Consider the following 72,089-nt stretch of genomic DNA (forward strand, 5'->3'; position numbering starts at 1 on the left):
TGTATAATGTCATTGAGGGAAAAGAACTTCTAATCAAACTGGGCCTACTGGAACAAGAACCATCGCTCCGCCCCCCGGTCACTCCCAGATCTTCTATCTGGTCTACACCCTCATCGAGGCGCACTCAAAGAGAACAGAGAAGATGGCAACACTCTCTTCAAAATCAAGCTGACTAGTTTTCAAAATGTATTACTACCTCACAAGGATCACCTCTAATCTTGGATTCATTTATATGGTGTGACTAGTGACCATCCAAAATTCAGAGACTACCCTGGATTGCACCCCGTACTCCTCTCAGAGTATATTGACGGGACCTCTCCCTCCCTCCCTCTGCAGCAATCCAGATGCAAGTCTCCTTGAACTCTGGGGTTTTTTTTTTTGTTTTTTTTCAGAATTATATGCAAAAGGGCTCAATATGAGACTTGTTCACTCCATACCACTCTCTCTCCAGCACTATCAGGTTTCAGTTGCACGTGTGATCACAACTGTTGTGGTTTCGCAACCCACTTCATTACACCACCTTTCTGGATATTCTCCTTCCTTCTCCCCTCCCCTTTTTTTTCCCTTCCCTTTTCCCCTCTTTATGCTCAACCCACCAGAGCTGTTCAGTGTTTTTTTTTCTCCAGTAATTTTCTACTATTATGGCAACATATTATGGTTTATTTTATGTTTACTGTGTTCATGCACTGTTTTGTTAAGTTTCTTGAATTCTATTTTTTCCTGGCTAATCTGCCGTCATTGGTTTGCCCCCAATTCTGCTTTTGGGACCTTCTACCCCTCCCCTCCTTATGGGGGGGCGGCATGCCCCGTTGGTAGAATTAGGACAGATTTGTCCTCAAATAGTTATTGCTAGGCCTGGTGTCTTTCGGTACCCTGGCCTCCTTCTAACTCTAATTTTTTACTGTTACTGTTCTGCCCTTTCGGCAGCAAAGTTATATTTCATTTATACTGGAAGACTTTTTTTCTATAATTTGGCAAACAATTTCAAATTGGGTTTTACCACATTACCCCTACTGCATTACTACTGGTTCATGCCTACACCTATATTGCGTGTAGAGATCCAGATGATGCAATTGAAATTGAGTATTTTATACATCTACTATAATTACGCAACTTCTCTATGTTACTGATTTGCATATAGATCTCCTCTCCTCCTTTCATCACATAGAGTTTCCTTGCTCAGGTAATAATGGGTCTTAAAATTTTCTCCCACAATGTACAAGGTTTTAACTCCCCCCACAAACGTAAAAAAGCCTTTAGATTTTACAAAAGTCTGGGAGCTGACATTATTCTAATGCAGGAAACACACTTCTCTACCGCTAATCACCCACAATATTTAGACAAATCATACAATCAAATCCACTATACTACCTTTTCTAATAAGTCTAGAGGGGTTGCTATTTTTATTAAAAACTCTATTGTTTTTGAACTCCAAAACATCTTTAAGGATGATGAGAGCAGATATATCATTTTGAAAGGTAATATAAACAGACGTAATATTACTTTAGCCTCGATTTATGCCCCTAACGAAACACAAGCATCCTTCTTTATAAAAAATGTTGATACTTTAGATAAATACAACTCCCCACATATGATAGTTGGAGGTGACTTTAACCTAGCAGCCCATCCTTCCCTGGATAGAAGCAGAGTGGTTCCCTCCTCAAAGGCCTTCACTAAGCAACTCAACCGATCCCTTAGCAAACTCCAGTTGATAGATTCCTGGAGAGCACACAATATTGGCATTAAAGCATATACTCATTACTCCCACCCCCACGACTGCTATGCTAGGCTTGACTATATTTTTTGCACACCTATAGTGCTTGCCAATTCCTCCAAGGCTGCAATTCTCCCTTGCCCGTGGTCAGACCATAATATTGTTTCCTTTGAAACCTCACGCATTGGTTTAGCCCCTACTCCCTTTAAGTGGCGTCTTAATGACGCACTTTTATCAGACCCTTCCACTCATCAACAAATTAGCTCTCACCTGGAAGAATACTTCAAAAATAATACATAAGAAGATGTTCTCCCCACCTCCGTCTGGGCTGCTCACAAAGCTGTTCTGAGAGGACACATTATCAAAATTGCCGCAGCCAAAAACAAAGCTAAACTTGCAGATATGAAGTGCCTTACCAAGGAGCTTGGTGACCTATACAACAAATTGCATCACTCAACCTCTCCAGAATTAACCAAACTTATACAATCCAAATGCCTAGCTCTTAACACTATTCTTTCTGAAAACACAGAGAAATCACTTAGATTTTTGAAGGCTAGATTTCTGCTGCAGGGTAATTCACGTATATAAATTACGGGATTCAAAGGATGTACTACAGATTTTTTCTTTCTTTTATAAAAATCTTCTATCAGGCCCCCAAACCCATCCTCAACCTCCTGCCTGGGATTGGCTGGACTCCCTTCAACTTCCAACACTTACAGACAATCAAATTGCCTCACTAAATGAACCCTGTACAGAGGTTGAAATTGCCAACATAATCAAATCTCTTAAAACCTCCACAGCCCCTGGCCCTGATGGATTTTCATCTTCCTACTACAAATAATTTTCACCCTTGCTGCCCCCTAGCCTTACTAAAATGTTTAATTATATTCTACTGGGCAGTCTTTTCCCAAAAGAGATGCTTCTGGCAAATTTATCCCTTATTCCCAAGCCACAAAAGGACCACACTCTAACCACAGAATTTCCGCCCCATCTCAGTCCTTAACAACGATCTTAAATTATTTGGTAGATTATTGGCTAACAGATTAGCTTCTGTTATCACCTCATTGATTCACACTGACCAAACTGGCTTTATCCCAGGAAGACAAATTGTTGATAATATCAGGTTGGTCACCAATATCATTCAGGACGCAAACCTCTATTCCCACCCTCTCTGCCTTCTTAGTCTAGATATACATAAGGCCTTCGACAGTGTCAATTGGTCTTATCTAAATCACCTGCTACCAAAATTTGGCATTTCTGACAAATTTATCCATGGGTTTAATGCCCTATACCACCTCCCCCAGACCAGAATAAAAATACCAGGAAGCAACTCCGAATTCTTCCCCCTGAGTAGAGGGACAAGGCAGGGTTGCCCACTATCTCCCCTACTTTTTGCTTTAGCTATCGAACCTCACTATAAGAAACAACATTAACATTAAAGGATATCATAAAAATGTCTTTCATTTTAAAGTGAGTTTGTATGCTGATGATGCCCTCTTATTTATTACTAACCCACTTATCTCAATTCCTAACCTGCTCTCAGAACTCCAAAACTTCCACAGGCTATCCGGTCTCTATATTAACTTAAACAAATGTTCTGATTTTCCTATAAAATTGCCTCCAAATCTTGTAACCTCACTTAAAAAGACTTCAATTTCATATGGTGCCCCCTCTCTTTTATATACCTTGGTGTTCATATCACAATCTCCCATGACCTTTTATACAAAACCAATTATCTCCCTCTCTATTCGCATATAAGCTCACTTTCGAAGTCCCGGTCTTCATACCATATCTCATACCTTGGTAGGATCTGTGCCTTCAAGATGACCATCCTTCCTAAAATATTGTATTACTTTAGAGCACTTCCCATCAATGTCCCCCAAACAAGACTCAAAGCCCTCTAACATGAAATCAACAAATTTATATGGAATAACAAAAAACCCAGATGTAGTTATTCTCTCATGCATAGGACACAGCGTCTTGGCGGTCTTGGTCTCCCACACCCCTGGTATTATTTTCTGTCTGCTAAACTGACTCAATTAGCACAATGGTTTTCCCCAAACACCGACATTCCTTGGTTGAACTTTGAGATAGCCTCCATGGCTCCACTTAACCTAAAAGGAATTCTTTGTCCCTCCTCCAAAACAAACCACACCCTCCTCAAAAAGAATACAATCGTTGCCAATTTTGTGCATCTATGGTATAAGATTAAAGAGAACTTTAATCTCTCCTCACAAATACCTCCCCTAGCTTCATACCTTGGCGATCCCAGGTTTCCTATCGCCTTTCAGGACCCTAGTCTTTTTCTGGCCTTGTCTCAGAGGGGACTTACCACATTTAAATCACTGGTTTTTAATTCCAAATTCCTACTTTTTGGTGAGCTGCAAACAAAATTCGATTTACCTCCCTGAGAAATGTCACATTATACATTAATTCGGGACTTTTATTCAACCTACTACGCACTTCAAATTACCCCTCCTAGCACAGTGTTTGAACATATTTGCATTTCATCTTCTAGAGATAAAGGCCTAATTTCTCAACTGTATAGCTACCTCAACAATTTTGTTCAACCTGAAAAATCAGGCCCTATGTTGCGTTGGGAATCTGAATTAGGCTGCTCCTTTTCCCCAGATTCATTGCTACTCATGATCGAGAACCTCCGCAAATGCAATCATCTGCCTTTAGAGAAACCCCACTTAAATTACTCGATAGATGGTATATGACCCCCTCTAGAATCCACTCATTTTATCCCGCTACCCCCTCGGGCTGTTTTAGAGGCTGCCCCGAGGAGGGTGACTATTTACATATTTTCTGGGGCTGCAAGCATTTGGACCATATATGGCTTGCAGTGGTTGACAGACTTGAGAAAACCCTAAAAAAAAGATCACCCTAACTCCTCAGATCTGTCTATTATATGCCACTGTTCCTGATACCCCCCCACCTTGTAACAGATTGGTCCACTCGCTTGTTAGCTCCATCCAATGGATGATTGCATTTAATTGGAGATCGCAGACTTACCCTGGCCTCAAATAGAATCTAGAATGGAAATTCTTAAACTATCGGAAAGAATCCACCACACTTTGTACGATAATATGCATACCTTTACTAACAAATGGATTTTTTGGTCTTCATCCCCTGACCGTACCGCATAATGTTTCTGATATTTCCCACTGACTGCGCCTCACGCTACACCAACCATTCCTCCTACCTAATATATACCATTATTATATTTTATTCCTCCTTCATCTTTGTTATAGCAATGCTCTCCCGGATATATACGTGTGTAATATACAGTATGATACCGTGTTTCTTTTATTCTACCTTTGGGTGAAATTTTTCTTTTGCACTGTAACCTATACTTGCATATACCCTATATTATTTGAAATTGTACAATTTCTTGTCTTCCAAATAAATCATTTTGTAAACAAAAAAATAAAAGAAGTCCATAGGAATGTCCCAGGATCTTCTTAACTTACCATTGCTGCCGTATGGTACAAACTGGAATACTCACAGTGACCCAATCTTCACCCATCACGGTGGGTTGGAGTCATGCCAGAGCTTCAAGGTCGGGGTCCCCTTTTAAATTAGGGTCCAAATAACACCCTGCCAGAACAAAACCTGTGGTATGAGAATGTGACCAAGGCGCTGGATCCCAGGGCCCGGGCTTGGCTGCCATTCAACTTAGCCTTCGATTGTGGCCTTTGTATGGGTCTGATTGTGCAGCTCCTTTACCCTGCAGGCCTTTCCAGGGAGCTTCTTTAGCACAGATCTTAACCATGACCAGCACCTCAGACACTGGCAAAAAAACTGAGGTACCCCCTGTGTGGGAGGGCTTATATAGGGAGGGGGACTTCCTGTCTGTAATTATGCCAGTGTTCATCACCTGAAGGTGGCATATAACCTATACAGTTATTACTGTGGTGCTCTGTATGCCCGTGATGTACGAAAAAGAAAAATTAATTTTAATGTGCCGCAACTGCACCAAAACCACGCCGAAAAAATGCCTGCCAGAGCATTAGCATAGTATTACCATAGACTTGAATGGGAGGCGTTGAAAGGCTTCAAATGCCTCCTGACTCGACACAAAAAATGTCGGTCTTTTTTTGTTTATAGAGCAAAAAATAAAAACCTCAGAGGTGATCAAATACCACCAAAAGAAAGCTCTATCTGTGGGAAAAAAAGAACATCAACTTTATTTTGGCACAGTGTTGTACTGAAGCTAATCACAGATCAGTAGTAATCACAGGTGGCATGAATGTCAATCATGTCTGACTGTACAACATTCGGATGGTACAATAATTTGTATGACATCAGCAAGCCTAAATGGTACATTTAAACCAGGCATTATACCCCACAGAGTAGTCCAATGTAACTATTTTGGCACTGAACTACTCTGATGAAATAATGAAACATAAATATAGCTAGATTATTACTGAAAAATAGTCACGTTTGTGGCCCACAAACAATTTTTCTTTTTATTTGGGCATTTTTTTGACTACTGTCCCCAGTCAGTGTACCTAATCCCCGCCACACCAGTCATATGATGATGTTGTACTATGCTAGGGGCAGTATGTATCGTATATAGAAACATTTATTTCAATTATACAAATAAGTTAAGTCTTCATGATCCTAAAAATTAGAGTGGAAAAAACTGCTGCAGAAAGCTCACCATGCCTCTTAAACAATACCTCATTCTGTCTACTTTTCTATAGCAAAAAAATTTAACTTTGTGGACAGTGTTGCCTGTCCACCAGGGCCAGTGTAGGCATTTTTGACTACATAGGCAAAGGTCCATTCGGCCAACCATTCCCCAATGCTGCCCCCTATTGTGATAGGATGTAATTGTGAAAGGAGAGGGGTATGTGGCAAGTGTGACAGGAGGGGGACACTGTGTCTGGAGGGGGTTAGACTGACAGGAGGGGGATACTGTGAAAGGAGGGGGGCAGTGTGACAGATGGGAAGCACTATGATAGAAGGACACCAGGACATGATACATGCTCTGGTGCTGGCCAATGTATGTTCCCCTGGCGCTAGGATTTTGCTGTGGCCAAGTCAAGATTTTAAGGCAGCCAGGTGGTCCTGACTTTGGGGCAGGGAGGTAATCCTACCTTACCTGCCAGGAGCAGTCTGAAGAAAAATGTTTCCCTCCTGATGTGGGTAGCCACAAAGGGCATCATCAGTTAAGCAAACAATTACGGTTAGTATGGTGTTCCGAACCCACCTGTGACACGGACGGCGGCCTAGAACCGCCCGCTTGAAGTGCACATTGACTTCATTATTTCTACCCAGTTGTGTCCCTCATTGGACTTGTTAGGCCCCATACACACTATCAGTTTTTCTGTTGAGTTTTTCCTTCAGACTTACCAAAACCATGTAGTGCAAGGGCCTGCCTGATTGCATACACATTGAAACTCCTAAGGTTTGACCTCATATTATATGGTTTTGGTAAATCTGAAGGAAAAACTCAGCAGAAAAACTGATAGTGTGTATGAGGCTTTACACTTACCACACTCTTCATTAACGTGTATTGACTGTTTCCATTCTGGAATGAAAGTGGGGGGGCGGGGTGGCGGCGGTGGGGGAAAGTCTACATTCTCCCTTTTCCTTTTTTTATTCCTTTTTCTCTCATATTATTGTTTTTATTTGTCTCATTATAACCATTTTCTCCTTTTCAGATGGACGTTTACTATAGGGAGTGCTTTCCTTCCACACTGAGTTCAAATTGAGTCTGTCTAGGACAGAGGATGGTTGCCTCCCCCGCCTCCACCTTCCCCCCCATAGTCCCACAAATGCACCCCATTTAGGTGAGATACCTTTGGACATGGTTAAAGTTCTCTATGATCGCTGTTACTAGTTTAATACTGTTATTTGTACCTCGTGGACCGCGGGACCGGGAAGCGCTCTGTGTGCTTACCACGTTTAAACCCCACATAGGACCAATAGTACTTATTGCTGCACTGTTATGTTGTTTAGCATGCTCTCTTTATTAATGTAGCAGAACTCCTTGTACAGCGCAACAATCAAAACAATTTAAAGTATTTAATTGAAAGTAAATAGTATACATAGCTATAAATAATTTAAGGGTATACATAGTACCCCAAAAAAGGGAATGTCACCAAAAAACAATTAGGTATCAATTGAATTGAATTGAACAAGAAGGCCAAGGAGCACATTATTTAGAATAATCTACAGAAAAGGTTTATAAGAAATTGTTTTATTAAGGCCTGGGGGAAGGGTTATGTTGAGCTGCTCGATCCACAGGGTCTACCTCTGAAGAATTAATCGGTCCCAGTCGCCACCCCTGGGATTTGGGTAGACCTCCTCAAGGACAAAGAATTGGATCACAGAAGACATTTTTGTAATTGTCTACTTGGACGATATTCTGATTTTCTCTGGGGCCCTCGAACAGCATTGGGATCACGTGGGCAGGGTTTTACTCCGGCTCTGTCAGCATGGATTGTATGCTAAGGCTGAGAAGTGTAGCTTTGAGCAACGGAACATCCAATTCCTCAGGCTTGAGATCTCCCCGGCTGGCATCAAGATGGATGCTCAAAAAGTCTCTGCTGTCCTGGACTGGCCTGCACCTGTGGATAAAAAAGGAATACAACGATTTGTGGGCTTTGCAAACTTTTACTGAAAGTTTATTAAGGGATTCTCCACTATAATCACTCCCATCACCCAGTTGACGAAACAGAATGGACGCTTCCACTGGGGGTCGGAAGCCCAGGAGGCCTTCGAAAGGCTCAAAATACTTTTTACCTCTGCTCCCATCCTCAGTCATCCGGGTCCTTCCCTGCCATATATTTTAGAGGTTGACACTTACGAAGTAGCTGTGGGGGCAGTTGTGTCCCAAAGGCAAGGCAGCAATGATCTGATGCATCCCGTAGGGTTCTTCTCCCGAAAACTTTCCCCTGCTGAGAGGAACTATGATGTCGGCGACCGTGAGTTGCTTTCCATCAAATCTGCATTGGAGGAATGGAGGTAATTGTTGGAAGGTGCAGTTCATCCAGTGCTGATCTACACCGACCACAAGAACTTCGAATACCTGAGGACTGCCAAGCGTTTGAAGCCCCAACAGGCCCGTTGGGCCCTGTTTTTCTCACGGTTTTGTTTTCACATCACGTACCTCCCTGGATCAAGGAACGTGAAACCAGACGCGCTTTCGCGCATGTACGATTGTCCCAAAGACTCTGCTGCTCCGGACACCATCTTACCTGCGAGTAACTTTCTGCTTGTACAACCAGACATGTCGGCACACATCAGGGAGGCATTAATTAATTCACCTACACCACCAGGGGCCATACTGACTCCCAGAAGAGGTCTTCTATGGAAGGAAAGCCAAGTTTTTGTGCCCGAAAGCATTTGGATCAGAGTCCTAGCCCTCCTCCATGATCACCCATTAGCAGGACACTTCGGGCCTCGTAAGACTTTGGAATTAGTACAGTGTAACTTCTGGTGGCCCGGCCTGAGGGAATTCTGCAAAAAGTATGTTGACTCCTGTCCTGTGTGCATCCGGAGCAAGGCAACAAGGAATCGGGCCTGGGGACTACTGAAGCCTCTCCCTGCACCTGATCGGCCTTGGAGAACGATCACGATGGACTTCATTGTCGAGCTCCCATGTTCTGAAGGTTGCACAGCCATTTTTGTAGTCGTAGATAGACTATCAAAGATGGTCCATTTCTTGCCCTTGAAGGGGACTCCATTGGCTCCAGAGACAGCCCGTATCTTCATAAGGGAGATAGTCAGGTTGCATGGAGTACCTGCTAACATTGTATCTGAAAGGGGGTTGAATTTACATCCCGGTTCTGGAGGGCCCTGTGTGAGAGTTTGAAGATCGAGCTGGCTGTCTCTGCTGCCCCTTGCGGAGTTTGCATACAACAATGGCAGTCACTCAGCCACAGGACAGTCCCAGCTTTTTGCCAATTACGGGTTTCACTTAACCTTTCTTCCTGACTTTCTTCCAGAATCACCAGTTCCAGCAGTCCAGGACACAGTGATCTTCCTCAGTTATAACAACCGGGTTTTACAAGAGGCAGTATCCAAGGCTCAAGCAGACAGTAAGAAAGCCTTTGATCGTAAGAAAAGAGGAGAGTTGAACCTGCAGGTCAGAAATCAGGTATGGCTTTCTACGAATAATCTTAAGTTAGCCTGTCCTTCCAAGAAACTCACACCCAAATTTTTGGGACCCTTCCCTGTAAAGAGAAGGATTAATGAGGTTTCGTATGAGTTGGTCTAACCAGATTCAATGAAGATCCACCCGGTCTTTCATGTTTCCCTGCTGAAACCCTCTGTGCCTGACTCCTTCCAGACCACCTGAACCCGTTCTAATCGATGGTAGCGAAGAATACGAGGTGGAGGCTATCCTTGATTGTAGAAGGAGGCAAGGGCAGAGACAATTTTTGGTTAAGTGGAAGGGTTACGGTCCAGAAAGTAACTCGTTGGAACCCGATGGCAATCTGCATGCCAACAGACTAATCCGTGCCTTTTTCTCCGCTCATCCTGGGAAAAGGCACTTTTTGGGCACCCGGAGGTTGCCCCTTGTGGGGGGGCATTGTCAGGGTTTTTCCCACATGAAACGGGCGAATGCACGTGCACGCATGCTCACGCGTGCCACTGGGCAAGCCAGGCATCGGCATGTGTGTGTGCGCCTGTGGGGGGGCATTGTCAGGGTTTTTCCCACATGAAACGGGCGAATGCACGTGCGCGCATGCTCACGCGTGCCACTGGGCAAGCCAGGCATCGGCATGTGTGTGTGCGCCAGCGCGCATCCCAGGTGCACGCACGGCGCGCGCACACGTGTGCGCGTTAGCGCTGTTTGGCACCAGTGGCCCTATTTAAGGAAGGCAGCTGCACTTGCTCAGTGCTGTTTGTCTGCAGCTCTGTATCTGAACCTCCTGCAATCTGCCTGCTGTTTGTATCTCTCATCCGGCTTTCGACTGACCTTGCTGACCTCTCCTGCCCTGACCCCGGCCTGCTTGACCTTGCTTTTGGATTGAACCTCTGTTGCCGAACCCCTGCCTGCCTGTACCTCGCTTCTGCCTGCTGAACATATCTGATTACCTGTTGTGACCCGGCCTGCCTGATTATCCTTCTGTCGTTCTGTCGTTCAAGTGTGCTGCACCTTGTTCCTGCTGCCATTGCTCCTGTGTCTGCTGATCGCTGCCTGCTTATCCACCGTCTGCCCTGCAGTTCCAATATCCAGGAGGACCCAGCTGCTGCTTCCAGTCAGACACTCCTACCCCGCTGCGCTCACGGGACCACTGTCTCCATTCCAGTGGCCCCTGAACTAGAGCTGTAAGAGAGGTCTTCTTCCGTCAAGTCAGGCTCACCACCAGGTACCTAACAAATTCCACCTCACACTCCCAGTCTGGCACCAACCTCAATATCATAAACCTTACCCCTTACCAGTTGACTGATGATGACGAATTTTCCGTACTTCAACTTGGTTTAGGTTTTTTCCCATTAGATACTTCAAAAATGAAGGAAACCATCAAAGATTTATACTTGTTTGCACGTAATCTCACGTCTAAATTTATTTTCGATAAAGATCACGCCAATTTAAATCTTGAGCGCAAACTCACAGTACGCACTAAACATTTTAGCATGGCGGAGTTCCAGGGCACTCCGGGACCTCATGCTGTTATATAACGAGGGTGCCGTTGAATATTCTTCCCCTTCACAAACCACCTCTGGCACTGTATCTCATTGCACCACTGCTGGAGATTATGGCCTGCAGTCAAAAGTTTTTCGATTACGTTCTCGTAGATTTCCAGACCCAATGACGTGTCCTACCATTTGGGCATTTCTACAGACTACTACTGGGGACTTGAAACAACAACAGTGGCATGGCATTGTTCCCAACCTTGATCCTATACAAACTAGAGCACTTAAATCTCTACAAAGACCTACCAATGTTGTTATTAAACAGTCAGATAAAGGTGGGAACATTGTTCTTATGACACATAATCAATATCAGTCTATGTGTATGACTATTCTTAACAATCGTAATGGTATTGACCTATTGATCATTTGACGACTTCCGCCTATACCCAGGAATTCCGTATTCTTTGAACTGAGACCTTTTTTAAGTGCCTCATTGACAAAGACACGCTTGAATTCTTGGTGCCTAAGTTTCCTCCAGTGTCCACCTTTTACTCCCTCCCAAAAACTCATAAGAATGTACAGACCCCCCCAGGCAGACCTATAGTCTCGGGGATTGGTTCCCTGACGAACAATGCAAGTAAATTTCTTCCTTCTTACATCAGGAATATCGTGGACTTGTTGCAGCATCTTGAAGGGATCCAGATACCTCCGGAAGCCCTGCTCGTGGCTATTGATATTGAGGCATTGTACTCGATTATCCCCCACGAGCGGAGTGTCCTGACGACTGGATCCTTCCTTTATGAACAAGATACAACTACATGGCCATTTAAACATTTTATTTTGGCGCTCCTACAATTTATTTTGCCTAAAAAACAAAACGCTTAGAAACATCTTAGCTAAAAACTGCCACCTATTTACTGAGCACCACATTCTGGCGAAACATGTGCGTTCTGTTCCCGAGTTGGTGTTCCAGAGAGCTTGTTCTCTTCGTGATCGCTTCACTTGCAGCCATTATACACCTGTTAATTCTGCACAAGGCTTTTCGATGTGGCAGTTGTCCTCGCTGCCCGGGGGTCCTTGAGGGGAAACGATTTATATTACCCAATGACTAAACTTTTATACCATGCACATTCGCAGACTGTGGTACCAGAGGTGTTATTTACTTGATGGTATGTAGATGCAAGGCCTTCTTTGTTGAGAAGACCTTCCATGAACTTAGACAAAGGATTGGCGACCACCTTTATTATTCCAAAAGGGACAAACTCACCACTATTGATAGGCATATTAGACATATTGGAATTTACCACCGTTATTCTTCTGTGATCCAATTCTTTATCCTTGAGGTGGTCTACCCAAATCCTAGGGGTGGCGACTGGGACCATTTAATTCTGCAGAGGGAGACTCCCCCAGGCCTTAATGAAACAATTTCTTATAAACCTTTTCTGTAGATTATTCTAAATGATGTGCTCCTTGGCCTTCTATGTATATGTATAGCTATGTGTTAGGTACCTGATGTCGAAGCCTGACTTGTAGGAGGAGACCTCTCTTACAACGCTGGTTCAGGAGCCACTGGAATGGGAACAGTGGTCTCGAGAGCACAGTGGGTAGGAGTACCTGCTGGAGTAAGGTCCGCTGGTATCGGTGGCGGAGTAGAGAACCCTCTGGGATGACTGGACGGCAGGTGATGGCGGACCAGGACTGGCAGAAGACTGAAGTGCTGATGAGTGCAAGAAGCAGTTACAGGAGCCAATGAGATGAGCCGAAGGCACAGCAGAACACTGGACAGGGCAGTAGGCTGGAGCAAGGTTGGACGGTCTGGGTCAGTAGACAATCAGACAGGCGGAAACAGCAGGCAAAGACAGCGTCGGTAAAACAGGCAGAGGTCAGCAACAGATCACAGGTAGAGGTGGTAGCAGGGTCAGGCAGGCCTGGTCGGGTTTGGAGAGAGTAGAGAGGTCAGACAAAGCCGGGTCGGTACAACAGCAGATGATCAGATACAGGTAATCACGCACACAGAAGCTAAGGCAAAACATCGCTGCACCAGCGCACTTGGAGAACCTTTAAGCGCTCAGTGGCGGCAAACAGTGCTATGCTCCTGTCTATCTCTGGTAGGTCCCTGACATTGCCCCCTCCCAAGGGGCAGCCTCCGGATGCCCAACAACTCCATCTTTTCGGGATGGGCAGAGAAGTAAACGCAAATTAATCGTCTGGCGTAGATATTGCTGTCACGTTCCCAGGAATTGTTTTCCGGACCAAACCCCTTCCACTTAATTAACCACTTGAGATCCGCGCTATAGTAAAAAGACGTCTACAGCGCGGATCTCAATTTCCGGGACTACGTCTATTGACGTCGTCCCCTTTAAGAGTTCCCCGCGCGCTCCCGGGAGCGCGCATCGGGGAAAATCTGTGTTGGCCGTGTCCGCTGGACACAGCCAATCACAGATCGCTGTAAACGGCCAATCACAGCGGCCGTTTACAGCGCGATCGCCTCCTCCAATGGGTGATGATCTCAAATGTAAACAAATGAGATCATCACCCATTGCCGAACGTGTCTCCTCACACAGCGATAGCGTGTGAGGAGACCGAAGGTTTTTGTGAGTGTGTGAAGTGACAGTAAACTTATAAAAACCCGACATGTGCCCAGATCTACCCTGCCAGTGCCCAGATCTACCCTGCCAGTGCCCAGATCTACCCTGCCAGTGCCCACCTGTGCCCACCTGTGCCCACCTGTGCCCACCTGTGCACCGCCAGTGCCCACCTGTACACCGCCAGTGCTCCATCTGTGCACCACCAGTGCCCGCCAGTGCCCCGCCAGTGCCCGCCAGTGCCAGCCAGTGCCAATCGGTGCCCATCTGTACCAATCGGTGCCCATCTGTGCCTCAGCAGTGCCCATCTGTGCCGCCTAAGCAGTGCCCATCTGTGCCACCTCAGCAGTGCCCATCTGTGCCGCCTCAGCAGTGCCCATCTGTGCCGCCTAAGCAGTGCCCATCTGTGCCCATCTTCTGCCTTATCAGTGCACATCCGTGCAATAAATCAGTGCACATCTGTGCCGACCTATCAGTGCCCATCTGCCGACTCAGCAGTGCCCATCTGTGCCGACTCAGCAGTGCCCATCTCTGCCGCCTCAGCAGTGCCCATCTCTGCCGCCTCAGCAGTGCCCATCTGCCGCCTCAGCAGTGCCCATCTGCCACCTCAGCAGTGCACATCCGTGCAATAAATCAGTGCACATCCGTGCAATAAATCAGTGCACATCAGTGCCGACCCATCAGTGCCCATCTGCCGCCTCAGCAGTGCCCATCTGTGCCGCCTCAGCAGTGCCCATCTGTGCCGCCTCAGCAGTGCCCATCTGTGCCGCCTCATCAGTGCCCATCTGCCGCCTCATCAGTGCATATCCGTGCAACAAATCTGCACATCTGTGCAATAAATCAGGCCTCTGTATGTGGTCAGGCTGTGTAAAAGTCTCACACATGTGGTATCGTTATACTCAGGAGGAGTAGCAGAATGTATTTTGGGGTGTTATTTGTGGTATGCACATTCCGTGTGGGAGAAATAAGCTATTACAATGAAAATTTTGTGAAAAAAATAAATAAATAAAAATCGTAATTTTGCAAAGAATTATGGGAAAAAATGACAACTTAAAATAACTAACCATGCCTCTTACTAAATACATTGGAATGTCTACTTTCCAAAAAGGGGTCATTTGGGGGGCATTTGTACTTTCCTGGCTTGTTAGGGTCTCAAGAATGGAGATAGGCCTTAGTACATCAGATGTGATCTTTTTTTGCAAATCTTTATGATTTGCACCATAGCTTGTAGACTCTATAAATTTCACACAGATCATATAATATGCAAAAATTTGGGTTATTTTTACCAAAGATGTGTAGTAGTATAAATTGTGGCCAAAATTTATGAAGAAAAATTGCTAATTTGCTAAATTTTGTCACAGAAACGAAGAAAAATTCATTTTTTTTCAAAATTTTCGGTCTTTTTTCATTTATAGCGCAGAAAATAAAAAACCGAGAGGTGATCAAATACCACCAAAAGAAAGCTCTATTGGTATGAAGAAAAGGACAAAAAAAATCATTTGGTTACAGTGTTGCATGACTGAGTAATTGTCATTCAAAATGTGAGAGCACTGAAAGCTGAAAATTGGTCTGGGACTGAGGGGGGTTTAAGTGCCCAGTAAGCAAGTGGTTAAGAACTGAATTCACCCCTGTCTTCTTCTGCAATCAAGGATGGCCTCCACCTCATACTCCTTGTTTCCATCCACTAAGATAGGTTCTGGGGGTCTGGTTCCTCTATCAGGGAAAGGATCAGGGACGGCAGGTTTCAGCAGTAATAAATGAACACAGGGTAAATCCTGAGCGACTCGGGCAGGGCTAACTCATAGGAAACTTCATTGATTTTCCTCTTTACCGGAAAAGGTCCCATAAACTTAGGTGCAAGTTTCCTAGAAGGACAAGCTAACTTAATGTTATTGGTAGAAAGCCATACCTGACCACCAAGCTGTAGGGTCAGTTCCCCTCTTCTTTTCCGGTCAAAGGCTCTCTTGCTGTCTGCCTGGGCTTTAGACACTGCCTCCTGTAACACCTGGTTGTTATGGCTGAGAAACTCCTTTGTCTCCTGGACCGCCAGAACTGAGGTTTCTGGAAGAAAGTCAGGCAGAAAGGTTAAATGAAAGCCATAATTGGCGAAAAAAGGGGACTGACCGGTGGCTGAATGACTAGCATTATTGTATGCAAATTCTGCTAAGGGCAGCAGGGACACCTAATCATTCTGTACAAAAGATGTAAAACACCTAATGTACTGTTCGAGAGTCTGGTTGGTCCTCTCCGTCTGCCCGTTGGTTTGGGGATGATAGGCCGAGGACAGGGCCAATTCAATTTTCAGGATCTCACACAGGGCCCTCCAAAATGTGAGGTGAACTAAACCCCTCTGTTGGATACTATATTTGCTGGAATTCCATATAACCTCACAATCTCCTAAATGAATATGCGGGCAGTCTCCACAGCAGATGGGGTCCCTTTTAGGGGTAAAAAATGGGCCATTTTAGATAGGCGGTCTACAACCACAAAAATAGCTGCGCACCCCCCAGAACATGGAAGCTCGACTATAAAGTCCATGGTAATCCTTCTCCAGGGTCTATCGGGTACAGGTAGGGGTTTCAGCAGTCCCCAAGCTCGGTTTCTTGGCATCTTATTCTGGATGCAAACTGTCACGATCAGGGGTCAGGCTCGAAGACCAATTGCTATAGCAGTTGCAGGATTACCACTAACCAGCAGGATAGGAACACAGGCCGTCACCCTGGCAGAAGACACAGGCTCACCTGAGGTGCGGAGTCTAAGTACTAACCGGTTTTCACCAGAGCTCCAGATGGTAGAGATGGATTTAGCTGCGTGTTAGTACCAGATCGCGGTCCTCAGGATCGCCCCACCAGGAGGTGAGCAAGCCGGGGGTTCAGTAGCGGATGAGCAGGTAAGGATCAAACAGAAGCGTGGTCAGAAAGCAAGCCAAAAGGTCAGTAATGAGTTGTTGCAGATTGGGATCAGGCAGAAGCGTAGTCGTGGAACAAGCCAAGGGGTCGATAACGAGCAGTAGCAAATATAAACGGCAGCAGAGAAGATAGGAGCAAGATCCAGGCTGGAGATAGCACAATATTCTGGCAAGGAGGAAGTGCAGAGACATGGCTTATATCAGGAAGTTCATGGGAGGAGCAAAGAGTTCAAGGTTCAGCTGAAATCAAGGTACAAGGCAGGGTTGTCAAAAGGATTTGACAAGGAATTGTCCAGCATCTCAGATAGCTCAGAGAGAAGATTCATTGCCAGACACAGCTGAGGTCCCGGGTTCAAGTCCAGGTCCTGACAGTACTCCCCTCCTCCCAGGACATCCACTGGACGTCTTAGGGCCCGGTTTGTGATGGAATCTCTGGTGGAATTCTCTTGTTAATCTAGGAGCATGAACATTCTGCTCAGGCTCCCAAGAATTTTCTTCTGGCCCATATCCTTCCCATTGAACCAGATATTGCAATTTGTTCCTATAGATCCTGGAATCAAGAATTTTCTCCACCACATATTCTTCTTCACCCTGTACCTTAACAGGTGGAGGGGGTGGAAGAATTCTTCCCGAAAAAGTATTTTCGTGAAAAGGTTTGAGTAGCGATATGTGAAACACAGGGTGAATCTTCACACTGGCTGGAAGTTTTAGGCGAAAGGCGACTGGGTTGATCTGGGCCAAGATCTGGAAAGGTCCCACAAACTTTTGTCCCAACTTTGCAGATGGAACATGAACCTTTCGATTTTTAGTAGATAACCAAACTTGATCACCCACATGAAAGGTAGGAAGTGCTCTGCGATGTCTATCTGCAGCCTTTTTGTAACTTTCCTGAGCTTCCCTCAAAGTCTCGATCAATTTATCCTGGATCTCCTGTAAAGCAGTTAATCTGTTGGTAACAGCAGGAATCAGAGTTGAGATAGGGAGATCAGGGATAAAAGCTGGATGATGCCCAGTATTTAGGAAAAAAGGAGTCTGAGAGGTAGCGCTATGTTTAGAATTGTTATAAGCAAACTCCGCTGTAGGAAGATAGTCCACCCAGTCATCCTGAAGATAATTAACAAAACATCGAAGGTACTGCTCTAACGTTTGATTGGTCCGCTCGGTCTGACCATTAGACTGAGGATGAAAAGCAGAAGATAGATTAATTGTTACTCCTAGAGCTGAGCAAAAGCTTTTCCAAAATTTTTAAGTGAATTGTACTCCTCTGTCAGAAACTACATCTTCTGGAATTCCATGTAGTCTAAAGATTTCTCGAACCATCAACTCCGAAGTTTGATCTGCAGAGGGTACCCCCTTGACTGGTATAAAGTGAGCCATCTTCATGAAGCGATCAATAACAACCAAGATGGTGGTCATTTCTTTAGAGGGGGGTAAATCGACTACAAAGTCCATAGAAATTGATCCCCATGGTCTTGATGGGACAGGGAGTGGCTGGAGCAACCCCAAAGGAGAAGCTCGGGGTGTCTTATTGCGAGCACAGACCAGGCACGAGGCTACATAACCTTTGACATCTCTTTTGTACCCAGGCCACCAAAAGGAACGGGATAAAAGTTCCTCTGTCTTAGAAACTCCAAAATGTCCAGCAAGTTTGGAGTCATGAACCAACTTGAGGACTTCAACCCGAGCAACTTCAGGTACATAGAGGCAATGTGCTTGAGTCCAGAAGCCATTTTTGTACTCAAGGATGATGTCCATAGGAGGATTTTTGAGGAGTGGGTCATTCTCATACCCTTCCTTGAGGAGCCCCAAGAGTGCTTTAGAACTTGTGGCACCTAGAAAGTTCTTTTGAGGCAGGACTGTGTATTCAGAGTTGTTTTCTTGGAGAGGTACAGACAACATTCCTTGACCCAGGTCGATATGAGATAATAAAATTGAACCTGGAAAAGAACAATGACCAACGTGCTTGTCTAGAAGTCAATCTCTTGGCAGAACGAATGAATTCCAGATTCTTATGATCTGTGAGAACGGTCACAGGATGCTTAGTGCCTTCCAGCAAATGCCTCCATTCAGAAAATGCTTCCTTAATTGCCAGTAACTCCTTATTCCCAATATCATAATTTCTTTCGGCTGAAGACATTAAACGAGAGAAGTAAGCGCAAGGATGAAGCTGCATCTTTTCACCACGTCGTTGAGAGAGGATAGCTCCCACGGCAGAGTCCGAAGCATCCACTTCCACTATAAACAGTAATTCAGGATTGGGATGTACCAATACTGGTGAAGAAGTAAAAAGAGTTTTTAACTTTACAAAAGCAGCCTGTGCCTCAGATGACCACACAAAGGGTACCCCTTTCTTTGTTAGTTGGGTAATTGCAGCTATCACCTTAGAGAAGTTCCTTATGAATTTTCTGTAAAAGTTGGCAAACCCGACAAATCGTTGGATTTCCTTAATGTTTCCAGGGGCAGGCCAATCTACCACTGCTTTAATCTTTTCGGGGTCCATGCTCACTCCATCTGGAGAAATTATATACCCTAAGAACTGGATCTGGGCTTGTTCAAACTCACACTTCTCCAGTTTGATGTAAAGTCGATTCTGCCTTAATCTTTCAAAGACAGTGCAAACATGCCTGCGGTGCTCTTCCAGGTTATCGGAAAAGATAAAGATGCCATCCAGATAAGCAATGACAAATTGGTCCAACAGATCTCGAAAAACATAATTTATGAAGTGTTGAAAGGTCGCAGGGGCATTGCAGAGACCAAAAGGCATGACCAAGGACTCAAAATGTCCATATCTGGTTCTAAAGGCGGTTTTCCATTCATCTCCTGGACGAATACGGTCCAGGTTATATGCCCCCCGTAGGTCAAGTTTTGTAAACACTTTGGCAGAAGGAAGTCTTTCTAACATTTCCGAGATCAAGGGGAGTGGATAACGGTTTTAATAGTGACCTTATTTATGTGCCTGTAATCAATGCATGGACGCAAAGTGGAGTCTTTCTTTTCAACAAAGAATAGGGCTGCTCCTGCAGGAGATGTTGAGTGTCTAATAAAACCCTTCTCTAAATTTTCATCAAGCCACTCCCTGAGCACTTTTAATTCAGGTTCCGACAGATTAAAAAGGCGGCCGAAAGGTATTTCAGCCCCTGGGAGCAGCTCAATGGGGCAATCGTATGGGCGGCGAGGAGGTAATTTATCTGCATTTTTCTTATCACAGACATCCCGGAACGCATGGTATTGTGGAGGTAAGTTGTGATATGAATGGGTAGTTATGACACCAACTTGCAATTCCTTGACCAGCGGAGAACTTGTTTGGTAAGATTCCCTACAGTGTTCCTTGCAGTGGGAAGATGTGAAATCTATGGTCCGTGTTCCCCAGTTGATAGAGGGATTGTGAGTGGAGAACCAAGAAATGCCCAAAATGACGGGAAATTTGGGTGATGTAATCAACTGAAAGCTGATGGTCTCACGATGATCAGCCTCAAACTGGGTTACCAGAGGAACTGTCTTATGGGTAACAGGTCCTGAGGATAAGGGTGAACCATCAACCGTCTCCATCTCAATAGGAGCAGATGTATTTCTGGCTGGAATGTTATTGCGGTGGGCAAACTCTATGTCCATAAAGTTTCCTCCAGCCCCAGAGTCCAGCATAGCAGAGCAGGGGATTTCACGGCCCTCAGAAATAAGCTTAATAGGGATGACAAAATGAGACAGTGGAGAATTTACTTTATTTTCTTCAAGAATCAATGGGGAGATAGACTGGGTAATAGAGTTGATTTGTTCAGACAGGATCACATAAGTCGCCGCAATTGTTCTTCTAACCTTGTTAGGACAGTTAACTGCGTAATGCCCAGAGTCTCCCCAATATAGACAGAGATTCTCCGAACGTCTTCTTTCTTTCTCCTGAAAAGAAATGGATCTCTTAATTGCATCAACCTGCATAGGTTCAGCTTTGTCAGAATCTGGAGAAACTCTTGGATCCTTCTGAAAAAATTGACTAGCAGGGAAACACATGCCACCATTACTTCCAAACATTCCCAGCCTCTCCTTCCTCCTTTCTGTAAGCCTCTGATCAACTCGGATACATAGTTGGATGAAGGCTTCAAGATCATTAGGAGTCTCTACTCTGGCAAGCTCATCTTTTACCTGTTCAGAAAGGCCTTGGCGGAACTGACTTTTTTGCGCTGCTGGGTTCCAAGTGGTATCTGCCATCCAGCGTCTGAATTCAGCTGTGTATTCAGCAACAGAGCGTTTACCCTGTCGTAAACTATGCAACTTTGCTTCAGCAGTAGCGCAGTGGTTGGGATCATCAAAAACTTGATTCATTGCATCCTCGAAAGTCTGGAAATTATTCAGCATGGCACTGTCTTGTTCGATATAGGGGGAGGCCCAGTCAGGAGATTGATAACAAACATTACCTTCTGTCTTTCAGAAATGAATGCAGTGGGTCGCATTTGGAAATAGATGCGACACTGGTTAAGAAAACCTCTGTAATGGTGGCGGTCGCCATTAAACTTGGGTGGGTGAGGCATATGTGCGTTAGTATCATCTCGGGAACGTAGATCCAGCAATTGTTTTGTCAGAGCACGGATCTCTTCATGCTGATCCTTCACCACACCTTCCAGTACGGAGAATTTTTCTTGGTACGTGACACCGAACTCCTGCAGCTCTGCAATTTGCTGCCTGAACGGAGCCACGGCATTTGCTATAGCGGCCTCCATGTTTTGGGCCAGAATATTCTGTCACGATCAGGGGTCGAAGACTAATTGCTATAGCAGTTGCAGGATTACCACTAACCAGCAGGATAGGAACACAGGCCGTCACCCTGGCAGAAGACACAGGCTCACCTGAGGTGCGGAGTCTAAGTACTAACCGGTTTTCACCAGAGCTCCAGATGGTAGAGATGGATTTAGCTGCGTGTTAGTACCAGGTCGCGGTCCTCAGGATTGCCCCACCAGGAGGTGAGCAAGCCGGGGGTTCAGTAGCGGATGAGCAGGTAAGGATCAAACAGAAGCGTGGTCAGAAAGCAAGCCAAAAGGTCAGTAACGAGTTGTTGCAGATTGGGATCAGGCAGAAGCGTAGTCGTGGAACAAGCCAAGGGGTCGATAACGAGCAGTAGCAAATATAAACGGCAGCAGCAGAGGCGTACTAAGTAGGGGGCGGGTGATGCACACTTGGGGGGGTGTCAGGCCGGCACCCCCCTCCGCGATTATAGTGGTGGCAGCGGTGCACTGCGGACAGGGCCGCTGATAGGCCAGCCAGCCATTCACAATGCGTGCGGTCACGGCCAGCCATTCACAGTGCATGCGTCCAGTAGTGCCGCCCCCCCGGCGCCGCGGAGTGATTCCTTCCTGTCTCTCCGCGTGTAGGAGCAGTAAGGCAGCGACTCACTCAGCTACTCAGGCGAGCAGCGGCAGCCGGCAGCAGAGAATCAGGCTCGCTGGCTGAGGCATCGGCATCATCTGCATTCTGCACAGGGCAGCTCAGCATCGGCATCATCTGCACAGTGTACACAGTGAGTAAGTTGAGGTGTTACAACTTACAACACTGAAGAGATAGGGGAGGGGACTGTTTTACTGACCATCCAGAAATGTCCTCCGTTACACTGTAAAATGTCTGTAATTTACAGGCTAATTTTTAATTATTCAATCAGCCATTTCCATATGCTTAAACTGTTTGTCCCTGGACCAATACTGGCAGTGGCTGCTCAGTATTCACAGCAGGGAGAGTTTTATGAGAAAAGTGTCTTTGGAGGGACAGTCTAGTCTTAAAGTCAAATTGCACTAAGCTGGCTCGAATGAAAATATAAATCACGCACAATGCATTGCTAAATATGTTTTATTGCAAGCGGTATAAGTGCCATCTGTCATCAGTGCCACACAGTACCATCTGTCATCAGTGCCATATCAGTGTCATGTGTCATCAGTGCCCCGTATTAGTGCCATCTGTCATCAGTGCCATATCAGTGTCATGTGTCATCAGTGCCACATATTAGTGCCTTCTGTCATCAGTGCCAAGTATCAGTGCCATTTGTCATCGATGCCCCCTGTCAGTGTCACGTGCCATGCCATATCAGTGTCACGTGTCATCAATGCCACGTATCAGTGCCATCTGTCATCAGTGTCACGTGTCATTGGTGCCACGTATTAGCGCCATCTGTCATCAGTGTCACGTGTCATCTGTGCCATGTATTAGTGCCATCTGTCATCAATGACACGTATCAGTGCCATCTGTCATCAGTGTCACGTGCCATCGGTGCCACGTATTAGTGCCATCTTTCATCACTGCCACATATTAGTGACATCTGTCATCAGTGCCATATTAGTGTCACGTGTCATCAGTGCCCCGTATTAGTGCCATCTGTCATCAGTGCCATATCAGTGTCACGTGTCATCAGTGCCCCGTATTAGTGCCATCTGTCATCAGTGCCACGTATTAGTGACATCTGTCATCAGTGCTATATCAGTGTCACGTGTCATCAGTGCCCATATTAGTGCCATCTGTCAGCAGTGCCCCATATTAGTGCCATCTGTCATCAGTGCCATATCAGGGTCACGTGTCATCAGTGCCACATATTAGTGCCATCTGTCATCAGTGCCACGTATCAGTGCCATTTGTCATCAATGCCACCTGTCAGTGTCACATGCCATCTGTCATCAGTGTCACATGTCATCGGTGCCACATACTAGTGCCATCTGTCATCAGTGCCAGGTATTAGTGACATCTGTCATCAGTGCCACGTATTAGTGACATCTGTCATCAGTGCCACGTATTAGTGCCACGTGTCATCAGTGCCACGTATAAGTGCCATCTGTGCCACATATTAGTGCCATCTGTCATCAGTGTCACGTGTCATCAGTGCCCCATATTAGTGGCATCTGTCATCAGTGTCACGTGTCATCAGTGCCATATCGGTGTCACGTGTCATTGTCCTGGTGCTCCAGGGCCTTAAAAAGTGTAATAGTTAGTCAACAATTTAGATGTGTAATTTATGCTCCTAGAACACGTGATGGCGCTCCCTGCATGTTGGGCCTCTCTAAGTGGCCAGGCTGTGAAAAAGTCCCACACATGTGGTATCGTAATACTCAGGTGGAGTAGCAGAATTAATTTTGGGGTGTCATTTGTGGTATACACATGCCATGTGAGAGGAATGACCTATTACAATGACAATTTTGTGGAAAAAAAATCCTTATCATCTTTATCCGGCTCTTGGGACACTATTCCTCTCACTGACGCCAACAATGAATCACCATTCCTTCCATTGACACCAACAATAGGGCATGATTCCTCCTATTGACATAAATAATGGGGCACATTTCTTCCCACTGACATTAACGATGGGGCATTCCTACCACTAATACCAATGATGGGCGCTATTCCTCCCACTGACATCAATTATGGTGCACTATTCCTCCCACTGACACAACGTTTGGTGCCATTTCTTCCACTCACACCAACTACGAGGCACTATTCTGCCCACTTATACTACTTATGAGGCACTATTCTTCCCACTGACACCAGTTATGGGACACTATTTCTCCCACTAACACCAATGTTAGGAACTATTCTTTCCACAGACACCAATTATGGGACACTTTTCTCCCCACTAATACAATTGATGGGGCACTATTTATTTTCCTACTAACCATAGGTGCTACATATTTTTTTTTTTTTACTCCCAATGACCACCAAGCCTGAGGCACTGTTTACTCCCACTGATGCAGGGCATTTTCTAACACCACTGGCCACAGCCCCTAAAGTCTGAAGGATAGTGAACCCTTCCTTTTCTTAGAAAGTTTAGAGACCCCCTGCTCTACAGCATTCTACTGTGCTGGAAGTTTCTGATCCTATACAAACTTAAAGTGGAGTTCCACCCACTTTTCCAACTTTGTTTAAAGGAAAGACAACCCTTTAAAAATTTTAAAACATTGCCTATGGAGATTTTTAAGTACCGTCATTTGTCGCCATTCCATGAGTGTAAGCAATTTTAAAGCGTGACATGTTTGGTATCCATTTACTCGGCGTAACATTATCTTTCATATTATTCAAAACAATTGGGCTAACTTTACTGTTTCGTTTTTTTATTTTTTATTCCTTGAAGTGTATTTTTTTTTTACACAAAATTTGCGTTTGAAAGACCGCTGCGCAAATAGTGACATAAAATATTGCAATGACTGTCATTTGCTTAAAATATATATATGTTTGGGGGTTCTAAGTAATTTTTTTGGTATAAATTCACTTAGAAGGATATTGTAAATTTAAGCTACTGTGGACCCACTTATTAAGTTAAGAGGGTTATGGAGGTCTGGAGAGTGCACAATTTGAGTATAAGCACCAAAAGTGCATGGGTTTTGTATTAAGAGAAGGAGTTGTTTTCTAGTCCACCATGCACAGTTTGCTGGTGCACAACTGCACATGTTGAGATTTGGAAGAAGAAGCACTGGACTTTTTAGAGACATGTATTTGTGCTTACGATCAAAGTATATTTTTCAGAAAACACCAATATGAAGCGAAATCGACCTAGTGGGTTTCAGCAACGAAAGATGAAGAAGGCAAAAGAACAGTCAGCTGAGGCAATGTCTGGATCCATTTTAAAATATGTCACACCTTCAACATCTACTGCAGTAGGAGAAAGTGCTGAAGGCATTCAGACTTTTGAATTTGAGAGAGAAATACCAGAAGTATCTTCTCAAGAGCATTCATATATAAAAAGGCAAGAATTGGAGAAGATCGACTTATCTTCAAGCAGTGAGAGTGATGTCGCGGAAGGAGATGCCAGAAGAAGCCTCCCCCAGCAAGACTCTGATGAAGAAGCAGAGCAGACTGATAAACTATCAGTTTATTCTGATGTTGCTGCTTGGCCAGTTCCAGTTCCAGATGAGTTAAGAGTGGACCTTATTAAGAGGGGAAGTGAACCTTTCCAAAATAGAGATGGGCCTTTCAGTGCTGTTGAAAGACGAGGAGAGAAATCGAAAGGGAAAAGTCGACAGCTCACCACTGCATGGTTCTATAAGGCTCTTCCAAATGGTGAGACAATTCTTAGAACCTGGATGGTGTACTCTCCATCAAAAGAAAGTTTGTTTTGTTTTTGCTGCAGACTTTTTGCGCTTGATGAAAAACTAACTGTAACATCCAGTTTTGTTACCGGGTTTCAGTTGTGGTGGAAGCTGAATCCAAACGTATCTGATCATGAAGCTTCTGAACAGCATCTTACATGCTTGGAGAAATGGAAGACCTTGAGAACAGGACTGAGGCTACAAAAATGTATTGATCATGTCCACTAAACAACAGTGGACAATGAGAAAAAGAAATGGAGGGATATTTTGCATCGCCTCTTGGATATAACCTTGTTTTTGGCTCACCAGAATCTTCCTTTCGTGGTCATAGAGAGATCATGTCATCAGTAAATAAAGGAAACTTCCTGGAATTGGAAGAATTGCTTTCAAATTATGATCCAGTTTTAAAGGAACATTTCATAAGGCTGAAACGTTCTACCGAATCTGGGAAGAGAATGACCTCTTATTTCCCGCCAAAAATTCAAAATGAATTTATTTGTCTTCTGGGGAATCAAGTGAAAAAGAAAATAGTGGCTGATATCAAGAAAGCAAAGTACTTTGGGATTCTTTTTGACAGTACCCCTGATGTGTCACACATTGATCAGATGTGTGAAGTGATCAGATATGTTCATATTGAAGGTGATAATGTTGAAGTAAAAGAATCATTCTTGGGCTTCTTTCCTATTGCTGGAAAGACTGCTGCTGAGCTCACAGACAATATCCTGCAACATCTGGAGGAAGCTGGACTGGACATAAGCCTTTGCCATGGTCAAGGATATGATAATGCTGCAACTATGGCAGGGATTCATGGTGGTGTTCAGGCAAAGATAAAAGAGATAAATCCCAAGGCTTTGTTTATCCCATGTGCAAACCATTCTCTGAACCTTTGTGGGGTGCACTCTTTTGGAAGTGTTGCTTCCTGTGTTACTTTTTTGGAACATTGGAGAAAGTGTATTTGTTCTTTTCAGTTTCTACACATCGTTGGGAATTGCTGATGGAGAATGTAGGTGTGACAGTGAAAAGACTTTCCCAAACAAGATGGAGCGCTTATTATGATGCTGTGAAGCCAGTGAGGGCAAATTTTGAAAAACTTACTTCAGCCCTTGAAAAGCTGTGTGATCCCAAAGAAAATGTGGACACAAGAGGATGTGCTCAGATGTTGCTGCCTGCTGTATGCGATTTTACTTTTTTGTGTTATCTTTCTTTCTGGTGTGATGTTCTGGGAGAAGTTAATATCACACAGAAGTATTTGCAAACAGTGGGACTCACTCTTAAAAAGTGCATTGTGAAGCTACAAGCTCTAAAAGCATTTCTTGCAGGTCAACAAAATGAAATTGTGGAAAAGGCAATTCATTATGCAACTACCATGTGTGAGGAAATGGGCATTTCAATGGAGAGAAGAGGGCGAGTAAAGCTCCGGAAAACAATGCCAGGAGAGAAGGCAAAGGATGCTGGCCTCACATTGCCAGAGGAAATTAAAAGGGCTATGTTTGAGTGCCTTGATCGGTTTTACCAGGAGTTGGAAATTCGTACTAAGGCAATTGAAAATATCCTCTCAATGTTTGCTGTTATTCAGCCAAACACTCTGGTTGTTGCAACAGAAAAAGATCTACAGAATTATACTTCAAAATTGACTGAGGTTTTTGATGAATTCTCGAATGAAGACATCTATGTGGAGATTGAACGCCTTCGGAGGCATTTGGAAGCTGCCAAGATCAGTATTGAAGAGACAAAGAAATGGACGGTTTTGCAATTCCTGCAGTTCATTATTAAATGGGATATTTGTGACTCTTTGCCTAACTTGTCTCTGTGTTTTAGATTCTTTTTGACTCTCTGTGTGAGCATTGCTTCATGTGAAAGAAGTTTTTCAAAATTAAAGTTAATAAAAAACTACTTCCGCTCTACCATGAGTGAGACAAGGTTGACAAATCTGGCCATACTTTCAATCGAACACGAATATGCAAAGACGATTAACTTTGATGTGTGACGGACTGGGGTTTATATGGTCACAAAACAGACACCCCAAAGCAAAGTACATATTCATTTTTTTTTTATATTTCTAAACATATCCCTTCTATTCTATTAATAACCAGTAGATGGCAGAGAAGGTACACAAACAGAGTCCATATAAGGCCACACACCATGTGACTGGAAATTAAACTACTTCCAGCCATAAAGTCAGTGGTCATATCTCATGCTGTTTGTGTGATTCTTTGCAGGTATGTACTCTAAATTGTTCCTAATCTGTATTAACCTGTGATAGAAAGATTCCTAAACATCTTGAGCAGATGCAGAAAAAGTCTCAGCAGATTTTATGCTATAGTTTTGCTGTAATTAGAAGTTTAGAACAGCATGTGTCAGAAACAAGTGAAAAGCGCATAAGAACATGAAAATACTGCATTAGTCAGAACAAATGTCTATGATAAACACTAAATCTTTCTAAATAGGTATATTTAAACCTGATTTATTGAAAATGGCATAGATTTATAGAAGCACATGTTTTCTGTTATTTAATATAGAAAAAAACCTATTGTATGTAAAGCTTATGTATTGCATCATACAGACATGCAATGTGCACCATCTAGTGGTTATAAAAGAGTACTACCATGAAAATATTTGTATTAAAGCAATGCATTGCTAGTATGATTATTGCACACTTAAAATGTACCAGAGAGATAAAGATAATTATCTATAACACTGAATAACAGGAATATATATGTTATTAAATATAGTAATGTTCATTGTTATAACTACGTTTTAAAATACTTTAGTTAAAATCGGTATTATATATATTGTTAATGGTTATAAACATGTGACTATAAAAATGTAAAAGATGTATTGTTATGTAAAAATTAAACTACTTCCAGCCATAAAGTCAGTGGTCATATCTCATGCTGTTTGTGTGATTCTTTGCAGTCCACGCCAAGCTGATCACCTTATCTCATCGCGTCTACAATCATCGGCTCTCTTAATTCACATTTTGAGGCCGGTAACATTTTGGGGGCTCGTGTGCCGGGATTCGTTGTGTTACCAGTGAGAAGGAAGCGCGAGACAAGCGTGAGCCTGCTACAGAGCTACAAGGAGAGTCCTGAGTGTCGTCTGCCTCGTGAGTGCAAGTCTTCAGATTGCAACAGAGATGGCGTCTCCTCGTCGTGCGCTGATGTGGGATATCCAGAAACAAATTCATCTGCTTAATGAAGAACAGCTGCATAGCCTCGCTATTACGCTGGAAGATGAAAGAGACGTGGACGTTCCATCAGTGACTGGTACCAACGAAATGGAACTTGTTGAATTTATTGAAGACTACTTGAGAAGTGATCAGCTGGAAAAGTTGGAAGATCAAGGGATGTCTTACCTACTCATCATCCAAGACAAGATCAATGAACTAAAACTTAACAAGGAAAGTACACCAACTGTGGACATTGCAACCACTGCAAAAAAAATAAGTAGTGGGACTGCAAGGACTGAACAGGTATCGGAGGTGGTGAGATTAACTGATGTTGTTGCTTTATTGCCACGTAGAGAATTAAAAATGCATGGTGGTGTAATTTCAGATCATGGTTCGGACATGAGTTACAGTAGCGTGTGCAGACAAATTGACGAGGGTCTAACAGAAAAATTCCCTGAATCTGAAATTATACGCACAGTGTTGAGAATAATCAAACCTGGTAATTTTAAAGATATGTTGACTGACAAAGATGATCTTACTGTTGCTGAATTGAAAAGGTTTTTGAAGTCACATATGAGAGAACGAAGTAGTAATGAGTTATTTCAGGACCTTAGCAATGCTACCCAGCAAGAAAGAGAAACAGCACAACAATTTGTTTACAGGCTAGTGGGGTTAAAACAAAAAGTTCTGTCTACATCACAACATGATAGGCAAGAGTTTAACTATGACAAAAAACTGGTGCAAGGCATATTCCTTCATACACTGTATCAGGGACTAAATGAGAAAAATTCTAATGTTAGACGAGATATCAAGCCTTATGTGTCTGATTTGACAGTAACGGATGACTTTATCATAGAGCAAGTCACCAGATCAGTTGATGAGGAAACAGAAAGGCAGAGACGCTTAAACAGTGCACCTAAACATAAACCTATTACTGTTCATTCATCACAGACACCAGGTAATAGTGAAAAAGACACCTTGCAACAGAGAGTTGAGGGAGATGTTAAAGCAAATCACACTGCATTAATGGAACTAACAACACAGGTCTCTGCTCTCACAAAGAACCTGGAAAAGATGATGAAGCTAACTCCTATTGTTGGAAACCAAATGACTAAGCCACTAACCAATGTTCAAGTTCCAGATACAACTCACTGCAAGCCCAGGTGTGATGATTGCATTAAACGAGAGAGTCAGAACTGCTACCATTGTTTCTACTGTGGTTGGACAGGACACAGAGCGGTTGATTGCTTGAAGAAAAGAAGGCAGTTGGGAAACGACAGACGGTCACTGGGAAAGGGACAACCAGTGACCACCTCAAATGATCTGTCCCATGCTAAGGTAAACAGGGTATTCACCCACCGGTCAACTAGAACACTCCCAAAAGAGAATGGATTCTCCAAACAACACGTAGCACAATTAATTGGAGGAAAATGCCTACTGTCATGTCGGATGAATGGTGTACCGGTTGACATGTTGATGGATACAGGAGCTCAGGTCAGCATTGTCGGGAAGGCATGGTTAGAAAAGTTTCTACCCAGCGTCTCCATTAGGCACATACAAGATTTACTTTGTGATGACAACTTATCCATTACAGCTGCAAATGGTTCTATCATTCCATTCATCGGGTGGATTGAAGTCTGCCTGGAATTTGAAAGTAGTGGACATGGAAACTCAGCCATTTATGTGCCAATGCTGGTGAGTGACTGCTGTAATGACAATCCAATTCTTGGGTTTAATGTTATCGAAGAATTGATCAGAGAAAACCGTGACCGACCAAACAGCACCCAAAACCTGACTATCTTGCTGAGTGAAGCTATGAAAGTAAGACAGAGTGTAGCGAATAACATTGTAAATGCTGTCAGTCAAGCAACTGACCCAAGGAGAAATATTCGATAGTCGTATGGTCAAAGTGGGGAAGAAGGGACTCCAGATTAAAGGAGGCGAGCTCTGTGAAGTCAAATGCAGAATTAGAGCGTGGCCGAAAGGAGGAATTATGCCATTTGAACCACTTCCCAAATATCCAGTTGAGGAAGGACTTGAACTATTTCCTTCAGTGGTAGATGTGCCAAATGGGTTCTCTAAACTGGTGAAGATACCTATACTGAACCGTGCTCAACATGACATCTACCTTCCACCCAGAACAGTATTGGGTACCATTTCTCCAGCAGCTGAGATTCTACCATTGTCTCCAAACAAAGACGATGGAAAGGGAATTGACCAGAAGAAAAGGGTGTTTCATGTAAACCAGTTGAATCAAGTGGACACTGGAAATCAGCTACCCACTAACAAATCTGTTAAGTGGCACCCACCTGTCAATTTGGAAGATCTCTCAGAAGAAGAACAGGAGATAGCGAGACAAATGTTATATGATGAATCAGATGTCTTTGCTCGAGATGAGGGAGACATAGGATGCATCCCTAACCTGAAACTGAGGATAAATCTGAAAGATGAAACTCCTGTCCAGAAACGCTACAATTCGATACCGAAACCCCTATACAAAGAAGTGAAAGAATATATCCAAAATCTTCTTGACCGAGGTTGGGTAACAAAATCTTCTTCCGCATACTCATCACCAGTTGTTTGTGTTCGAAAGAAGGACAGTAGCCTACGACTATGTGTTGACTTTAGGGAGTTAAACCGAAAGACTATCCCAGATAGACATCCACTACCCAGAATACAAGATCTGCTGGATAGCTTAGGAGGATTTACGTGGTTCTCAATCCTGGACCAGGGTAGTGCGTATCATCAAGGCTTTGTGCATGAAGACTCCAGACATCTGACAGCTTTCAGCACCCCCTGGGGACTCCTGGAGTGGAACCGTATTCCATTTGGATTAACGAATGCCCCAGCAGCTTTTCAGAGATGCATGGAGAATGTATTAGAGGGCATCAGAGACAAATGTTGTTCTCCATACTTGGATGACGTACTTTGCTACTCCAAAACTTTTCAGGAGCATGTCAATGATATTAGGCAAGTGCTTAGTCGAATGCGTGAGCATGGTATCAAACTTAGACCGAAGAAGTGTGAACTCTTTAAACGACAGATTCGATACCTTGGACGAATGGTGTCAGAAGAAGGCATAAAAATTGACCCAAAAGATCTTGAAGCGGTATTACATTTGAAAAGGAAAGAACCAAAAACAGTGGGAGGAGTCAGATCTTTGTTAGGATTCCTGAGCTACTACAGGTCCTTCATTCAAGATTTCTCTCGACTTGCTAAACCACTGTATGAACTTTTGCAGAACACTGAGAAAGAATCTGCTACATCCATCCCCAAAAACAATCGGAGGGAATCTATGAAGAAAAACGGAAACAAAGCACAAGTGCCATCTAAAACACTGATTCAATGGACACCCAAACATCAAGCTGTAGTATCCAGACTGGTGGACATGCTAACCAATCCACCAATTCTAGCATACCCTGATTTTGATTTACCCTTCGTCTTACACACTGATGCTTCCAATGAAGGCCTAGGTGCTGTACTATACCAACGACAAGGAGAAAAACTTCGTGTTATTGGGTTTGGCTCCAGAACATTGACTCCAGCAGAGCGCAATTACCATCTTCACTCTGGTAAACTTGAGTTTTTAGCTCTCAAGTGGGCAGTCTGTGACAAATTCAGAGATTACTTGTACTACGCTCCAACATTCACCGTTTACACAGACAACAACCCATTGACATATGTATTGAGTACTGCCAGACTGAATGCTGTGGGTCATCGCTGGGTTGGCGAGTTGGCTGATTTCCACTTCGATATCAAGTACAGGCCAGGTAAACAGAATGCAGACGCAGATACACTGTCACGATTTCCGGTGGAACTCACAAAGAATCTGAGTGAGTACACAGAGCTTGTACCATCTGAGGTTGTGTCAGCTATGTGGCAAGGGAGCAAAGCTGTTGACGAAGAAGAGGCATTATGGGTGGCTTCATTGACTCTTCACTCAGAAAGTGATGTGGCCGAAGAATTGCTGAAAGGACAGACAATCTGCCCAATGACTCAGGAGAATATCAGAGCATTACAACAAGACGATACCAACATTAGAGAAGTGGTCTGGCTTAAGGAGAATGACTGGATTCCAAACCACAAAGAAAAGGAGAGTATGACCAGCAAAACAAGACGTTTGATACATGAATGGAATAAACTCAGAGTCGATGAAGGAATCCTCTACCGACACTCTGGAACCCGAAAACAGCTAGTTCTACCAGAAAAGTTAAAACCATTGGTCTTAAGAAATCTTCATGATGACATGGGTCACATTGGTACTGAGAAGGTAACCCACCTAGCACGTGAACGACTTTACTGGCCATTTATGCAAAAAGACATTGATGAATATGTGCTGAAGAAGTGCAGCTGCATCAAACAAAAGCGTCCAAATATCACCGAAAGAGCACCTATGGGTTCGATTACTACCAGTTCACCTTTGGAGTTAGTATCCATTGATTATCTTCACTTGGAGAAAAGCAAAGGAGGATATGAGTATATACTTGTAATAGTTGACCATTTCACACGCTTTGCACAAGCGTATCCAACTAAAAACAAATCTGGAAAAACGGCGGCAGAAAAGATCTTTCAAGATTTCATACCACGTTTTGGCTATCCAGAGAAACTCCACCATGACCAAGGAAGAGAATTTGAAAACAACTTATTTCAGACATTGCAACGATTGGCAGGGATTTCTCATTCAAGAACTACTCCATACCATCCACAGGGTAACCCAGTGGAGAGACTGAACCGTACTTTGTTACAGATGCTTCGCACCTTAGAGGAAGAGAAAAAGTCAGATTGGAAAGAACATCTTCCACATATGGTTCATGCATATAATTGCACCAGGCATGAAGCCACAGGATACTCGCCATTCTTTCTATTGTATGGAAGATCTCCTCGTTTGCCAATTGACCTAATGCTCAACCTAAATTTGGAAAAGGAATCAGAAAGTCAACCAACATTTACTCAGAAATGGGCATCTAGAATGCAAAAAGCTTACAAAATCGCATCCGAGAATAGCAAAAAATCATCTGCTAAAGGGAAGAAGTACTATGACAAAAAGATAAAAGGAGCACCTCTTCAACCGGGTGATCGGGTCTTAGTACGAAATCTCTCTGAAAGAGGAGGACCTGGTAAACTTCGTTCATACTGGGAAGAATCAGTACACAAAGTGGTAGAAAGAATCAAAGATGGGCCTGTGTACAAAATTCAGCCTGAAAGTGGTAAAAAGACTATTCGAGTACTGCATAGAAATCTTTTACTACCAGTAAATGACCTACCAATTGAAGGACACATTCCAAGAGTATCGATGAAACAAAGACAATCAAGTAACAGAAAGGATACCAGAATGGATGTGGACCAGAAGGAGGAATGTTCAGATGAAGAAAGATGGTATTATCCTTATATACCAGAGACTACAGAAAGTCATGATCGTGTTGTGTCTCAACAAAACTCTCAAAACGTACAGAAAATCCCATTAAGAGTTTCTGCTGAAGAGTTCTATCCTACAACTACCACACCCAATCTTGAACAAGAACAAAATGATGGAACAGTAGTTGGCGACCAAATCTGGGCTACAGACATGGTGGGACTAGACACTGCAGAATTACCCTCAGTAAGTCAAGACTTACCTGTGAACCAAGATATGCAAATGGCAAATGATGTTGATGGAGAAGACTCAACTCCTGTCAGAAGATCTACCAGACAAGCTAAGCCTAAAGAGATCTTTACATATGACACACTAGGTCAGCCAAGATACATACCAAGTCAGATTCACACCATACAAACTCCTACAATGCTAGCTACTCCCATGACATGCCAGGTAGTTAACGTAGCTCCTTGGTGGCAACAAGTACCTATTTGGGTTACTTAAATCACTAAATAGTGTTCAGATACCAATTGAGTTTAATGTCAGGAGCCATTAACTGAAGGAGGGGAGAGTGTGACGGACTGGGGTTTATATGGTCACAAAACAGACACCCCAAAGCAAAGTACATATTCATTTTTTTTTATATTTCTAAACATATCCCTTCTATTCTATTAATAACCAGTAGATGGCAGAAAAGGTACACAAACAGAGTCCATATAAGGCCACACACCATGTGACTGGAAATTAAACTACTTCCAGCCATAAAGTCAGTGGTCATATCTCATGCTGTTTGTGTGATTCTTTGCAGGTATGTACTCTAAATTGTTCCTAATCTGTATTAACCTGTGATAGAAAGATTCCTAAACATCTTGAGCAGATGCAGAAAAAGTCTCAGCAGATTTTATGCTATAGTTTTGCTGTAATTAGAAGTTTAGAACAGCATGTGTCAGAAACAAGTGAAAAGCGCATAAGAACATGAAAATACTGCATTAGTCAGAACAAATGTCTATGATAAACACTAAACCTTTCTAAATAGGTATATTTAAACCTGATTTATTGAAAATGGCATAGATTTATAGAAGCACATGTTTTCTGTTATTTAATATAGAAAAAAACCTATTGTATGTAAAGCTTATGTATTGCATCATACAGACATGCAATGTGCACCATCTAGTGGTTAAAAAAGAGTACTACCATGAAAATATTTGTATTAAAGCAATGCATTGCTAGTATGATTATTGCACACTTAAAATGTACCAGAGAGATAAAGATAATTATCTATAACACTGAATAACAGGAATATATAAGTTATTAAATATAGTAATGTTCATTGTTATAACTACGTTTTAAAATACTTTAGTTAAAATCGGTATTATATATATTGTTAATGGTTATAAACATGTGACTATAAAAATGTAAAAGATGTATTGTTATGTAAAAATTAAACTACTTCCAGCCATAAAGTCAGTGGTCATATCTCTTGCTGTTTGTGTGATTCTTTGCATCGCGTCTACAATCATCGGCTCTCTTAATTCACATTTTGAGGCCGGTAACAGATGCAGTCATTGATGAATTTGCAGAACTGAAGGCTCGAAGGCAGAGGATGTGAATGACTCCTTTCAATATAGACTGAGCGGTCACTTTGGAGTTTGGATCTGTTGTTTGCTTAAAATAAGCAGTATTATCTGTTCAGTAAATGTTATAAATAATTGAAATAAGTTTAAGTAAGTTAATAAGTTATTTTCCAATGTTTTTTTTTTTAAGTTGATGGAACGTTTACAAATTTGTGCAATAAATATTCTCGAGAAAATGAAAAAAAGTTGTGGGTGTTTTTTCATTTAAAAGTTGAGGGGGGGGTGACAGGTGTAGGATCCGCCCCGGGTGCCAAACGCTCTAGGTACGCCCCTGGGCAGCAGAGAAGACGGGAGCGAGATACAGGCTGGAGATAGCACAATATTCTGGCAAGGAGGAAGTGCAGAGACATGTCTTATATCAGGAAGTTCATGGGAGGAGCAAAGAGTTCAAGGTTCAGCTGAAATCAAGGTACAAGGCAGGGTTGTCAAAAGGATCTGACAAGGAGCTGTCCAGCATCTCAGATAGCTCAGAGAGAAGATTCATTGCCAGACACAGCTGAGGTCCCGGGTTCAAGTCCAGGTCCTGACACAAACAGGGCAAGAACTGACATACTTCTCACAGAAGTCCTTCAGGTTGGGCCACCAGAACGTGCGTTGCACGAGCTGAAGGGTCTTGCGGGCCCCAAAGTGACCTGCCAGTGGATGATCGTGGAGAAGGGTTAATACTCTGACTCGAATGTCTTTGGGAACAAAGATTTGACTCCCCATTCAGAACAAGCCCTCTCTGGATGTTAAAGTGACCTCAGGGGGTTTTGATGAGTCAGAGGATGCTTCCTTGATCAAAGATAGAAGATCAGTCTGTAGAAGTAGGAAATTGCCTGCAGGCAGCGCCCGCCAACAGAAACCTCCACTCCTCCAAGGCAGCTTTAATACCGAGCAGTTCTCGGTCACCAACGTCGTAATTCCTCTATGTGGGGGAGAGTTTCCTAGAGAAGAACCCCACGGGATGCATTAGGCCCTTGCTGACTTGACGTTGAGAAATTACCGCTCTCACGGCTGCTTCAGAAGCGTCTACTTCAAGAATGAAGGGTAAGGATGGGTTAGGATGACTGAGGATTGGGGCAGAAGTGAAAAGTCTTTTAAGCTCTTCAAAGGCACTCTGGGCCTCCTGAGTCCAGCAAAAACTAGAGCTTTGTTTGGTTAATTGTGTGATGGGCGCGATTATGGCTGAGAATCATATTATGAACTTCCTATAAAAGTTTGCAAAGCCGATGAAGAGTTGTATGCCCTTTTTATCCAGGGGCACCGGCCAGTCTAATACAGCAGATACTTTTTGGGGGTCCATCTTAATGCCAGTTGGAGAGATTATAGCCCCAAGAATTGGATGCTCCGTTGCTCGAATTCACATTTCTCTGCCTTTGCGTAAAGTCTGCGCTGACGAAGACGGCTTAAGACCCTACGGACATGTTCCCGATGCTGATCGAGTGATCCAGAAAATATCAAAATATCATCCAGGTAGACAATCACAAATACATCTAGGAGGTCTCTGAATACATCGTTGATGAGATGTGGGAAAGTGGCCGGAGCGTTGCAGAGCCCGAAGGGCATTGCCAAGTACTTGTAATGCCCGAATCGGGTCCGGAAGGCTGTCTTCAATTCATGCCCGGCCTGAATGCGGACCAGATTGTAAGCCCCTCTTAGGTCAAGTTTAGTAAATATGACAGCAGGTCTCAGCTTATGGAAGAGTTTGGGTATCAAGGGTAAGGGATAGCGTTTTTTAACCGTAATCTTGTTCAGTGCTCTATAGTCCACACATGGGCAGAGGGTCTGATCTTTCTTGGTAACGAAGAAGATTCCGGCACTTTCAGCCCCGGAAAGCAGTTCAATAGGACAATCGTAGGGGCGATGAGGTGGTAAAGAGTCCGCTCCCTTCTTGCTGAAGACATCAATAAACTCATGGTAATGCTCGGGTACAGACTGGAGTAGACTCTGGTCAGAGTCTTGGCACAAAAGGGTGGCTGGAGACTTGGTGGATTCTGTTAGGCAGTGCTTCAGACAATAAAGAGAAAGAAACTTGACCTCTCCAGTAACCCAGTTGATGTGAGGGTTATGGCCTTGGAGCCAGGGTATACCCAGGATGACCGGAAACATAGAAGAGGAAATGGCATCAAGGGTCAGGAATTCTTTATGCTGGGAGAAGATGATGACAGGCAGGGGAAGAGTCTCTTGAGTTATCCTCCCTGAACTGATACGAGAGCCGTCGGCCAGGAAAACTGAGAGTCCATGAGTCTTTTCTTGTAATGGAATACCTTGTTGGCCAGCAATGGTGGAATCAATAAAGCAGCTGCACGCCCTGGAGTCAATGATAGCATTGACTGTCACCATCCTTCCTTGGAGCTGTAGCAAGAGAGGAAGAGCAAGGTGGGTTGAATTGGCAGACAAGGCAGTGAGACTGGTAGAAGCAGAAGATAAGCACTTACATGTCTTGACTGGGCAGTTATAGACATAGTGACCTGTCCCACCGCAGTAGAGGCAGAGATTTTGCTGCCGGCAATGTGCATGTTCTTCTGGAGGTAAGGCAGGGCGCATTAGTCCTAGTTGCATGAGCTCGGAGGTGTCGGGAGCTGAGCTGACTGGGTTAAAGCTGGGCGGAGGAAGCGGGAGCTGGGGCTTTGCAGTCATCCATACAGGGCAGGCTTGCTGAGCAGAACGTTCTGATCATCGCTCCCGGAGACGATGATCAATCTGGATCGCCAAGGAGATCAAGGCCTCAAGGGTTTCTGGTATGCCGACTCATGCAAGTTCATCTTTTAGCCCTTCGGACAACCCCATGCGGAACTGATGCCTCAGAGCCGCATAATTCCATTGGGTGTCTGCGCTCCAGCGTCTAAAGTCCGTGACATAGTCCTCAGCCAGTCTGCGGCCCTGCTGGAGCGCAAACAGAGCAGATTCAGCTGTGGCAGTTCTTTAGGGATCCTCATAAAGCTGAACCATGGCTTCAAGGAAGGACTGCAGAGAGTGGGTCAGGACTGAGTCTCCTTCAAGTAGTCGGTGGGCCCAGGTCTGGGGCTCTCCTTGTAGAAGGGAGATCACAAACTCCACTTTCGTGGCTTCCAGGGAAAAAGTCTGTGGTTGCAAGGCAAAATAGAGCTGGCAGACATTCCAAAATGTCCTAAATTTGGTTCGATCCCCCGAAAACCTCTCTGGAACGGGAACCCTTGGCTCAGGTGGAAGCATGACAACAGATGGAGAGGCAGCAGACTGTACTGGTGTGGAGGATGGAGCGGAAGCTGCGTGACTGGTATCGGTAAGGTTCTGAACCTGTCCTTCAAGCCTGGCGTAGCCATCCTGCAAGGACTTTACAGTTTTGGTAAGGGCTGCCAGATGCGTGCAGATCTCCTTCATGGGAGAGGTCTCTCCTGCGGGCTCAGTCATGGCTGTTTCGAACTGTTAGGTACCTGGTGTCAAAGCCTGACTTGTAGGAGGAGACCTCTCTTACAACACTGGTTCAGGAGCCACTGGAATGGGAACAGTGGTCTCGAGAGCACAGTGGGTAGTAGTGCCTGCTGGAGTAGGGTCCGTGGTATCAGTGGCGGCGTAGAGATCCCTCTGGGATGGCTGGATGGCAGGTGATGGTGGACCAGGACTGGCAGAAGACTGAAGTGCTGATGAGTGCAAGAAGCAGTTACAGGAGCCAATGAGAAGAGCTGAAGGCACAGCAGAACACTGGACAGGGCAGTAGGCTGGAGAAAGGGCAGTAGGCTGGAGCAAGGTCAGACGGTCCGGGTCAGTAGGCAATCAGACAGGTGGAAACAGCAGGCAAAGACAGCATCGGTAAAACAAGCAGAGGTTGGCAACGGATCACAGGCAGAGGTGGTAGCAGGGTCAGGCAGGCCGGGTCGGGTTTGGAGAGAGTAAAGAGGTCAGACAAAGCCTAGGTTGGTACAACAGCAGATGATCAGATACAGGTAATCAGGCACACAGGAGCTGAGACGAAACAGCGCTGCACCAGCACACTTGGAGAACCTTTAAGCGCTCAGTGGCAGCAAACAGCGCTATCGTGCACACATGTGCACGTAATGCATGCGCTCGCGCACGTACCTGCGCATCTCTCGCACACGTGCGTGCGCCCGTGGCATGTGCCGCCGCCCGATAGTGGGAACACGCTGAAGCTCAGTTCGTGAAGAAGTGCACCTGTCTATCTCTGGTAGGTCCCTGACACTATGTATACTATTTACTTGCACTTTAAATTGTTTTGATTGTTGTGCTGTAGAAGGAGTTCTGCTGCATCCCCCAAACCCCCCTCCCCCTTCCTTCCCCCCTTTTTTTTTATCTTTTCTTCATTTTTCTTTAGTTTTTTCCCCCCTTTTGTTCTTTTCGTGGACTGGATTATATAGGGTCCCATGTTTATGTCCCCCTGCGGCGGACATGTGCCCTCCCTGGCTTGGAGGTTACTTTCCGTCCTCACTTGCGGGGGTTAAGCCTGGATCGGCTGATCCTGGGGGCGTTTTTTTCCCCTGCGCACTTGCGCAGTGGCACTTAGTTGTGCACCTGCGCAGTGTGGGAGAGCCGACCCTGTGACATCAGATGCCGCCATCCTGGTGGCGTACGTCTGACGCCATTTAGCGGTTGGACAGACCGTTGGATGGGCTGTGATGCTAGACTCTGCTGCAGGCTGCTTGGCTGGATGGTATACACTACAGTTGAGCACGCTGACCTAACGCTGGGGAGACAGGGCACAGAGTCCCCCATTGCTCTTTTATAGCTATATGTCTCTGTTGGGTTTCTAATATAGTTAATTTTTCAATTTTACAGAGTCAACACCCCTTTGGCAGAGCAGTATACATGTTATATTTTTGGCTTCGCTGTGTCAGGTATACTAATCCTGTTCACTGTACCAGCGTTTTGCCTGGGGGTCTCTGCCATGTTTGTGTTACCTCCATTCATCTGTGTTTCTTCAGCCATGCAATTACTTTAACCATTTGATACACTTGGTAAGTTAATTTTAACCCTTGTGTAGCTCGGTGGAAAGGGTGGCCTTGGTGGTGAGTTCCCATTTATTCCCTCTATCAGGTCTTCCTTTGCACATGCTTGCACTGGTATTAAGGCTATGCTTGTTCCACATTTTGCTTACCGTTGGATTTTTATTTTCCCCTCTTTTTCCCTTTCCCTCCCTTTTTTCCCCCATCTCTCTCTTCTTTCCCCTCCCCCCTCCTCCCCCTTTTTTCCCCCTTCCCCCCTCTCCTTCCTCCTCCCCTCTCCCCCCTCTTCCTCTGTCCATTCACACTTCACTGGTTGATGTTCTGGCCGCCTGGTCATACCAGTTTGTGTGCCCATATTGGTTATATGTAATATATATTTTTACAACACTATAACATTTCTTAATCAGAGTCTACTGAATACAGTCCCCTGTGTCCACTGCGGGGGGAATTGATGGCCCCTCTGGTCTGTGAGTCCTTGCATTGGTGGGGGGTGAGCTGATCTCCTTATTTTTATTTCTTGTAATCCTTCTGGGTATTTATATACTTCTATATTTTTGCTCTATTATGTTATTATATATTATAGATCATCCTCATGATGAATCAGTTTGTCCACGAAACTAGTTGAGGGAATTGTGTATACTCCCCTTCTTTCAAAACTCCTCGGGGGAACCCGTCAGTAGTTCATTAACTGTGGTGTACACTATGTATAATTTTAAAGCTGTTTATGTAAAACAATTTCTTTGTCTTTATTAAACTTTATATATTTTTAATTATCCTTCACATTTTTGATTACTGTGTACCGGGATAGTCCAACCAATATTTCTCTTGGGTGTAGGTGTACAGGGTCAGCATGAGCAACTGCTTTGGCACCTACATACCAATCAATTCCTTTGCACTGTCCATTGATATGAAATAAACCAGTTTGAAGAGCTGGGCATGCAACAGGAAGTTGGTGGGAGGAGCTTGGTTTTCTGAAAGGTGAGCAATGAGATTTGTGCTTGGAAGGATAATGGGAAAACACTGGCGTTTGAAAGAGTGTTTTAAATTTTAATTTCAGTTTTTTTCTAAGGTTTATACTGTAATACAGTTTTGGGTAGAGTGCAAACAGGAGGCATCCATGCTATTTGTTGTAATATCTAGGTACAGAGAGAAGCCACATCGTTCTGTAGAGTAAGCAGGCGTAATTGTGTTTTCTGTACGGCTTAATCTGGCAACGCAGTGTATGGGCGTACAATGGAAATGCTTGTGTATGCATACACTGTGAGGGGTAGAGACCTAATTCGGGGGGTGATAACACCTCGGATGGGGTTTCTAGTTGGGGGACTAGCTGTAGTCTGTCGATCCACCGCAGAAGATTGCACCTGGCGGTGCTCCCCAAAATAGGTGCAATGGTTTCCCAGGATGCAGGGGTAAGACGATAAGTCGATTCGAATTGCGATAGGCACTAGGAGGTCCATGCAAGGGAAGGATTACAGGCTTCCCACAGTCAGATGGCTGCACAATACATAAAAAGCCTAGTTTTGGGGCTAAGGCCATTAGACCCCTTTAAAGATTGACATAGGTGGTCCAAGGATACTATTTTGGGTATCCCTCTGGAGTTGATGTAGCGCGACTGCGGCTTCAGAAATCTGTAACGAGTGTGTTGATGGATGTGTAGTACATGCTTTTGTGATTCTTAGAGGAGGAACTGTGGTTAAAATTCTCATGCCCGTTTTAGAACTTTGTGTGGCTGGTCCATACAATATTCTGAGATGTTCTCGTATCTTTCCCATTGTATGTATTTTTTTCTATCGCTAAGAGTGAAGGCAGCATTCCATTTGGTTGTTTTTAATTTTTGATTTGGAACTATGAAATATCTCCCCCACATTTGTATCTAAATGTTTGTCTCATTAGTAAGCCACTGGGTTATTCCTGCGAAGGATACGGAAAGGCCCAATAAACTGAGGTGCAAACTTCAGTGAGGGAACACGAAGCCGGAGGTTGCGAGATGACAGCCAAACCCTGTCCCCAACCTGGTAGGAAGGCGCAGGCGGTCAGCATGGAGTCTGTACCTATCATTAGCATGACGCAAAGCCTCCTGGACTTGTACCCAAGTGGAACGAAGACCACGGAGATGCTCCTCTAATGCAGGAATACTCTGCAGAACAAACGAGTCAGGCAACATGGAAGTTGGAAACCATAATTCACCATAAATGGAGACAATCGGAAGGCAGAATTCAAGGCACTGTTGTGAGCAAACTCTGCCCATGGTAATAGGTCTGACCAGTTTTTATGGTGGTCAGAAATATAGCAACATAGGAATTGCTCCAAGGACTGATTGGCTCACTCTGTGGCCCCATTAGACTGTGGGTGATACGCAGAAGAGAACGCAAGCTGGATTCCCAACTGTGCACAAATGGCTTGCCAGAACTGGGAGACAAACTGACTGCCCCTGTCCAAGACAATCATCTTGGGTAGCCCATGTAAGCGAAAATAGAAGCCAGTTCCTTAGAGGTAGGCAACTTCTTAAGTGGAATACAATGACACAACTTTCAGAACCGGTCAACCACCATAAGGATAACAGCATTGCCTTGGGAGTTGGGCAACTCCACAATGAAATCCATCGACTGGTGAGTCCAGGGCCTCTCTCCATTGGGTATGGGTTGTAGGAGACCCACTGGAAGGTGTCGTGGAGTCTTACTCTGAGCACACATGGGACAGGCTGCTACGAAAGCAGTAACATCAGCCCATAGACTAGGCCACCAGAATTGTTGGGAAATGGCCCAAATTAGTTGATTCTTCCCAGGATGGCCAGCTGCCTTGGGAGAATGATAAGTCTGGAGCACAGCAGTACGGAGACTCTCTGGGACAAAGCAGCGATCACAAGGTTTCTCAGGAGACACATGGACCTGAGCAGCAAGAATTTTGTCACCCAAAGCAGAAGTAAGACTGGTGTGAACTGTAGCCAGGATATGATCAGGAGGAATCATAGGAACCGGAACCGACTCCAACTTGGAAGTGGAGGAAAATTGTCATGACAAGGCATCAGCCCTTACATTCTTAGTACCGGGTAAGACTGAGACAATGTAATTAAAGCTCGACAAGAAAAGAGCCATCGCACCCTTCTGGGAGAGGGCCGCTTAGCCTCAGACAAGAATGTAAGACTCTTATGGTCAGTAAGAATAAGAACAGGCACAGTGGTACCTTCAAGGAGATGTCTCCATTCTTTCAGGGCTAAAATAATCGCCAACAGCTCTCTGTCACCAATCTCATAATTTCACTCAGCAGGTGACAATTTCTTGGAAAAGTAGCCACACGGATGCATAGCACTCTTAGAGTTAGGACGTTGAGACAGAAGGGTGCCAACTCCAGTCTCAGAAGCATCAACTTCTAGGATAATGGGCAATGTAGGATCAGGATGTGCCAACACAGGAGCAGAAACAAAGGCAGGCCTTAATGGACTCCAGAGACCAACTCTGTGGGTTACCGTCCTTTCTGGTCATATCAGTCAGGGGATTGACCAGAGACAAGAAATTACGAATAAACTTCCAATAGTAGTTGGCAAAACCCAGGAAACGCTGCAGAGGACATATACCAACAGGTCGAGGCCACTGTAGGACTGCCGAAAGTTTCTCTGGGTCCATCGATAAACCAGCAGTGGAAATGACATAGCCCAGGAATGTAACCTGCTCATGATGGAACTCGCACTTCTTCAGTTTACAATAGAGATTGTTCTCTTTGTTTCTGAAGCACACGACAGACATCTGTGTGGTGGCTCTCCAGGGACTTGGAAAATATGAGGATATCATCGAGATAAACCACCACCCATGACTGCAACAAATCTCGGAGGACATTGTTAATAAATTCCTGGAAAATTGCCGGGGCGTTACAAAGGCCAAAAGGCATTACCAGGTATTTATAATGACCTGTTCTGGTATTAAATGCAGTTTTCCACTCGTCGCCCTCCTTAATGCGCACGAGATTGTATGCCCCTCTCAAGTCAAGCTTCGTGAAAACCGTTTCCCCCCTTCGAGGTGGTCAAAGAACTCTGTAATCAATGGAATCGGGTAGTCAGTCTTAATCGTGACACGATTGAGACCCATATAATCTATACAAGGTCTCAGTTCACTGTTCTTCTTCTTCACAAAGAAGAAACCAGCACCAGCAGGAGAGAAGGATTTGTGGATGAAACCTCGAGAAAGTGCATTAGCAACATACTCCTCCATGGCCTTATCCTCCAAGACTGACAAAGGGTAAACCCGGCCACAAGGAGGTATGGCACCAGGTTGAAGGTCAATTGCGCAATCATAAGACCGGTGTGGAGGCAAACTACCGGCTTGACCTTTATCAAAGACATTTCTAAAATCGCGGTACTCCACCAGCAGGGAGGGGAGTGAAGAGGTGAACAGGAACTTGGATACCTTCAGGAAGCATGTCTCACTGCATTGTGGTGACCAGGAGAGAACCTCCACACTGAGCCAATCAAAAAGAGGGCCTCTGTAAGGATAACCAATAACCAGCGGAAACCTGGGTGAGGAAATAACTTGGAATTGGATTATCTCATGGTGAAGAGCCCCTATGGCCATGGACAATGGAACCGTCTCATGAGTCACATGAGCAGGCTGTAAAGGTCTCCCATCAAGAGCCTCAATGGCAAGTGGAGTGTCACGCAGCTGCAGCGGAATCAAGTGCTGCGAAACAAATGCAGCATCAATGAACAGGCCTGCAGCCCCAGAGTCAATTAGAGCCTGTATCTCCATGGACGACTCAGCCCAAGAAAGGGTGACTGAAACCAGGGGCTTATCCTTCTGGATAACTGGGGACGAAAGAACGCCACCTAAGGTCTGTCCATGACAGGACCTCAAGATTCGGGCGTTCCCTGGACGGGTAGGACAAGACTTCAAAAAGTGACCTGCCTGGCCACAATAAAGGCACAATCTCTCCCTCCTCCTAAAGGCTGGTGCCATGGCTGCAACTGACCAGTTTGGTGATCTCATCAAATGGCCACAGAAGACTGCATGCGTTGCGCATGAGCAGCCACTGGCGCGGTGAAAAAATACCAAGCTCCCCAGAACCTGTTCTGCTGCAGAGTTTGTACAGGTAGTCGTTAACTGCAGGTTTCAAGCATATGGAAGGTTGAGTTCCATCGCGTCGGGCAATCGCAAATAAGACGCCTGACCGGCAGATTGTGTCGCCACTGAATGTCAGCAAGGCAAGTCATGGCCATGTAAGATCTTCTGAAATGGGCCGAGATTTTCCATGCCTGCCGCAAGATGTCCTGGACCCCAGGGTATTGGACAATGAATCGCTGCATGACCAAGTTTAAGACGTGTGCCATGCATGGCACGCGTGTAATTTTGCCCTGTTTCAATGTGCTAAGCAGATTGGCACCGTTGTCACACACCACTTTACCAACTGTCAAATTGAGCGGTGTTAGCCACTGATCTGCCTGTGAACGCAAAGCTGAAATGAGTGCAGGGACAGTGTGGCTCTTGGCTTCCAGGCACAACAGACGCAGCACAGCATGGCATTTCACCTGGCATGTCGAATAGGTTCAGGGGAGCTTGGGCGGCACAGCGGAAGAGACGCTAGCAGCGGAAAAGGAGGAGTCAGCCGAGGAGGAGAGGGAGGAGGATGGAGTAGGAGGAGGAGAAGAAGAGGCAGGCCTGCATGCAATCCGTGGCGGTAAAACCAAGTCTACATGGGTGCCACGGGTTACATGCTTGACGGCCGTCAGGAGGTTCAACCAGCGGGGAGTAAAAGTTATATACAGTGGTGTGAAAAAGTGTTTGCCCCCTTCCTCATTTCCTGTTCCTTTGCATGTTTGTCACACTTAAGTGTTTCGGAACATCAAACCAATTTAAACAATAGTCAAGGACAACACAAGTAAACACAAAATGCAATTTGTAAATGAAGGTGTTTATTATTAAAAGTGAAAAAAAATCCAAACCATCATGGCCCTGTGTGAAAAAGTGATTGCCCCCCTTGTTAAAACATACTATAACTGTGGTTGTCCACACCTGAGTTCAATTTCTCTAGCCACACCCAGGCCTGATTATTGCCACACCTGTTCACAATCAAGGCATCACTTAAATAGGAGCTGCTTGACACAGTATGGTCCACCAGAAGATCCTTAAAAGCTACACATCATGCCGAGACCCAAAGAAATTCAGGAACAATTGAGAAAGAAAGTAATTGAGATCTATCAGTCTGGAAAGGATTATAAAGCCATTTCCAAAGCTTTGGGAATCCAGCGAACCACAGTGAGAGCCATTATCCACAAATGGCGAAGACATGGAACAGTGGTGAACCTTCCCAGGAGTGGCCGGCCGCCCAAAATTACCCCAAGAGTGCAGCGACGACTCATCCAAGAGGTCACAAAAGACCCCACAACAACGTCCAAGGAACTGCAGGCCTCACTTGCCTCAGTTAAGGTCAGCGTTCATGCCTCCACCATCAGGAAAAGACTGGGCAAAAATGGCCTGCATGGCAGAGTTCCAAGGAGAAAACCACTGCTGAGCAAAAAGAACATCAAAGCTCGTCTCAATTTCTCCACAACACATCTTGATGATCCCCAAGACTTTTGGGACAACATTCTGTGGACCGATGAGACAAAAGTGGAACTCTTTGGAAGGTGTGTGTCCAAGTATATCTGGCGTAGAAGGAACACTGCATTTCATAAAAAGAACATTATACCAACAGTAAAATATGGTGGTGGTAGTGTGATGGTCTGGGGCTGTTTTGCTGCTTCAGGACCTGGAAGACTTGCCGTGATAAAAGGAACTATGAATTCTGCTGTCTACCAAGAGATCCTGAAGGAGAATGTCCGACCATCTGTTCATGTACTCAAGCTGAAACGAACTTGGGTTCTGCAGCAGGACAATGATCCTAAACACACCAGCAAGTCCACCACCGAATGGCTGAAGAAAAACAAAATGAAGACTTTGGAGTGGCCTAGCCAAAGTCCTGACCTGAATCCTATTGAGATGTTGTGGTATGACCTTAAAAAGGCAGTTTATGCTCGAAAACCCTCTAATGTAACTGAATTAGGACAATTCTGCAAAGATGAGTGGGCCAAAATTCCTCCAGGACGCTGTAAAAGCCTCATTGCACGTTATCGCAAACGCTTGGTTGCAGTTGTTGCTGCTAAGGGTGGCCCAACCAGTTATTAGGTTTAGGGGGCAATCACTTTTTCACACAGGGCCATGATGGTTTGGATTTTTTTTCACCTTTAATAATAAACACCTTCATTTACAAATTGCATTTTGTGTTTACTTGTGTTGTCCTTGACTATTGTTTAAATTGGTTTGATGTTCCGAAACACTTAAGTGTGACAAACATGCAAAGGAACAGGAAATGAGGAAGGGGGCAAACACTTTTTCACACCACTGTACCTTCCCTGCCCGCATTTGCTATACCACGTGTCTGTGGTCAGATGTATCTTGGCACCGACACTGTGTGCCAGAGATACATTCACTTGCCGCTGAACATGGCCATGTAGCTCTGGGATGCCCTTCTGTGAGAAATACTTCCTTCCTGGGACCTTCCATTGTGGTGTTCCAATGGCCACAAATTTTCGAAAGGCCTCCGAGTCCACCAGTTTGTACGGCAGTAGTTGGCGGGCTATCAGTTCTGACAAGCCAGCCATCAACCATTGGGCATTATCATTTTTTACGCTCAAACATTTGGCCCACGGAAGCCTGCCTTTTTGCAGAAAAACGTGAGGACAGCATGATGGAAGGTGGAGTGGAGGACAATTGTGAGGAGAGAGGAGAAGAAATAGAAGTCAAGGCTGGACGGTGAGAGCCTGGAGTGTGGCTTTGTGGGTTCCGTTGCTCCCACTGGGCTCAGCGATGGAAGCTCATGTGCCTTCTTAAGGCGGTTGTCCCTAGGTGAGTGTTGGGCTTACCGCGACTTATGCGTTGACTGCAAAGATTGCAGATGGCAACACTATTGTCAGCAGCGGACACGTTAAAAAAAGCCCACACTGTGGAGCCATGTGCTGGGGTCCTGGGAGCGCCAGTTGTGACCGTACATGGTTGATGCCTTACTGCTGATACATTAGCAGTCTGCTTTGTCCCTCCTGTGCAATCTAAGTTCCGCCTGCTTCTCCTCCCTATCTGCTGGTCCATATATCCCTCAGAACTCCCCTCCTCTTCCTCTCTTGTGGGCACCCACGTGACATCACTAGACACGTCATCATCAACGTCACCTTCCCCACCGTTATAATTAGAGATCTCGGAGTGGGCAGCAACATCGGGGACCAACCTCCACCTTGAGCTGATCTGGGTACTGTCGTCAGACTGCTGACTGGCGGTTGTTGCTACCTCCTCTTCCTGATCCAATGCCAAGAATGGCTGTGCATCGGAAATGTCTTGTGATGGATCGGAAAATAATTCCTGTGACTCAAGCGGAAGGTATATGGTGGTGGTGGTGTTGGTGGTAGTGTCTTTGGGGGTGCACACAGCAGAGAGTGAAGAGGGTGCAGATCGAGAGGATGAGGAGGGTGCAGAAGAGTAAGGCTGAGTTAGCCACTCAACCAAATCTGGTGCGTCCTTTGATGTAATCGCATGCACCTTCTGCAATTTGCCACTTTGGCTCAAGTCTGTTGCTCCTGCCCTACCCCTACCACCCCTGCAGAAGGGCCTGCCTCTTCCTCTGCCTGTCATTTTTTTAAATGACCCTGTGACAAAAGTCGCCTTGCAAACCGCAAGGCCATCCCTACTGGTGATGTCTGTTTACTGGGGAATGGGGAACCAGGGGAGACATATGATCAGAAGAAACAGGAACTTTGCCTATGCTCTGCGTAGAGACAAATTTTGCTGACAGCTTGTGACCCATTCCTGCCATCCCTCCCATACATACCCCACACTATCCATGTACTCCTGTAACCTTTCGTGCTTCTTCCCACACTTCTCACTCCATCTCTCCCCCGAAAAATGTATACAGCAAAACTGGTGCATTCCTTTCAAGCATTGTGATTCTTGCTTAAAAGTGAATCCCCACGCCATTTCCTAATATGTTTCATTGTGCGTAATTGTGAAAACCACCCCTTCTTCTCCCTTCCCCCAAACTATTCCTAAACACATCCTAAATCACCTACCCCCCTCTATATACTTTCCCCCTTTTCTCCCCTCCCCCTTACACAACTAAACCTTTATTTTGGCCCATAAATGTTCAATCTATTCAGTCTATAATTAAATTTTTTTGTCTTCCAACCATTTGACTGCTTTTCCCTGCGTATCAAAGAACATAGGGCCCTCAAGTCATTATCCAAAGACGTGCTGGATACAATAATGCATAGGTAATTTTGTTTTAAAAGACTGCATTTTAGCACTTTAAACTCTGTTCTACATTTACTTAATTCTGGGGAGAAATCTGGATACAACAAAATCCTTGGCCCATTACAAAAGATATCCCCCATCTCTCTTTCTTTTTGAAGCGCCGTTACCTTATTGTTATAATTAAGAAACTTCAAAAGTAAGGGCCTAGGATAACCGTCTTTTAAATTAGCTCTAAATGGGACTCTATGAGCTCTTTCTATCAAAGAGTGGCGAAAAAATCTTCTCCCCAAACGTGTCCTTAAACCAGTTCTCAAGAAAGCTTATGAGGTGGGTGCCCTCGCTACGTTCCGGGAGGCCCATCACCCGTATGTTTTTGCGTAGTCTGTTTTCTATTTCATCAAGTGATGCCTGCCACCCCATTTGTTCTTTCATTGCTTTTATTTCTTTTAATGGATAGACATCATCCTCCACCAAAATAACAGGAAAAAATACCGACGCTCAGATTATAATGTGTAATGGTATGCTGCAATCAAAAAGACCCCTTCTTTAGGGGAAATAAATGTGACAAATTATGGATTGCGCAAACTACCCAAACGTGTAAATAATGAATCTATAAAATATATCAATATCCACTAGTACCAGCTGTGCTCTGTATTGTGGTTATCCATAAATCACATGCAAAACCTTATTAATACCACCTGTGTTATTCAGCTAAATTACATGTTATTTAGTGCTCCAAATCAATCTCAAACAAAACAAAAAAAAGTATATGTATTCCAAAAAAAGCCCACAAATAAAGTCCGTATATGATCTCAGTTTCAAAATGTATATGTGAGATGGGGTACAACTTCTCTATCACATTTCAGAGTGAAAGCAACAGTTCCTCTGTATATAATTAATTAAGTTTTCCTATGTTCACGTGCGTAGCTCCACACCAACAATTCACCCTTCGTGCCACCACCAGCTTTGGAAATGGCCACTCACCAGAAATAAATGGAAGCTTGCCTTTGGTTCATTCAATGGATAACCACTCCTTATACCCGATTATTCTCCAGTCAGCAATCCACTGGTTATTCAAACTCATAAAAAACATGCAGAACCATCATAGTGTAAAACGCTTCAACTTGTTCACGCAGCCTCTACGTGTTTCGCAATCCCATTTGCATCATCAGGAAGCTGCTGGAACCCTTTCCCCCCACCCTATTTATACCCCCCCCTTAGGTGGATATTGCTACCATCCTTGATTCCCGTGACACCGAAAGTGGCTCCGTCGCCATCTTATTTCTGGAAGTGTTTAGTCCTCCATCTTTGGTACTAGTATATGCCCTATACCAATACGCCTACTCATTTTTGGGCCCATTACAAGTTCCACCTATATTCTCCGATCCTGTCATTCATACCTCACCCATTCCGTTTTCCATACATACCCTATTTGCCTTTTTACACCCATTATCTCCCATCGGTGATATTACGGCTGCCATCCGGTTCCCGGAAATGCCCGGACCACCACATTTGTTATGGGTACATGCCCTACAAGGATTACCCCTCTGTAATATATTCCCTGCATGGCCTGCTCTATGAATTTCCCTATTAATGAAAGCGCTGCCATCCATCCAATGACCAGCATGCGACACAATCTCTCTTCTTCTGCTTCCGCTCATCAGCCTCATATTACCGGGAGTTGCGCCGCCACCATATTGTTTCCAGAAATCCCGGAGCTGCCATCTTAACAACTGGTGTCCATCATAACTATTCTGCTTGGTCAGATTTGTATTCCCAGAAATGGCATAACCACCATTTTAGTTCCGGATGTTACAAATCCACCATTTTTTCTACTGGTATATTTATACAAGCTCCCTTTTGTCACCGGTAGCAATAAATTCCTCACCACTTTCCAAATTTACACTATTACATCCAATTGTTAAATTGGAATCATAAGTTATAATTCACGTAATATTCCTATTAACAAAAATATATAATAAAATGAAATGTAAACTTTCCCGATTTCTTAAGTCTGTTTCTATGTATACCATTTACCCCCCCTTTCCAGTATATACATTCCCTTCCCGAGGAATTGCCTTTTCCATTTACCATTCCCAGTGGTATGGTTCACCCACACCCATAACTTGATAAACTTTTACATTACAGTCAATAAAAGATTAAAAAAAATGTATTTATGTGTAATATTTTTTTATTAAATCCTCTATGAAACAATTTACGTCTAATTTTTGATTGAAAATGTATACTTTATTTTTCAAGAAAATATACAAAAAACAAAATACTTTTAACAGGGTACATTCCACACTGTACTGCGACGCAGCGCATAAAATACACTACATGACAATACAGTTCCAAACATACAAATAAATTACATTCATCCTGCGGTATGATGCCTGATGTGTTGTGCAGAGTAATAATACCCCGAAACCTCACATCATGCATGACGCCGCATTACCCTGAAAGCATTACCAAAAACCATTACTAAATACATATCACGTCATACAGTCTTAGTCAAAGTCAAAATCTAGATGGCATTTCAAAGAGCAACAGGTGTGATGGGGGGGGTTGGAGAAGGTGGGGAGGGGGGGGAGAAAGAGTTCACAGGCCCGAAGCTTTATTGAACTGCCAAAAAGGGTACATAGTGGTGGGGGGGGGGGGGGGAGGGGAAATCTTCAGACCTCCTCTTCCTCCTTGTTGTCCATCAGGTGGTAGTCTCTGAGCAGACTGAGTCAGTCTGCGGCAGTCCTGGATGGACATCCTCTCCCTCTGGTGGATGAGGCGCTTTCTGGCGCACCAAACAGCGTCCTTAAAACAACACAGCACCCGCCAGGCACTATCAATGTCCTCTTGTGAGTGAGTCCCACAAAATAGTCCGTTTAACACACCAAAGTGTGTTATAGCAGTCTGTGGAACAAAGTCTTTGAGATCAGGTTCCAGAGCCCTCAACAGGCCCTGTGCAAAGGGACACTCCCAGAAAACATGCAGAGCAGTTTCCTCCTGGATGATGCAAAAGGGGCAGTGTCTGTATCTGCACAGGTTTCTGGCATGCATGAATGTCCTGAGTGGCAACCCCCCTTGGATTGCCATCCATGCCAGATCTTTGTGCCTGTTGGTAAGTCTCTTTGAAGAAACATTCCTCCAGACCACTTTACAAGTGGCTGAAGGGAGGCCTGGAACAGTCTCAACAATGTCCGATGCTCTGATCAACTTGTGGATAGTTTTTGGCTTCCACAAGTCGGGCTTCACTCCATGTAGCCCCCGCTCCTTAATAAACTTGAAAGTATCCAAGTAATACCAAGGAGTGTCCCAGTTGTAGGGGATGGAGCTGTCCCATTTGTCCCATCCAAGGGACCTCCAGAGAGGCAGGAGGAAAAAACGGGACATGGAGTTACCGCCAGAGTCTACAGTTTTGTCCACCAAAGTTCTGCGGATGCAGTTACAGGCAAAGAAGACCCTCAGTAGAGTGGCGATGTCGGGCACGCCCTTACCGCCCTTGAGGGGTTCCTTGAACATAACTGCCCGCTTTACTCTGTCCATTTTGGAGCTCCAGATGAAGTGAAACACTGCCCTGGTGATGGCCTTGCAGGTGTTAACCCGGGGGGGCCAGGCCTGGGCGAGGTACTGCAACACAGGGAGAATCTCGCTGCGGAGTACCAGTGTTTTACCTTCGATGGTGAGTTCTCGGAGGCTCCAAAGTCCAAACTTCTGTCGCATCTTTGCCAGTCGTTCTTCCCAGGACTTCAGGGCTGCGCCCTCTGCTCCAAACCAGACCCCAAGGATTTTGATGAAGTCTGCTTTGACGCTGAAGGGCATAGGTGCAGAAGAAGGCAGGAACCACTTTCCGAAGAGCATGACTTCCGACTTCCCGCAGTTGACTTTTGCCCCTGAAGCTTGGCCGAAGTCCTCACACGTCTGGGCGAGTGTGTCGATGGAGTGCCGGTCGGCACAGAACACCGTCACATCATCCATGTAGAGCGAGCACTTGACCTCCCGTCTGTCTGGTCCTGGTGCGGTGATCCCTCTGATCTCTGGGTTCCGTCTGATGCTTCGGGCGAAGAGCTCTATACAACAGACAAAAAGCAGAGGTGAGAGAGGGCAGCCTTGTCTGACCCCAGACAACACTGGAAAGGGGTCAGTTTTCCAACCGTTCACCAACACCACACTACAAATTTCATTGTACATTACATTTACATATGAACAGAACATTTCCCCAAGACCAAACCTGCGCAGAGCGCTGCACATAAACTCATGGGAGACACGGTCAAAGGCCTTTTCCTGGTCAAGGCTGACCAGGGCCGCGTGCACACGGCGGCCATGAATGTACTGGACCGTGTCCCGGACAAGCGCGAGGCTGTCCGCAATCCTGCGACCAGGAATGCCACAAGTCTGATCCGGGTGGATGATCTGTCCGATGACAGATTTCAGCCTGTTGGCCAAAACCTTGGTGAGGATTTTGTAGTCCACGTTCAGAAGAGAGATCGGACGCCAGTTTTTCAGGTCCGATCTCTCCCCCTTGCGCTTATACAAAATCGTGATCATCCCCTCCCTTAGGGTCGGAGGCATTCTGCCCTCCACCACCATCTCCTCGTACAGCTCGAGCAGGTCCGGGCCTACGAGATCCCACAGCGTTACATAAAGTTCAACTGGGAGACCATCGCAGCCCGGGGTCCTGCCTTGCCTAAAGGATTTGGCGGCAGAGTGCAGCTCCTCCAACACCAAGGGGGCGTTGACGTCCGACGAACCTGCAGGATCAATTTGGTTAGAGATACCTGACAGGAACCTGTCGGCTGCCTGTGAATCTGTTGTTTTCGGGGAGTAGAGGTTGGTGTAGTAGTCGCTGACCACTTGCATCACAGCCTCCTTTCCCTTCTGGAGTGTTCCGGTCTCGTCACGCAGCTCAGACAAGGGTGTGTGTCCTGAGTGGAGTTTCCTGAAAAAGAAAGAATTACACTTCTCACCTTTCTCAAGGTTCTCCACCTTGGCACGGAAGACAATGTGCCTGGATTCTTCCTCAAAGTGCCCTTTCAGGCTCTTCTTGGTGTCCTCCAGGTCCTGCCTAACGTCCCAGCCACAGTGGTGAAGGTCCTGCAGGGACTGCAACTGACGTTGCAGTCTCCTGAGTTCCCTCTTCCTGGCACACACTTGCTGTCGTCCCCTTGCCTGAAAGAAGCTGCGTAGCTTGACTTTCACAAACTCCCACCAGTCACTTACCCTTCCGAAGAATCGCTTTTCCTCCTTCCAGGTGGCATAGGCCTCCCGGAGTTCCCCCATCAATTCCTCATTTTCCAGCAGGGTACTATTCAGCTTCCAGGAGCCTGGTCCGCGGGCAAAGCCCTCGCCCAGGTCACCCCGAAAGTGAATAGCCCTGTGGTCAGAGAAAAAGCAGGGGATCATGGAGAAATCGCGATGCTTGACTGCTCTTGAAGTGAGCACGAAGTCGATCCTGGAACGCACTGATCCATCGGGACGGCACCATGAGTAGTTCACGGTACCTCTCCCTATGGATCCCACGGCGTCCTGCAGGGAAGCCTCCGAGATCATCTCATTGAGCAGCCTGGATGTAGCATCAAGTTTTGGTGCGCCCATCCTCCTCTATCGGACAGTTAAAATCACCGCCGATTACTACTGCCCTGGTGGTGACGAGTTGGGTCCGCAGGGTCTGGAAAAGTTCCAGCCGCTCATTCTTATCTGGGGGGGCGTACACGTTGATGAGCCTAATTGGCTCTCCCACCCATGAGCCGTCTATGACCAGAAGACGGCCACAGACTAGCTCATGGATGGAGTCAACCGCGAAGCGCCCACCCCTGACAAGAATGGCTACACCTGCAGACTTACAATCGCCACCCCCGGACCAGTAGGAGGGACCGAGGGTCCACTGGGAGGTCAGATGGGTGTACCTCCTCAGAGGAGGAAGTGCGCACTCCTGGAGCATGTAGACATCACTCTGCTGTGTGGCAAGAAATGTCAGTGCCGCTTGCCGCCTAGATGTAGCCTTGATACTCCTCACATTAATGGAAAAGATTGAGATCTCTGCCATAATGAAAAAGGGGTATGAGGTCTAGTCGGTAAGGGACCGAACTTACCTCCCCGGAGGGGGGTCTTCCGCTGCCTCTTCTGCTTGTCCTGTGTTCTCGGACAGGCCGAGCTCCTGCAGGACAGCATCCATCATTTTCTGGGTGATGGGGACGTGGATGTCGGAGGGGAGGTCAGGCTCAGGGATGGCCATGACCTCCTCCTCCCCCTCCACGTCCTCATCCTCCTCCCCCGCTGACTCGAGGTCCTCCACTATTGGCTCTGGTCCCTCGCTTTCGCGCCGGTCGCCAGTGGGCCTTTTAGTGGAGGAAGCGGGTTCCTCTGCTGTTGGACTACTAGGCTTCCGTTTCCGGCTTCCTGCGAGTCCACTGGTGGGGGTGGAAGGGAGGGTGGGGAAGTCCTCCAGGGAGGACAGGTCCGGGGTGGGTGGGGGGAGGGTGGGGGGGGTCGCCTCCAGCACAGAAGGGGTGGGTGGGGGTGTGCTGGAGGCAGGGGCTGGGGCAGGGGTCTGGGCTGGGGCCTGGACAGGGGTGGGGGTAGGGGTGGGGGTAGGGGTGGGGGTGGACTTACCAGTCTTCGTCCGTGGTTCTTTTTCTGGCTGCTTCTTCTTCCCGGAGCTGGAGGATGGTTTGCCCTGGATCAGGACGCCAGCATAGGACCGGGACCGCTGGGGGCAGTGTTTGAACACGTGCTCAGCCGCTCCGCAGAGGTTGCAGGCTTTGGACCTCGGACAATCCTTGGTCTCGTGGCCTGCAACCCTACAGAACCTGCAAGCAGGTTCTTTGCAGTCCTTCCCCATGTGTCCGGTGTTGCTACACCTGTTGCAGGTGAAGGGTATAATTTACGTCTAATTCCACATTTAATCCCAATGATTTAATTGTGTCCAACCTATGTATCCAATAAGTTTCATTCTGTGATACCTCCTGTGACAGACCTAGCCGGGACACAGGCTTTTTGAGAGGACTGAGTGCGAGCCTCTTGCCGATCGATTATGGGCCCTGGATTTTAAGGAGCACAGGGTGAATGAGAACCCCACTATAATCTGTGCTAGTGAGATTTAATGCTGTATATATGTATATAGAATGTGTGTTGTCTCATGCTGTTGGGACACACACTGTCCAATGCTAATGTCATTAACTCCAGACACCTGTCTGTTGTGTAAATGAGTCTAGCCTGGCTTGTAAGGACATTCCAAACGTTGTTGTTTGTGCTAATTAATCCTTTGTTTATGTTTATAGTAATGTTTATTGAATTGTGAGTTAGGAGCCGAAATGTCTTATCCCTTCAGTCAATCTGGATTTTAGGGTGTTGAATTAGGGTTCCCTCCCTGGATAGCCCAGAAGCAGAATAGGGCAGCAGTCAGCAGCAGTGCACCACAACCCTATATATTGTACACCTACACCAGTCCTTACAAGGACCTTTGTGGACCTAGTAGCTAGTGATTTGCGGACTGTCCCTCAGTCACTACACTGATAAAGGACAGCTGCAGAATAGAGCAGTAATCTGCAGCACAGCCCTGTACCAGCATCCTATATATTGTACACTGTAATGTTCGGGGGACCAGGTAGATCGCAGGACACAGGCTTTTCATACAACAAAGGGTTTATTAACTTAAATAGCTTTACAGCAGCCAAAAACAAAAGGAAAAAAGGTTTGTAGTCTCACCGACTTGCAAAGTCCAGAACAGCTGTCCTTATCAAAACAGAGCTTGATCTTGATGGCAGGTAGCTTCCCCTGCCAGGAGCCTTCCAAACAGGACACTGCTGTCCACTTCAGTTGCTGCAGTCCAAAATAAACACCATCCACCATCCACCATGTCTTCTCCACTCCTCCACACCCATCTACCACTTCCTGTCTTGTTTTTTAAAGACACTTCCTTAACAGGTGGGTTAATCAATTTTTATTCCCTTAAAGAGACCACAACCCAAACAGAGGGGAAATATAGCGTCCTTCCAGGACCCAGCCACGGCGTCCTGTACATATCCCCCCCTGTGCCCCAACGCCAAGGAGGTGGAGGCAACAGTGGAGCTCAAACAATGGACTCGGGAGAGGGCATCTGCATTTTGATGCAGTCTCCCAGGCCTATGCTCCACTACAAATTTAAATTCCTGGAGTGCCAGGAACCACCGGGTAACCCTGGCATTAGTCCCTTTTCCCTGTCTCAGCCATGTTAAAGGGGCATGGTCAGAAATCAACCTAAACTTCCTCCCCAAAAGGTAATATCTGAGGGATTCCAGAGCCCACTTAATGGCCAGACACTCTCGTTCAATTATGGCATAGTTTTTCTCCGCTGGTGTTAACTTCCTGCTGAGGAAGACTATCGGGTGTTCCTCGCCATGAATAACCTGTGACAACACCGCTCCCAATCCTACATCGGAAGCATCAGTCTGGACAACAAACTCTTTTGAAAAATTGGGTGCTACCAGGACAGGGTGTTGGCACAGCGCCGACTTGAGCTCCAAAAAAAGCCTTCTCAGCGTCTGCATTCCACTCCACCATGACCGATTTCCGACCCTTAGTCAGATCGGTCAACGGAGCCGCCAACGTGGCAAAGTTGGGTACAAACCTCCTGTAGTATCCCACCATGCCCAGGAATGCACGTACCTGCTTTTTTGTGAGGGGGCGGGGCCAATTCTGTATAGCCTCTATCTTGTTGACCTGAGGTTTCACTACCCCTCTACCCACGATATAACCCAGGTATTTCACCTCCTCCATTCCCAAAGCACATTTTTCAGGGTTTATTGTAAACCCCTCCTTCCAAAGAGAGTCCAGCACTGCCTGCAGTTTGGGCAAATGTGATTCCCAGTCTTTGCTAAAAATGACTATATCGTCCAAGTACACTGAGGCATACTTCCGGTGAGGTCATAAAATCCTATCCATTGCTCTCTGGAACGTGGCTGGAGCAGTTTGCAATCCAAAAGGCATCCTTTTGTACTGAAAACTCCCCTCTGGGGTAGAAAAAGCAGTTTTCTCTCTAGCGGCCTTAGTCAACGGTATTTGCCAATACCCCTTGGTAAGGTCTAACGTAGTGATATACCTGGCTGGACCTAGTCTCTCGATAAGCTCATCTACCCGGGGCATGGGGTAGGCATCAAACCGGGAAACTTCATTAAGTTTCCGGAAATCATTGCAAAATCGCAGAGTCCCGTTGGGCTTCGGTACCAACACAATCGGGCTCGACCACTCACTCTGCGATTCCTCAATAATCCCTAGGTCTAACATCTTTTTAACTTACTCTGAAACGGCCTTCCTTTGAGCCTCTGGGATGCGGTAGGGCCGGACAAAAACTTTGACTCCTGGTTCTGTGACAATATCATGCTCTATGACACTAGTGAGCCCTGGCAAGTCTGAAAATTTTTCTTTATTTCTCTGCAAGAACTCCTTTGCCTGCTGACTTTGGGTTTTAGATAGGGTATTTGCTACTTGGACACTCTCCACCCCAACCCGAGGCTCAAGTTTTGTACTAGCCAGGGAGGTCACTGGTTCCCTGTCTGTCCAGGGCTTTAACAAGTTTACATGATATATCTGGAAGGGTTTCCTCTTGCCTGGCTGGTGGACTCTATAATTTACCTCTCCCACTTTTTCTACAACCTCGAAAGGGCCTTGCCATCTGGCCAAGAACTTACTTTCCACAGTGGGAATCAACACTGCTACTCGATCCCCCACTTGGAAGTTCCTAATTTTGGCTGCCCTATTATAGACCCGTCGTTGAGTCTCCTGGGATTTTTGTAAATGTTCCTTAACTAGCGGCATCACAGTTCGGATCCTCTCCTGCATTTGAGAGACATATTCAAGGACACTTTTATGCTGAATTTGTTCACTTTCCCATTCTTCTTTAACAAAGTCCAGTAATCCACAAGGTCTCCGCCCATATACCAATTCAAAGGGCGAAAACCCAGTGGAGGCCTGGGGCACTTCTCGGATAGAAAATAGGAGAGCTGGTAACAGGCAGTCCCAGTCTTTCCCATCCCTTTGTACCACTCTCTTGAGCATAGACTTAAGGGTCTTATTAAAACGTTCTACCAATCCATCTGTTTGGGGATGGTAGACCGATGTGCGCAGCTGTTTTATCCGGAACAGTTTGCATACATCAGCCATAACCTTCGACATAAACGGAGTGCCCTGGTCTGTGAGAATTTCCTTGGGAAAACCTGTCCGTGTAAACTGGAATAACTCCCATGCAGTAGCCTTAGAGGAGGTATTCCGCAGGGGTAGCGCCTCAGGATATCGAGTGGCATAGTCGAGGATCACCAGTATGTAAGAATGACCTCGAGTCGACTTTACCAAGGGACCCACTATATCCATGGCTATCCTCTCGAATGGGACCTCAATTATGGGCAGAGGGACCAACGGGCTCCGGAAATGGGTCGCCGGAGCGGTCAACTGACAGGTGGGACAAGAGGTACAGTATCTCCTTACCTCTGCTTTCAAGCCTGGCCAGTAAAACCGGTCGGCGATCCGTGCCTCCGTCTTTTCAACTCCCAGGTGTCCCCCTAAAACATCATCATGGGCCAGGTCCAGGACCTCGCATCTATACTGTTGGGGTACCAATAATTGTTCTACCACATTTTCTCTCACTTTAGTAACCCGATAAAGCAATTCATTACATATTGAAAAATGTGGCCACCACTCATTAGCACCTGGCTCTTGGGGCTCCCCATTTATTACTACAACCTGTTCCCGTGCCCTGGCCAAAGTGGGGTCCTGCATCTGGGCAGTACCAAATGCCCCCTGGGGAACACCCAAATCTGGCAAGTCAGGGGTAGAGGCCATTTCCTCATCCTCTTCCCCCAGCATTACCTGAAGCGGGGAAGGTTCCCCCCCCTCAGTGCTCAGGTAGGTCTGAGAACCCCACAATTTGACATCCTTAACAGTATCAGCACTATTTTCATCATTATTAACCAAAGTCTTGGCGTTTTTATCAACTGGGTCCATATTACGAATATGTGGCATCTCAGGGTTATTACCCTCAACAACAGGAACAGAGGTACTAGTTTCTTCCCAGTCTCTGGACCTTTCAGATAGTTCTCCTTGTCTCCAAAGTTTTGCAAATAACGGACAGTCACGTAATATGATAACGTCATGTACCAAGTTCTTTACCACCCCCACCTCTTGAGTACCAGTGCCACATGCTGTGGAGATGGACACCGAGATGAGAGGGTACTCTCTAGTGTCCCCATGAATGCACACAACCCGCAAAATTTTGCTTACCGGCCCGATCTTCCCAATTACTCTAGGGTGAACCAGGGTTACCATGCTTCCAGAGTCCAGCAAAGCCTGTGCAGGGTGGTGGTTCACTTGGAATTCACACTCAAACTTCCCCTCTCCAAGGTCAAGATGTGTTGTACACGCTTTATGGGCATAAAAAGACCCCCTCCGAAGAACCCCGCATTCCATGGGTTCTTCCTGCAATGGGCAGTGGGCCCGGGTATGGCCCCAGGCATGACATCGCCAACATTGTACATCCCCTCCTCTCCGATCAGGAACAGGTCGCTGAGGGGGTAACGGGTGTGACTCTTGGCCTTCCGGGGTGTTGGTTCCAGGGCTCCTGGGGACATCCTTTCGAAGGGCGGCAGTTGGTCGGAAAGGCTTGACGCTTGGCGGGGCCAAGCAGATCCTCCACCACTGTATATCGTTCCACCATCTTGACAAGGTGGTTTACGGTTTTGGGGTCTCCATGGCTGACCCACCGTTGAAGGTCGTCTGGCAGTGACCTTAAGTATCGGTCCAGCACGACCCGCTCCACAATTTGGGGGCCAGACAACACTTCGGGCTGCAGCCATTTTTTTACAAGTTGCACCAGGTCATGCATTTGAGATCGCGGTGGCCGGTTTGAACGATACTTCCATTGGTGTACTCGTTGGGCCCGAACAGCCGTAGTCACTCCCAACCGAGCCAGTATTTCTGCCTTTAGTTTTTGATAATCTTTAGCATGTTCTGGTGGTAGGTCAAAATAGGCTTTTTGAGGATCTCCGGTGAGGAAAGGAGCAATTAAGCCGGCCCACTGGTCCTGGGGCCACCCTTCTCTCTCTGCCGTCCTCTCAAATGTTGCCAGAAACGCCTCTACGTCATCACTCAGGGACAACTTCTGCAAGAAATGGCTTGCCCTTATGGTCACCTGGTTGCCAGGGGCAACGGCCACTTGTTCACTGCCCTGAGAAAGCTGCCGCACTGCTTCTTTTAAGGCAGTTATCTGAGCCTGCATCACCCCTTGTTGGGTCGCTTGCTGGGCTGCTAACTGGGCCACCAACAGGCGAGTATTTTCTTGCTGCAGAGCCAGCGCCTCATTGTGGTGCGTTTTTTGTACCTCCAGCTGGGTTGCTAAGCGCTGATTAGCTTCCTCATGGCGAGTCTGCGCTTGCATATTAGCCAAGGACAGCTGTTTAATTAGCTCCTCCATTGTTTCAGCTTTCAACAGTTGTGCAGCTTTAACCCAGGACATAAATTCACTGTACTGTCCCTTTAAATGTCAGTTCAAATCCAATGCAAAAAAAAAAAAATAGCAAGAAAAACGCCTGTTACTTTGTCCTGCCCGCATTCGAGCACCACTTGTAATGTTCGGGGGACCACAGGCTTTTCATACAACAAAGGGTTTATTAACTTAAATAGCTTTACAGCAGCCAAAAACAAAAGGAAAAAAGGTTTGTAGTCTCACCGACTTGCAAAGTCCAGAACAGCTGTCCTTATCAAAACAGAGCTTGATCTTGATGGCAGGTAGCCAAAGGTACCTTTGTGGACCTAGTAGCTAGTGATTTGCAGACTGTCCCTCAGTCCCTACACTGATAATAGACAACTGCAGAATCGAGCAGCAGTCAAGTATAATATTCTTTTGATATTTGGAAGAAAGTATATTATACGTGTACAACCCTATACACTGTACACCTATACTAGTCCTTAAAAGGACCTTTGTGGACCTAATAGTAATAGCTAGTGATTAAACTGACTGTCCCTGCTCCACACAGCGTCCTGTCCCTACACTGACAAAAGACAGCTGCATAATCAGTCAGCAGTGCACTCAGCAATCACCAGCACAGCAGTGCACTAGAACCCTATATACTGTACACCTATACCAGTCCTTAAAAGGACCTTTGTGGACCTAAGAGTATTAGCTAGCTAGTGATTAAACTTGTGTCACTACAGTCTCTCCCTGCTCCACACAGTATCCTGTCCCTAAACTGACATAAGACAGAATGTAAAATGACCGCCAGATCAGGTCTATTTATAAGGTGGGGGAATGTCCAATTGTCCATGTGCTGAAATGTCTCAATTGGCTGTCCTGTACCCCATGATGGATGTGTCATCATGGGTCAAAGTTCTTTCACACTGTAAACACATATGTCCGCCGGGCGAACAGCGGCAATAATCCGCCAATCGGGCGAATCGCGAACAAGCAAAATTCGACACGAACCGATCGGCCATCCCTATCTATTACCTTAGTTTGCGGTACATCAGAAAAACTCAATAGTGAAAGTTGTGTATTTCTTCTCTGTTTTTCATATTGGTTGCTCAGAAAAACACTACATTTGCATTTGTTAGTGTCCTTTCTGTTGGATATATGGCCTTACCTTGTTGAGCATCAGAAGCACACATTTGTGTCCTTTCTCTTTGCTTAGGTTATATGATGGTATCTTAAAACACAACATTTTATGTTTTTTTTTGTGTCTTCTCTGTTCTAAAGGTGACTGTACATGAGAAAATGTAACAGTGACGGCTGGGTGTGTCTTCCTGTTTTTGTATTCCATATAAAGCTTGGGCTGGCTACCCTTCAGAAATATACGATTTATGGCCTGTATATCTGTGATATTATATAATTGTCACTTTTATTCCAGACCTTATTTTGCATGCACATGGAAGGAACAGATGTTCTGACTGCAAAAAAAATAAAAAATTCAGTCCGTTACATTCAGGGATGCCAGAGGCATTTCCTAGGCTTGAACCCAGTAGGGCACTGGAAGAAGGACATAAAATCACCTGTCATGATTTTTTTTTAGTAAGAACTATAGAGTTCTATGGCTTGAAGATGCAGCATCAGAACTTATGTGACCTGTTTACCTAACCCGATTTACAGCTCGTCAGATTTCCTTCATGTCGCCCCCTTGGACAAACTGAATGTAGCTAGTCAATATTTGTCTTCATAGTTTCATAGTTTGTAAGGTTGAATAAAGACACCAGTCCATCCTGTTCAACTTGATTGAGTGTCTACAATTGCCCCTGTACATTGCACACTCACATTGGTCCCTACCCTCAAAGAGCCCACAATCCAAGGTCCCCATTCTTATACTAGGGCCAATTTTGGACAGAAGCCAATTGACCTACCTGCATGTCTTTGGTTTGTGGGAGGAAACCCATACAGGCACAGGGAGAACATGCAAACTCCAGGCAGGTAGTGTCGTGGTTGGGATTTGAACCAGCGACCCTTCTTACTGCTAGGTGAGAGTGCTAACCACCACACCACTGTGCCATGTCCTTTACTATAGACTTAACTCCCTGTAGTAGGGCTCTGCTTAATTTAACACTCATTGGTACCAAAAGGCACCCACTGGTGCTTAGAGTGGATTATGGTCTCAAACACCTGATATTTATGAAATAGTTACTATACGTTCTTATCAGGTTCCTTTCTGCTTAAATTTAATGCATCTACCCGCAGGGGTATAAACAGTCTGGGGATATAGAACACTCTCACATTTGACAAGTCAGCATTCAGATGGGAAGAGAACCAGAAGTTGAGTATGCTTGGTTACATACCTGTCCTCTGAGCCCAGGGAATAAGCTTCCCTTAATCTATAATCCTTAGGTGGGTTTTTGCCTTATTACCATGGCTAAGGCAAATAAATTGAAAGGGGACCTGCAAGGACTGAGTCTTTTTCTGAATCGTTCCGCTGAACAGACTATTGGTCTAAAACCAGATGTTCTCAGGGGGGATGGCTGGACTTCCATCCCGGATCTTGTGGACCCTTCGGGCCCGTATGGTCTGCATTTTTGGAGCGCCTGCCGCCTGCATCATTTTCTCCATTCTCTCCCGAACCCTCTAGACTATACCAGACCGCTCACTACTTTTGAAGAATACTGTTCTGACACTGGACCGATCTCCCGAATCCTTTCTAAAATGTATGTGCTACTTAATACACCTACACAACCACCACACATCGCGAGTCTTGCTAAGTGGGAGGCAGACCTGGACCGCACTTTTACGCAATCACAGGTTAATAACATACTGCGCTTTGCTTTGCGATCCTCGCTCTGTACCAAAATACAGGAGACAAATTATAAAATTCTAGTACGGTGGTACCTGACGCCTAGTCGCCTCCACCTTATTTACCCAGACGCATCTGAGTACTGCTGGCGCTGTCGTGAGGGGCGAGGTACGATTTTTCGCGTTTTTTGGTCCTGCCCTAAGCTTTCGGAGTTCTGGGCCGCAGTCCGGACCATATCCCAGAAATTTACCGAATGGCGAATCCCTAATGACCCGGCCTTTTTCTTACTACATGTTTCGGACATACCTCCTAAGGCATACGCACGTTCGATTCTACGTCACTTAACGAATGCGGCCAAGTCCTGTATCCCCTTGCTATGGAAACAAGAGACGCCGCCTTCAGCGGCAATGTGGGTAAGGAGGGTGGAGGATATAAACAAAATGGAGGACCTGGTGCTTACAGCTCAGGAGCGGCAGGAGACGTATCGTAAGACTTGGTCCCTCTGGAATGTATTTGTGTATTCGGATGAGGGCAAAGCCTTTTTTGGCCGCTAATTTACCACCCGCTGGGGTCTGAAGTACCGCGCAGGCGAGGGCAATCCCGCCCTACCCCCCCCCCCCTCCCCCTTTTTACCTTATTCCTTCCTTCCCCCCCCCCCCCCCCCGCCCCTCCCTTCCTTTTCTCCCTTTTCTTTGTTACTTTCGCACTTTCCTTTCCATCTTCACTCTCTTTCTTGGCCGCAACTCCAAACATGCTCCCAATGATCTCGTGCCGAAGTGTTAATTCAGACTTCGGCGTAATTGTTTCTTAGGCAGTAGCGGGGACATATTGGCCGACCCTGGCCAGGGGGGTTTAGTCTCCGAGGCCAGCAGATAAATCATGGTCTCCTGATAGTCTAAGGGTTCCCTTGCTATTATTTATACCGCATGTTGATGAGGCTGCGACCTCTTTTGTCTCTTCTGCTACGTTTGATGTTATTTGTCTTGGGGTTCTCCCATTATATGTCTTTATTGTTCAAAATTCTAATAAACATTATATTTGTAAAACCAGATGTTCTTTGTAGACCAAGTTTAAACAGATTTTAGAAACGCACATGTGTGAATATGCAGAGAGTAAACATTTTAAAAAGACAACAATGTGTGGCTTTCAATACTCAATAGCAGTTTTGTAAGTAATTTTGTGTTTACAGTGACAATACTGGGGCTTATTTTACTAAAGGGAAATCCACTTGCCACTACAAGTGCACTAGGAGAACCTAGGAGACAGCCAAAAAGAAAAGCAAGCAATAAATCAAACTCTGGCTATAGGAACCCCCAAGCACTAGACGACACCAGTCTTAGGAGTACATCAGGAATTACCTTTATTTGAGATCTCACACAAAATATATATACAGCGGGGTGACTAAAACCTAACCTAATTAGCATGAGCTAATTATCTAATCAACACTCTGAAGGGATAAGACATTTCGGCTCCTAACTCACAATTCAATAAACATTACTATAAACATAAACAAAGGATTAATTAGCACAAACAACAACGTTTGGAATGTCCTTACAAGCCAGGCTAGACTCATTTACACAACAGACAGGTGTCTGGAGTTAATGACATTAGCATCTGACAGTGTGTGTTCCAACAGCATGAGACAACGCACATTATATATACAGCATTGAATCTGACTAGCACAGATTATAGTCCCCACAGGACAATGGTTTACAGACCCTAAAAAGCCCCCTACACTGAATATTCTCTCTTTTTGAGTAAGAGGGGCAAAACGATTATGAGTAGAGATAGATGCCTGATCGAAGTGTCGATTGTTACCTCCAGGGAAGTCGCTCCACCTGCCCTGTTGATTAGGGTAAGTGGAATGAGAATTCCCGTGAGGAACATTGTTGGCACCGTGACCCCTTTGGGGTTTAAAATAACCCCTCTGATCTTGCCACTGGGGTTGTCCCCTAGTTAATACATTATAATTGTTATGACCTCTACCTCTACCCCATTTACCAGAATTACCCCTACCCCTATTTTTAGGGTGACCCTGGCCCCTCCCTGAGGAGTTCTGTCTGTTAGGGGAACTATCCATATGAACTGTGGACTCCTAAAGAAAACATTTTTTGTGAACATATATTTTTTTGTTTTTTAAAGTGTGTAATAAAATGATCTTTTTTTAACCACTTGCTTACTTGGCACTTAAACACCCTTCCTGCCCAGACCAATTTTCAGCTCTCGGTGCTCTCACACTTTGAATGACAATTACTCAGTCATGCAACACTGTACCCAAATTCATTTTTTGTCCTTTTTTTTCCACAAATAGAGCTTTCTTTTGGTGGTATTTGATCACCTCTGGGGTTTTTATTTTTTGCGCTATAAATGAAAAAAGACCGAAAATTTTGAAAAAAAACAACGCATATTTCTTTGTTTCTGTAACAGAATTATGCAAATTTTTCTTCACTGATGGCACTGATACGTGGCACTGATGACAGATGGCACTAATATGTGGCACTGATGACAGATGGCACTATGTGGCACTGATGACACGTGGTACTGATGACAGATTGCACTTATACGTGGCACTGATGACAGATGGCACTGGGGACAAATGGCACTGACAACAGGTGGCACTGGGGACAGATAGCACTAACAGGTGGCACTGGGGGCAGGTAGCAATGGGGTGGATGGCACTAGGGCGGATGGCACTGGGGCAGGATGGCACTGGGGCAGGATGGCACTGGGGTGGATGGCACTGGGGCAGGATGGCACTGGGGCAACTTTTTTTTTTTACATTTACGGCCGCTGCAGCCATTCATCTCTCCCCTCTCACACGCTGTCTGTGTGAGGAGGGAGAGCGGCGCTGAGAGATGATCTCATATGTCTACATATGAGATCATCTCACATTGGACACGCCGATCGCGCTGTAAACGGCCGCTGTGATTGGCCGTTTACAGCGATCTGCGTTTGCCTGTCTCCGGGGGACACGGCAAACACAGAACTTCCCCTATCCAGGGACGGCCTCTCGGATGAAAGCGCCTGCTCTATGGCCGTCATTCAGCTATAAAGCGGGCGCGAGGTGGTTAAGCTACACTTAGATCGTTTTTTTATTATTACATTTTTTTGGATGGAATTCTTCTCCGCCTATATACACCTGCTTACCACACCTGGAGTGAAAATGGTTGGGTATTGATCTGGAGTCGGCTGCACCTGATTGATCGGATTTGAAAATCTCCTTGTGGATACGTGGAAAGTCAAGCAATAAGGCTTATGCATACCCCTGATGACAATTTGCGCTTCTGACCATCTGAGATTTCAGAGGTCCATCCCAGCTGGTAAGAGTTTATTCCTACTGGTGAAAGGAGTTGTCACATACAAGCCAAAAGCTGTTTCTCCACATGGTGTCATCTTCTTATATATTTTTCTGTTTACAGACAAGAATAATATATATGGACTTTTGTATGTTGCGCTGCACCATTTGTATAATTTAATGTGCCATTAAGGTGTTTTTGTGTATTGCTCCTTGAGGTGTACAGCTTGCAATTTTTTTCTTTTGATAGATGTGAGCACTGATTGTTCTTTTTTATTTAAAATTTTTGCTTAGTCAGTAGTGAAATCCTCGGGGAAAAGAAAAGGAAACAAGGTCAAAATAGAGAATATGGATAATAAAATAAAGGATTTAAATTTTCTGTCCTATAACGTCAAGGGGCTCAATACAGCAAAAAAGAGGCACAAAATTTTGGCAGAACTAAAACAGTATCAGGCAGACGTGATTTTCCTACAAGAGACGCACATCTCACATACGTCAAAGATCAGGCTTCACTCTAAAGATCATCCGAGCTGGTACTACGGGGATACGATCACAAATAGGGCGAGAGGAGTAGCAATAGGATTCGGGAAAAATACTCGCTTCGTTTTAGAGGGAAGAGAAACAGATCCAGAAGGAAGATACTTATTTCTAAAAGGAAAAATAGGAGATACAAAGTATACACTGGTTAATATTTATTCCCCGAACAAAAATCCTATAAAATTTTTAAAGGGAATATTGGCTAAAATACAGGAATTTAAAAGCGGTTACGTGGTCATAATGGGAGATCTGAACTTTTGTCTGAATCCCGAACTTGACAGTATGTCCCGTGCACAGGGAAAGAGTAATGTTCAATTAAAAAAGATAATTCAAAATCTGAGTAAGAGTCAACTAGTTGACGTTTGGAGGGTACAACACCCAAAAATACTGGATTATACGTTTTTTTCCCCTGTGCACGGGACATATTCTAGGATCGACTATATCTTTGTGGAACACAGAGTCCTTGAGACTGTACTGGAAACAAGTATAGAAATAACAACACAGTCAGATCACGCTCCGATAAAAATGAAAATGCAGATCCCCGGATATAGCAAACAAGCCACTAGGTGGCGGTTAAATGAAGAACTAATCCAAGACAAAGAGGGTGGCGAAGTAGTAAGTAGAGAACTAGAAAAGTATTTTTCAATTAATGAGACTGAGGGTATTTCCGGGCAAGTTCTGTGGGACACCCATAAGGCGTATATTCGTGGGATCCTGATTGCTCGGGGTTCGCAGAAAAAAAAAGAACGGGCCGAAAGGATTAACAAACTAAAGGAGGAAATTCTTAGTACAGAACAACAACATAAACTGGGGATTGTAGATAAAAAGATATATCAGAACTTATTATCTAGAAGAGAAGAACTACGTGGGCTAATGGAACAAGAAACCAAAAAATATTTTAATCAATTAAGGAAAGTAAGATATCAAGATGGGAATAAACCCACTAAATATTTAGCTAATATGCTCCAAAAGAAAAAAGCTACCAACTATATAGAGAAAATACAAACAGAACATGGGGATTTGGTGTATACTTCAAAAGAAATAGCAGAATCATTTAAAACATGTTATGGGAGATTATATGCAGTAAAAAACAAGATGATGAAAACAGGAGGTAATACAAAAGAAATAGATGAATATTTAAATAAGGCGAAACTCCCTAAGATCAGTGAAATCGATAAAGAAAACTTAGAAAACCCCATAACGGAAGCAGAAATAAACAAGGCGTTGGCGGACTCAGCTCTTGGGAAAAGCCCTGGACCTGATGGACTAACAATCAGCTACTATAAAAGGTTCAAAGATATCCTGATACCGAAACTTTGTAAGTATATGAATGGAATCGGGACAGAATATGATGTGAGTAAAGAGGCACTGTCTGCCTCAATTACCGTCATACGAAAGGAAGGAAAAGATGAGACTAGATGTGCCAGTTTTAGACCAATATCACTTTTGAAGGCAGATACCAAATTATTTGCCAAGGTATTGGCAAATAGAATGAAGACAGTAATGAACTTAATGGTACATCCGGATCAGGTGGGGTTTGTGCCCGGCAGGGAGGGAAAGGATAATGGGGTTAGAACCTTATTGTTGCTATCTTAAAGGGAGGGGACGGAACCCCCGGCCTTATTATTGTCAACAGATGCCCAAAAGGCCTTTGATAGGGTTGACTGGGGATTTATGTTTCAGACAATGGATAAAATGGGTATTGGTCCAAGGATAGCCAAGTGGATTAAAACTTTGTATCATCATCCTACAGCGACTATAAACATTAATGGGTTACCCTCCCCTCCTTTTGAGATGGAAAATGGGACCAGACAGGGCTGCCCACTTTCGCCCCTCCTTTTCGTGCTGTCATTGGAACCTTTACTCTTGACGATCAGAAACAACCTAGAAATAAAAGGAATTATGCCTGGGCAGGAGGAGCATAAACTTGCTGCATGTGCGGACGACGTATTGTTTTATATAAGTAATCCCAAAGGTTCATTGTTAAAGATAATTGAGGCCCTTGACGACTATGGGAAATTATCAAATTTCAAAATTAATCAAACAAAATCTGAAATTCTCAATATAAATGTTAGCAAACAAGAAGCACAATTAATCCAGGAACAATGTAAATTTAAGTGGGGAAAAGAATTGAAATATCTGGGAATAAAATTGGCGTGCACTTTGGATAAGATTTACCACTTAAATTATATTTCATTATTAAATGAAATCAAAACTGAACTCAAAAGGGTAGTTAATAGATCTATATCTTGGCTGGGTCGAATAAACGTGTTCAAAATGTTTATTCTCCCAAAAATTTTATATAAATTCCAGATGTTGCCGATCGAAATACTCTCCAGCTATTTTTTAAAGTTAAAATCTTTAATGAGTAAATATATATGGAACAATAAAAAACCTAGGATCTCCCATAGTGTACTAAAACAAGAGAAAAGGCGAGGGGGATTGGCAGTCCCTGACCTGCAATATTATTATCAGGCTGTCGTATTGTCGAGAATTGTCGAATGGGTGAGGGAGAAAAAGGATGAGAAAAGGTGGGTGAACTTAGAATGTATACACAGTAAGGCACAACTTAGTAAGATAATATGGAATCCTCCAAAATATAGGGCACTAGATATAGATACAAATGAGTTGACACGGATTGCATTTAAGATTTGGGATAGGGTATATAAAAGATTAAACGGACACTATAATTCACCGTTGATAGTTCTGAAAGATAATGAGTACTTTCCCCCTGGTAGAAGGGAGATAGGAGGGAACTGGATTAAAAAGGAAGGGTCACAAATAAAAGATATAATTAAAAAAGGGAAACTTATTACACACGATGATTTAGCA

General features: G+C 45.1%; 1 pseudogene; it reads left to right on the forward strand.

The window, feature by feature from the left end:
• Positions 1-25,344: 25,344 nt before the first annotated feature.
• Positions 25,345-27,844, forward strand: LOC143925715 (zinc finger MYM-type protein 1-like; annotated as a pseudogene).
• Positions 27,845-72,089: the final 44,245 nt, after the last annotated feature.

Source organism: Lithobates pipiens, unplaced genomic scaffold (assembly GCF_037356315.1).
Source record: "Lithobates pipiens isolate NorthernLeopardFrog02 unplaced genomic scaffold, aLitPip1_a1.2 Scaffold_22, whole genome shotgun sequence".
Taxonomy (NCBI): Eukaryota; Metazoa; Chordata; class Amphibia; order Anura; family Ranidae; genus Lithobates; species Lithobates pipiens.